Below are 69371 nucleotides of genomic sequence, written 5' to 3'. Positions count from 1 at the left end.
ACACCAAACACTATATCAGATCTCACTCTCATTAATGTGTTTCAATCTTCACAAGGTACATTAAAATTTAAATTCAGGGATGGTGACAAGTTGATGTGAATATGATGCTAGAAACTTTTCTTGTAAAGCTTGGTGTACACTTAACCTGTGGTAGAGGATGGGAGTTGGGCCTCCTAAAAGGAAGTTAAGGATGATTTTGTTGTGGGGTATAGCTCACCCTTGAAAACTACGATGCCAATGACTCCGCTAAATTGGGATATCCCAAAGAAGACGGTCCTTATAGGATAGAGCCACAACCAAGATCCATAACTCTTATCGAGCGAAATAATCTCTAGGAAGTCCTCCCAATGATGAGAAAACTAGTAGGTCTCGGATTGACGAGTGCATGTGATGTTAGAGGGTAGCCCTCTCTCTCAAAAAAAAACCAAAAAGTTGAAGGATACCGGAAATTAAGCATTTGATCTCGATGAACATATATTGATATTTGTTTCCACTTAGTGCATAGGTTTGCAATTAGCATCAGCGAACTATATTTCAGTAAAGCATATGCGATGTTTATGGTTGGCAAAGAGAACCTTATGAGATATATGTGCATACGCCTAATCTCTTGTGTTCCTTCCGTTCCAAAAGAAAGCTTCTCGACTTTTTCTAGATACAGATGTATCTATAGCTAAAACATGTCAATATATCTCCGTATCTAGATAAAATGGAGAAGCTTTTTCAGAAACGGAGTGAGTACTTAGAAATGATCAATTTGGACTAGCAAAGGAAAGAACCACATCTAATGGCATCATCATGCAGCTACAGGATGTTAAACTATGAACACTATATTTTTTGTGGGCTTTGTTCTGCTTCATAACCACTAAATACTTTTCATGTTTCTTACCGAAGATGCTGGCATGCTTTGATGGGTTAGTGTGTGACGACAAGCTATATAACTGTGGCTAAGATCTTGGACGCTAGTTGAAACATTATCACTACAAGTTAAAGGAGGTGTGGTAATGTTCTTCATCTCTATACTTCGAGCTGAACAGATCGTGGTATACTAGGTATATTATCTTAATTATATCTTGTATAAAAACAAAGAATTAGTTAGTTGTGTGATATTTCTGGTGGTGGTATTGTGCTGACGTTGTATTTACCGGTTGTGCGGTAGAACCAGAAGCCTAGCATACAACTTATCTCGTAAACTTGCCTTTGGATGAGGTTTTTATAGTTCACTTGTTTCAAACTTGATGTTGTTTTGTTCTTTTTACACAGTCCATGAGAGTGTATGAAATACCTCAACAACATAGGATATGCTTATTTTCGTAGAACCATAAATGATTTTGTACTTTTATGTGGATAATGATGTACTTAGTATATCTAATCTTTAATAGGCCATTTATACATTCAAAAGTATTCAACCAAAACAATTGCGGGAGGAACATGAGAAAGAATATACTTCGCGATGGGCAGGGTATGGCACTCCCACCCTCCAAACCCCCACCGAGCTAAAATGCATGTTTATTTTCACGAGACAATCTTCTATTCGTCGAGATCTTTAAAACTCGATCGTGGTGTTAGATAGGTCTGAGGGACTTCTTATGATATAGTGTTAGATAGGTCTGAGGGACTTCTTATGATATACTACTTCACAATTCAGATGAAGGGTTCTAGATATATTTTGTTTTTAATATTTGTTTCTCTAAGAAAACGTATCCACTCTTCTCTCTTCTCTCATCCTAATTCATTTTTTGTTTGAGTGAGTTCATTACTTTTTTTTTTTGAGGTATAGAGTGGCTTCTTTATTCATTAATCAACAACGTAATACAAAAACTCCAGGTGGCTGAAGTAGCCAAACCTGTCTACCAGTTGTGCTAGAAACAAAACTACGGGCCACTCTATGAGCTTCTGAATTTGAAGCCCTGTTTTCATGTCTAAAACGAACATCAGAGAAGCTATAAGCTTTCTCCTTGATCTCTCTTGTCACCATACTATAGCTGCCTCCGAAGTCACCATGAATGTTGTTAATGACTTGGAGACAATCTGACGCCACAAACATTTTCTGGATGTTGAGGTCCTCCGCCAGGGCCAGCGCTTCCCGACTGGCCAAAGCCTCTAGGATGGCCGGATCAGAGATGCCAGCCACCACCAGGGCTGAGGCACCCATGAACACTACTCCTGCACTTCTGCATACTACACCTAGTGCTCCACCTCCGGTGTTCTTCGCCACCGCAGCGTCGACATTGAACTTTGCAAAGCCCTCCGGCGGTGCAATCCAGCGAGGATGAGATGATCTGACCCCTGGCGTACCCTTGGCTGCTGAGGGGTAGACGATCGACAGATCTTGCATGTAGTTCTCCACAAACCCATGGGTCGTTAGCGGGCCCTGAAACTCACCATCGAAAATGATCTTCCTCCGAGCGAACCAGATGGCCCACAGCGTGACCGCCATAATCGCGAACTCCTCCTTTGACAGTGTTTCCAACATAAGAAACATCCACTGCCTAGCACTCGGCTCAGCCGATCTCACCATATGCTCAAGCATTTCTTCCTTTGCCAGTGCCGAGACACACCTGGCCACATTGCACTCGATGAGAGAATGCCGCCAAGAGTCTTGTGCCCCACATAAAGAACAAGCACTCGTCTCCGCCATGCAACGCTTATTGCGAACGTCACCTGTTGGGAGGGACTGTTGTGCCAGCCTCCATAAGAAGATCCTTACTTTAGAAGGGACCTGCACCTTCCACAACCGCTGCCAAGATTTCTCCTCCCTCACTCCATTCGACCCAGCTGGTCGCTCATTGAGCCAATCTTCTCTCCTTTTTTTTCATTTGAACTAGCAGCCTATATACTGATCTTACTGAGAGAACTCCCGTTTTCTCATAATTCCATGCCCACACATCTTCCATCCTTCGTGTGCTCAAAGGAATGGACAGTATGACCTCAATATCCATTGGAAGGAAATGATGTTCCAACAGATCACTCTTCCATGTCGCCGACGCATTGTCAATAAAAGAAGATACCAGAGGGAGTTGATCTCTCTTCAAACAGGCCGTTGGTCGTAGCATGAAATCACGAGGCAACCAGTTATCATTCCATGCGTTGGTAGATTCACCAGTACCTATTCTTTTGATCAAACCTTGCTTCATCGTGTCCCGACCCTCCACTAACGCGCGCCACACCTGGGACGGCGTCGAGCCAACGGTGCTTGCAGAAAGTCTGAGGACGGAAAGTATACAGCCTTCAGAACCCGTGCGCTTAAGGACATTGGATTCTGTAGTATGCGCCATGCTTGACGCGCCAGCATCGCCGGGTTGAATAACTCCATATCTCGGAAGCCTAGCCCGCCAGAGAATTTTGGGGAGCACATCGTCTCCCAAGACACCCAAGCTGTTTTGCGCCAACCATCCTTGCTTCCCCACCAAAAGCTTCGCAACATAGCATTGATGGATTGGCAGAGACCTCGTGGTAATTTGAAGCAGGACATAGAGAAAATAGGGACTGCCTGTGCCACTGCCTTGATGAGGACTTCCTTGCCCCCTGAAGCAAGAAGTTGATCTAAATATCCTTGGACCTTTTTTCCAAACACGATCCTTGAGGTACTTAAATACCCCAATTTTTGATTTACCAACATCCGAAGGCATACCCAAGTATTTCTCATTCAGCGTCTCATTGGGGACATTCAGAGAAGCCTTGATGAGTTGCCTCGGGACAGCCTTTGCTAAAAAAACACCAAGGACTTGTCCAGATTCACACGCTGTCCTGATGCATTGCAATAGGCATCCAACAGGTCAGAAACTTCCTTAGCTCCCTCTACACTGGCTTTGACAAACAACATGCTATCATCCGCAAAGAGGAGGTGGTTTACCGCAGGAGCTGTGGCTGCCACCTCGATTCCTTCTAGATGCGAAGAACGACGACTTTGTTTAAGGATGCCTGAAAGGCCCTCTGGTGCAATCAAAAAGAGATAGGAGGATATCGGATCGCCTTGGCGGAGACCTCTCGACGGCTTGAAAGACTCCAGAGGTGCACCATTAAAAAGAACCGAGAATGAGACTGAGGACACCAGGGCTCATAAACGAATCACTTTTGTCAACTCAAAAAGAGATAGGGGGATAGGGGGATTACTTTTTTAATCAACCTTTTCCATTTGCCTGCACACGCTGCATGAACGAATCACTTTTGTCAACTCAGCCCATACATGGGTAGGCTCGGAACGCCGGCCCAATTCCGAACAAGCTTCAGTATTCGCCATTCTCTTCTATTGAGAGTGAGCTTATTCCGAACAAGCCCAAAGGCCCAAAGTCAAATAGCCCTTCCACGCAACGCGCAAGGGCGCACGCAACCCTCAGAAAAGCCGGGCCGCGTCAGATCAGTGAAGAGCCATCCCCACATCGCACCCACACCCACAACTCCGGCGGCGGCGACCAGGCGAGAACACCAGCACCAACGCGATGGCGACTGCGCTCAACCGCGGCCTCCGCTCCGGGATCCGCCTCCTCGCCAACGGCGCCGAGGCCTCCAAGCCAGGCAAGAGCCCCACCCCCGCCCCTCTCTATGACCCGATTGGGGTTTCGGTGATGCGATTCGCATCTCGGTTGTGTATTTTTGGTTGTTTGTTTTGATGTGGATGCCTGCAGCGGTAGATCTGTTTTTTCACCTGGAAATTACTCGGATAACCGGACGGCTTTAGCGTTGAAATAATTTTGGGGAATGGTTGGTCATCCGGTCCTCTCTTGGATGCGGGCTATTTGCTGTAGTTCCGATTGAATAGGCATTCTACCATTAATCTTAAAATTGTTCTTCTTCGATGGATCCGCAGACGAGCCTTGCCAGAAATGGACATGATCTCGGATTGCCAGACGGATTGATTTAGCATTCGTGTACCAACGTAGTAAACGGATAACCTAGATCGCCAATTCGTATTATAGACAGTTGTATACCAATCAAGTTACTTTGCTTGTCACCATGTAACAACATTTGATTGTAATGTCTATTTCTTGGCAAGCCGCACAAGTTGCGTCTTGTTGTAAATATGGACAGAGAGTGATGTTGATGGAATTTAGGTGGGTATTATGTGAGTCGTAGATGCTCATAAAGGACCATCACACAATACACATGCATCTTTTTTTGGCACGGGTATGATCTTGGATCGTTAGATGGACTGGTTTAACATTTGTGTATTGACATAGTAAACGGGCAACCTAGATCCCCAATTCGTATTATAGATAGTAGTATCCTAATCAAGTTGCTTTTTTATCAGTGTAACAACATCTGATTGTAATGTTTATTTCTTGGCAAGCCGCACGAGTTGCGTTTTGTTGTAAACATAGACAGAGAGTAATGCTGATGGAATTTAGGTGGGTATTATGTGAGTCGTAGATGCTCATAAAGGACCATCACACATGCATTTTTTTGGTGGCAAGGACCAGGCAAAATATGTTTCTGAAATACCAGTTTATCACTTTCTAACGAGCAATCTATGTCAGTAGTTTGTTCATTTTATGCATAAGCAAGCCTGACATACAAATGTAAAACATACTACTATTTTAGTAATCAGTACAGTTTTCTTTGTGCTATGGAAAATAGTAGGCATGGTATGTCATTTTAACCCTATTTCCTCACCAGTTACGATGCCATAATTCTGTGGATGCTGCTTTAGTTGCAATCGTCGTTTGTTCATAAATCACAAATATCTGTAATTTTCTTATGGCAGTGTATACCATCTGATAATAAAATTTTAATGTCTAATTCTTGGCAAGCCACATGAGTTTTGTCTTGCTGTAGACATGGAGAAAGACTGGAATTTATGGGAGTATAGGTGAGAATTATGTGTGTGGTAGGTGCTCAGGAAGGACCATCACACATACACTTGGTTGACTAGTAGTACGGCATGGCACAGTGACCCTTTCCGCTCATCTATGTCCTAATTCTTGGTAGGCCGCATGAGTTGCGTCTTGCTGTAAATATGGACAAAGAATAAGTTTGATGGTATTTAGGTGAGCATCGTGTGTCATAGATGCTCACAAAGAACCATCACACATAACCATTTTTCGCTCATCTATGTCCTAATTCTTGGTAGGCTGCATGAGTTGTGTCGTGCTGTAAATATGGACAAAGAATAAGTTTGATGGTATTTAGGTGAGCATCGTGTGTCATAGATGCTCACAAAGAACCATCACACATATATTTTGGAGACTAGTAGTAGGATTCTATCATATCATCACGATCCATCAGGGATTGGTGAGAAGGAGAAGTATTTGTTGTTTTGTGCTTTGAGAAAGCCTCTTATATATTTGTCTCCTCATGTGTGTTTTGGAAGTAATTATCAATGTGATTTGGATTGTTCTTCTCTCAGTAACTAACTTGCTGGATATGATTTTTAGCATAACTCACCAATTATGGTTGAAAATATTAATATTATACTATGGTATGTGCTTAGATCTGTTTTGTTTAGTTATGCATTACTATAGTCAAAGAAGGCCTTTGATATACAGAATTTATATTATAAAATGTAACCTTTCGCCCAGCTTTAATAGAAAGGGAAGTACATGATGTCTTTCAGAATAATCATATACCTTCTCCAGTACCTGGATTGGTGATGAAACACTTCTTTATCATAGTGTTGAACTGCTAGATTAATGAGCTTATTTTTTTGCAAACTGTTTCGAACTAATGACAGTTCGCTCCCTTAGCAAATTGGCAATGTTTATCCAATTTATGGCCCTGTTATGTTATCATTAATGGATAGCAGTACATGTCAAATGTATGGAGAAGTGCTTCAGAATTCTTGTCATATGACTGTGCACCTCCAAGAGGTGGCCACAGTAAAGTAGCTTGAAAATGTAGAGAACTGAAGTTTGGTTCGGTGGGTTGGGAGAGCTGGGGATATTGATTGTGGGGATTGAAGTAGTTGTGAATTCTTTTTTTCATCTCTACATTTGCTCATGTTGCTGATTACCTGTTCTTTATTTGTGCATCAGCTTCACGTGGATTCCATGCTACCGGGGTGAAGAGGATGGGAGGGCATGCGGCCCATGATGGGGAATACTACCTCCATGCCAAGCACATGTACAACTTGCACAGGATGAAGCATCAGAAGCTGACAGCATGGTTTTCCGTGCTGGGAGCAGTAAGCATTGGCGTCGGTGTCCCCGTATACGCGGTCATCTTCCAGCAGAAGAAGGCCTCTGGATGAGCTTACGTACACCTATTTTTTAATAGCATTTTCTGAAGTCGAAACTCACTTCACTTCAATTCTCTGATTGTTGTTTCGTGTTACTCCATTTGCTCTTAGCAGATGCTCCGAATCTATAACCTCGTTTCTTGAGTCTGCTTATGTTAATAATACTACAGAGGCTTGAACTATCCAGGCTGTGGAGAAACCCTCCAGGGTTGTTTTGAGTGTTTCATGGTACCTTTCAACGTCTCATTTGCAGTTTGCATCTGTTTATGTTCTATAGCATATTTGCCGTCACGTACTGATTGTGTACTGTATTGTCCGCTGAAATTGCTCAAATTTGATTAGGTTGATTGTTTCCTGAAATTATTCAAGTGTAAATTTCTATGATCATGAAAGCGGCAGATGCAAATTGTATGCTCTGTTCAATGTCATAATGTGTGTTGAACGATTTTGTTTTTGGTCGATTTAGTTTGGAAAAATGTTTTACCTCAATTAGCTTATTGTTTTCCGAAATTTGTGTGTGACCATCAATATTTTTGGCCATTTTCTACTTGGACAAGTGACAGGCAGCAATCAGCTTTGAAAAGTTCAAGCCAGATAAAACAAATTAAATAAATGGGGTCAGAAATAAACATATGTGCATTATCAAGTCTCGATGTCATAGGCTATTCCGATAAAGGATTCATGCTAGCACAAGTGGTAATCAGCAAGACCAATGCCACCTGATGAATTTGTGCGTCGGCTAGGTATCTTCGTGCCATCTTGTGGGTCTCCAGATGATAAAATCTTAATTATCTCTGGGTCTCCGATGATAAAATCTTTATCTTCATGCCATCTCGTGGGTCTCCAGATGATAAAATATTAATTTTGTTTGGAAGTATACATATTTATAATCCAAATATTAATGAAGTATTGAAAGAAACCTTGGTACTACGAAGATTAATCACCACAAGTAGTTGTTTTTTGCGAACCTTCATCCTAAATCTTAAGGCTTACATTTTTTTTAAAGTCAAACCAAGTAAAATTTGATCGAACTTTTAGAACAATGTATTAACAAATATAATATTTTGTATATACCATACGAAAATATATTTTATTATTTATTTAATGATATTAATTTTGTATTTTACATATTATAATGATTTTTGGTAAAAGTTTAGATATAGTTTGACTTTCTATTGACATATTAGTAAATTATGATAAACCCGTCTATGAAATACTCCAATTATTGAGCAAGGAAAATGTCAGACCCATATTAGTACTGGAGTACTATTTTCACGGACATGTTATTATCGCAGTTTATGAACAAATTTTGTAACAACACGTTTCATCAAATGCAAATTTGCACCCATGATATTTCAGAAGTGGATATATGAACTTTTCCTTTCTCCAATAACCCCCTTCCACCAAGACTAGTCAAGTAGGAGTACTCAAGTTCCGTGGGCTCCAGAACCACTCCTTTTCGTGCCGACGCGGCGGAAGATCGAATCGGCCGAACGGCGATGGCGACGACTCCGCCGCCGCCGCCGCTTCCTCTCCTCCTCCTCCTCCCTCTGCTGCTGCTCGCCGCCTTCGCTGCCACCGCCGCCGTCGCGGGCGAGGAGTTCCCGCGCGACGGGAAGGTGATAGACCTGGACGACAGCAACTTCGAGGCGGCGCTGAGCTCCATCGACTTCCTCTTCGTCGACTTCTACGCGCCGTGGTGCGGCCACTGCAAGCGCCTCGCCCCCGAGGTACGGTACTGCTGCTTGTCAACCTAGCTCCCACAAATTGGTATATTCCTGAGAGATGTGGTGCGAATTGAGTTGCGCTAGGACTGCCAATAATGCGAATTTTGAGAAGCCGTAGGATGCCGCTGTTCTAGATCTCGTCAATTGCGTGGTTTTGTGGTACTGGGACGATTGGGAGTTTCGGATCGCGAGATCACTTGAACTCTAGCAGATTAGGGCGAGCACAGGGGAGAGAGTGTTGGGAAGAACAAAATGTTCTAGGATTCTTATATGTGGACCTGACTGTCTGGAGGAAATTGAAATGGCACACACCTTCACCGCAATAAAGCTAGATTCCTACGCGGAAGAACATAAACTGCTGTAGCTGAGTGCACGCAGGTCTTGGTCTCTGGTACTACATCAAGATGTTCAAGATGTCTGAAGTACCATAGAGCTAGTAGTCTTATGGATGCATCAAGATGTTCCTTTCTTGACCATAACTAGATTCTCAATTGTTACACTTCACTTATTTAAACTATCATAAAAGCAGGGAACGTCCTGTGGAGTATCTGTCTTGTACTTAAGACTGAGAAAATAAACTGTTGCAGTTAGATGAAGCTGCACCGGTGTTGGCGGGGCTGAGTGAGCCCATCATGGTTGCCAAAGTTAATGCCGACAAGTACAGGAAACTTGGATCGAAATATGGAGTGGAGTAAGTCTCACTCCCATGAGTAGTTTGGTTTTACTGCCACTCAAGAGATTTATGCATGCTGTCATGATGACGATGTTCCTTACTTATCTTCTGAATGCAGTGGCTTCCCTACTCTAATGCTCTTTATCCACGGGGTCCCTATTGAGTACACTGGTTCAAGGAAAGCTGATTTGCTCGTCCGCAATCTTAAGAAGTTTGTTGCACCTGATGTTTCTATTCTAGAGTCAGATACTGCAATCAAGAGCTTTGTTGAGAATGCTGGCACGAGCTTTCCGATGTTCATAGGTTTTGGGGTCAATGAGTCAGTGATTTCTGAATATGGAGGCAAATACAAGAAAAGAGCATGGTTTGCCGCCGCAAAAGATTTTTCTGAGGACTTAATGGTTACATATGATTTTAATAAGGCTCCGGCACTGGTTGCGGTTCATCCAAAGTATAACGAAAAAAATGTATTCTATGGCCCATTTGAAGGTAAATCCTTCTCTATGTTTATGATTCAACAGTTCCTAGTTTCTTGTGATGCTAACCTAAGTAGTAACTGGAAGTGTTATATTTCATGTTATGTTAGTTAAGTTGTCTGTGATGCTAGTAAATGTCGATCTTGTTGTGTACACAGGACATTTCTTAGAAGATTTTATAAAGCAGTCACTGCTGCCTTTGACTGTCCCCATCAACACCGAGACACTGAAATTGTTGGATGATGATGACAGAAAGGTTGTTCTCGCAATTCTGGAGGATGACTCAGATCAAAATTCTACCCAGCTGGTAAAAGCTTTGAGGTCTGCTGCTAATGCGAACCGTGACTTGGTGTTTGGATATGTTGGAGTAAAACAATGGGAGGAGTTTGTGGAGACTTTTGATGTTTCCAAGAGCTCACAATTGCCAAAGCTAATAGTGTGGGACAGAAATGAAGAGTATGAACAAGTAAGTATTGACACTTACCTTAGCAATCCATTCATGTCCTAGCTACCAGGGGCCCAATAAAAAAGCCTTCAATCTCACTTCTGAAAAATAAATACTGAAGTATGGTTAAAATTTAATAAAAGATGCGGAGGCATGATTTCTTTTTCAGATATTTCTGTATAGCTGGTCAGCATTCATTTAGAATTCATCATGTAATTGACTAAAATGCTTCGTGCTGAAGGTGGAAGGTTCAGAAAGGTTAGAAGATGGTGACCAAGCATCCCAAATAAGCATGTTCCTTGAGGGGTACAGAGCAGGAAGAACAACAAAGAAGCAAGTCACCGGCCCATCCTTCATGGGTTTCATGCACTCTCTTGTCAGCATGAACTCGTTGTACATTCTTATGTTTGTTGTTGCTCTTCTCGGTGTCATGCTGTACTTTGCCGGCCAAGATGATACTCCTCAGCCAAGACGAGATCATGCCGAGTGACGGAAGCTGGGTTAGCTTCTTGCAACAAAAGAAGGTTAGCAACTAGGAGGTATATTGCACACTTTCAACAGTTGTTAAGCCCTGAAGAGGCGGGGTTTCAGCGGATATTCATCGTATCTCTGTCGGCGATGCAGTCATCAGTTCCTGCATTTTCCACCCAGGTTTTGTTTGTTGGTTAGGTCTTAGAAACTGGCTGTTTCACGTGTGAGCTAGAAACTCTGCCTAATTTTGACACTTGTATGGAGATGTTTTTTATTTGTTTGTTTATTATTGTGAGGGTTGTATGGTGTATGGAAATGATCTGCCATGGTAGTCGGGCGAACTTCTGTACAATTGATATGGCATTAATAATGTGTGAATTATGATATTATATATAGTGATTTGTTCGTTGATCCTATCACTGAAGCAGCGCCTTTGTTCCAGTAGAGGATTTTTGTTTGTGATATACTCCCTGCGATCCTTTTTAATTGACGCGTACAGAATGGAATTCTGAAGGGTGCTAGCCATTGCATCGTGTTGATTAAATCGGATGAGAGGGAGTACCAGTTATGGTTCGGCAGTCTGGTTTCTGCCTGGATAGTAGTAGTGCAACATTGATTCGATAGTTCTGTAGCAGACTAGCAGTAATCAGGCGTTGCAAAACAAACATCACTCTACTTGTCTTCTGATGATGCGAGTAACGAGTACCCATGGGGACACGCAATTGCCTGCACTTCCCTTGCTGTCAGAGAGCAAGTACGAACCAAGGTACGCACCTCTTTATCCCGTGAGCAAGTACTTTTATAAAGCTATATATGCTGCCAGCCAGCCCGCGATCACAAGCTGTTCCTGGTCTTGTACTAATGATTTAGATAGTAGGACTGAACACTCACTATGTTAAATAGAGGTTGAGCAAGTCGAAAGGGGGAGTACATAAAAAACATGGTTTATCCAACTATCTGTCAAAAGAGGTGCAATCATGTCCACTCTGAACAAAAATCAACATTGAGGAAACTACTCGTCTCAGCAAACAAAAAATGGAGCTAGAAATGTATGAAACTCAATATATATTGTTCATTTGGCAAACGTTTTTCACATTTTGGGGGGCGCATTTTTTTTTTTGAAGGTGTGCCCCCCCCCTCCAATTCTTTCCTGCGTCCGTCACTGCCCACGCTGCGTGATGGCGTGAGGAGGTTCCTACCTGATGCGTTGAGTCATCCGCGTCACCGCGTGCCAACCTGCTTCTTGTGGCTTGGTCGTCCTCTGAACTCTGAGGCCTTGTTCGGTTAATCCCTTTGTAAAGTGGATTGGCGTGGATTGAGGGGTATTAGGGGGTATTTTGACTTAGATAGGATTTAATCCCTTCCAGTACATGTCAATCCCGGTGAATTTCTAAGAAACTGAACGAGGCCTGAAAGGGAGTTAGGATGACACTTGACAATAATCGGATGATGCTTGACAACAATAATATATACAGCCTTGGTTGGAAAATTAGTGACTCAACTTGTATAGATATAGATGTACATGCTGAAATAGATCTAGATATATCTTATCTAAACGTTTTTCTCCTTTTCAAAAAAAGAGTTATGTGCGACCGGGGTATTAGGAAAATATGCTATAATTCAAAGAAAAGTAAGACAATGTTAAGATTAAACTATCCCAATATATTAGAACCAAACATATTTTTAGAGGCTTGGAGAAATAATACTTAGTACTTAAATACATCCAAATTTACATAAATCTACGATTCTTTTCTCGACGAAATGAGTACCAAACTAAGCCTAATAGCTAGTGTGCATATATATCAGCTGAGTAAAACTAAGCGTCGTTAGAGCATCTCCAGTCGCGTCCCCCAAACCGTCCCCCAAAGGGATTTGGGGCGCGCCGGACAAAAAAACGTTTCCAGCCGCGCGCCTCAAAGCCCTTTTTTGTCCGGCGCGCCCCGATACGGTGTCCGGCGTCCCGAGCCCGTCCCCGTCCCACAGGGGACGCACCGGGCACGCCGGACACAACGAAATGAGAGGCGAGGAGGCGCGGGGCCGACCCGTCAGCGGCTCGGACGCTCAACCGCCACATACGTAGCGACGGTGTAGTTGACAGGAAGCGGAACCGTCGCATTGGCAAGCGCGTCGACGACGCGCCAACCCCGCCGGAATGGAGCGCCGACTCCTCGGAAGAGCAACCGCTGCTCTCTTCGACTTCTGCGCCGCCGTTCATCCGCGCTCAATAAGACCCGTACGTACGCCGTCATTCATCCAAGCTTCCATCCGACACCTCCAGCCGACGATGAGCTACATCTCCCGGCCTCCCGTCCGACACCTCCAGCGAGGGAAAGCCTGCCGGCTGGCGCCATTGGTGGGACAAAGCCGGGACGCCGAGCAGCGGCGACGATTCCCCGCCGCCAGTTGACAGCGAGGAGGAATGGCTGGGCTGGGAGGAGGAGGAAGAAGAGAGCGAGGCCGCGGCGGCGGCGGTGGCCCGTGCGAAGGCGAAGGCGGCCAAGGCGAAGGCTTCCAAGGCGAAGGCCGCCAAGGCGAAGGCCGCCAAGGCCAAGGCCGCCAAGGCCAAGGCCAAGGCCAAGGCCAAGGCGCAGCCGACGAGCACCGGCGACGACGACGCGTCGAGCGCCGACACCGCCTCTTCGGAAGAGGTGACGAGCAGGAAGCGCCACCGCGATGACGCACGACGAGGCGGGGCCATCAGCGAAGAAGAAGAAGTAGATAGTTTATATGTATTTAATTATATTTTTTCGAAGTTTTATATATAATTTGTTTATGTTCAACCGATTTGAATATTATTAAATAGTTTCTTTCTAGCCAAAAAAATACTTTTAATGTTTGGGGGCGGCGTTTGGGGGACGCGGCTGGGGAGCGACGTCCCCCAAACGCGGCACGAACGAAACACATCCCCCAAACGCTCGATCCGGCGCGGTTTGGGGGATGGTTTGGGGGACGCGACTGGAGATGCTCTTATCTATCAAAGGCACAACGCGACCTGTCCGAGAAGGCACCCTGCATAGGACGCCGTGCCACGGTGTTTGGTGTATGCTTCGTACTATGTAATGTACGACTCGAATACTCTCTTGGTTCACAATTAACTCTTACTTTTGTTTTTGTTTAGTTAAAGTTAAACTTTATAATTTAGAATAGCATCTGTACAATCTAAAATGTATTGTAATAGAATTGTCATAAAATGTGTATGCATTTGTATTCTTAGTACAAATTTTGGCTTTGATAACGCGAGGTAATTGCGAATGGAGATTTGGAGTGTGTTAGAGCATCTCCAGTCGCGTCCCCCAAACCGTCCCCCAAACCGCGCCGGATCGAGCGTTTGGGGGACGTGTTTCGTTCGTGCCGCGTTTGGGGGACGTCGCTCCCCAGCCGCGTCCCCCAAACGCCGCCCCCAAATGAATATTTGTGCAGGAAAATAAAGGTTTTCATTCAATTTTGATTATATATTACAAAGTTTGAATGAAAACGGCTAGATTTCATCTAAACCTAGGCTACCGACCGCCCGGCGGCGCGTTCGACGGCCCCGCCCCGTCGTCGCCTCCCCTACGCCGCAGCTCCTCCTGCGCGCGCCTCCTCTCCTTGCGTTCGGCGGTGGCCGGACGGTGCCGCTCCCGCCGATAGTCCTCCTCCGCCCTCCCCGCCGTGCCGCCCGGAGGGAGAGCTCGACGGCGCGACGAACCCGCGCCTCTTCGCGGGCACGGGTGTCGTCCCGGAGCTTCTTCTCCGACTCGAAGGACTCGACGAGGGCGCGTTGCTGATCGGCCGTCTCGTCCGGGTGCGGGCGTCGTCGTCGGACCAGCCGAACTCGTCGTCGTCGTCGTCGTCGCCGTCGTCCTCCACCTCGGTCTCCTCCGCCTCGGCCTCCTCCTCCATTGGCGCCTCCTCCTCCACATCCGTTGGCGCCTCCATCATCGCCGCCGCAAACGCGTCGGCCGCCGCTAACTCGCTCCGCCCGCCTCCCCCATAGCGCCGTAGCGCCGACTCCCGCTGCCGACGCTCCTCCGCCGCCGCCCGCTGCCGCAGATCGATCGACTCACGCCGCCGGCGCTCGATCGAGTCACGCCGTTCACGGAACAGCGCCCGCCGCTCATCGCGCCGGGCGCCGGCGCTCGTCGGCCCATCGCCGCTCCATGTCCTCCCGGAACCGGCGCCGTCGCGCCTCTTGTCCCGTCGAGGCGTCGAACGCCGCAACGGTGTCGCATCGTCGCTCCTACCACGCTGCTGCCGCCGCGGCCTCCTCGCCCGCGGAGGCGGGGCGGAGAACGCCGCAAGATCCGCCGCCCGCCGCGCCTCACGCCGGCCGGCGGGCCTCCTCCTCGAGTGCCTCCTCGAGTGCCGCACGCTGCCGCCGGCTCGTCAATGGAGGAGACGGCGGTGGAGGGAAGTGGCCATCGCCGGGCGGTTCGCCATTGCCACCGGTGATGGAGGAGACGGCTGTGGAGCGACGAGGGCTGTGTTTGTTGCCGGCGGGGTGTGGTGGCTACCATTGATGAGCCGGGAGACCTTTTATAGACGCCGGCGTCGGGAAGAAAGCGCGGGAACGGACGAGAAGAGGCGGGAAGATCGCGCGGGAACGGGCGGTGGCGTGCGAACGCCGGCGACGCGTGGAGGCCGCGCAGCGACCGACGAGACGTCTCGCCCGCCCTCCGTCGCCATTAAGGCAAAGATGCCGCCGTGTGTCACTGCGCGCGAATAACTTCGTCGCGAGGTAGGCGACGGTTAGGTTAAAATTAACCGTGCCGGCCGACGCGTCGGCCCCGCCACTCCCCGCCTCGCTTCGTTGTGTCCGGCGGCCCCCGGAGCGTCCCCGTGGGACGGGGACGGGCTCGGGGCGCCGGACACCGTATCGGGCCGCGCCGGACAAAAATGGGCTTTGGGGGACGCGGCTGGAACATTTTTTTTGTCCGGCGCGCCCCAAATCGCTTTGGGGGACGGTTTGGGGGACGCGACTGGAGATGCTCTTAGACTTGGACAACCACAGAACCACTTTGCTACTAGTAGCCTCGTGTAGGCTAGTACTATGAAGTACTACTAGTACTAGCAACTAGCAAGAGGTACCCTGCGCTGCATGCCTGACGCTCACTGAGAGGAGCAGCAGCTAGCAACTGGCGAGCGCCACTGCCGGCACATCGCGTTCTCTATGCACTGTACTTGCTTGCGTAGTTGGCAGTTCTCCTCGAAACGAAATCAAGAAGCGGTGGTAGTACCCTGAAACGCCGTACGTCGAATCTAATGGCGGCCGAGGCGGTGGAGGCCGGCTGGCGGCCGGTCGCTGTCCCGCACACGGCACACAGCCCGGACGCGGCGGACGGTTTATGAACGCAACGCAAGCAACCACGCACGGACCGACCTGACCTCTCGGCTCTCGTCGCTAGCGATAAGCAGCCGGCCGGTTCCGTTCCACGAGGAAGCGCAAGCGTACGGCTCTCGTCGCCGCGCGGGAGCCCATCGGCGAGTTAATCCGTTCTGGTTAGCTGTTACGCTTGTTCAACAATCTACCCGGCGCAATGATAGCTCCGGAGCGATACATGCGCAGCGCATTCATCCGCAGGTTAATCATGCAATGAAAATGGACAGATGGACGGAGCCACGTTTTCCTGAAGAGGAATTCCACGTTGAACAGGTAAGCTAGCCGCGCGCGGGTGGATCGCCGTCGTGCTCATCGGCCGGAGGGAGACGGGCACGGGACGGGTGATGGGGTTCCCGGAGGAAGAGGCAACGAAAAGGCGACGGTCAGAAGCTCGCCAGCTGTGGGCTTGGGGTCGGCATCTCGCCGCGCGCGGGGGCGCTGGGCAGGCGGCGCGGCGGACGGTGGACACGCCCGTCTCGTGGTCGATCGATCGTGGGTATATGATGGGGCTACGGCGAAACGGTTGGCCGGATCCGGCCGGTGCCTGCCCGCGCTTTGGGAAACCATCCTGATTCCAGTTCTTCCTCCTCCCACGAGAAAATTACAAGAAATCATCGCATTTGCAGGCTTGCAGCTAGAGTTTGAAAAAACTACCACTTCAGCGTTAATAGTTAACAAAAAGAAAAAATTCGTCTCTCATGCACGTTTAATCACAAAAACTGACAGGTGGATCTCGCTGTTAAGCTGACGTGGCACGTCCAAACCGGCTAAAAGAGACGCGCAACAGACTAGCTCTAGTTTCGGGTTTTTTTTTTTGTAAATTTCGGTGGAACTCACTTAGATCTCTTCTTTCCCTTCTTCTTTATTTTACAAAAAAAAAAAATAGGGAGGGGCACAAGCGTCGCCGCCGCTCTTGTTCTGCGTACACCGGAACGACCGAAATAGGGACGAACACACATGCCATTGCCACAACCGAGCTTGCCTCACCGCCATCGTGTCACGCACTGCCGCAACAAAGAGAGTGAAATCTATGGTGTGGTACTGCGACAGCAGATGTATTGCGATGGGACACTGCCCCTTGTTATATTGTGATCCAAGCGGAGTCTGAAGTTAGCCCACAACGTGCCCAACAGGAACACCTAGGGGGGCGATGCCCCCCCCCCCCCCCCCGAGTACGGATTGTCATCAGCACATATTTACATCTCTTGTAAGCCACCGGATAGAGTTGGTCGCTTCATGAGAACCCACAGAGTTTGTAAACACTTCCCGATAAAGTGAAATTTTGTGGCTAGTGCCCGTGGATTTTACCTCTCTTTATTCGAGAGGGTTCTCCACGTTAAAATCTTGTGCCCCCTATATATTTTCTTGCTACTTATTCGTTATTTGCTTGCGTGTTTATAACACGTACTTTATGTTACGTGTTAACGTTGAAGTGGTGATTTTTTAAAACCCTGACATAAAGTGGTGGTTTTTAAAATCCTAGCCGCAATTGTGGTCGTCTTTTGAAATTTTCTTTCCTCACCGTAGACTCGTTTGCTCCTTAACCCTAGTGTTGTATCGTTATCTATCCCCATTCCCCAACCTCGACGAGTCGCTGCATGTTTTTGTATGGGAGAAGATATATACTATTCGATGAATAAGACGCACACGACGAAGTTTGACCGAGAAAATTAAGCAACAAAACAAAATCATGGTTATATTGTACGTAATTAGTAATAATAAGAATTTTTAATAATTCTAATTGTATACCAATAATTTTATATTTAGAGTATTTCTTGAAAAAACACGAAAAACGAGGATATCTTATTATTAGAATGGAAGGAGTTGTTCAGCCAACGTACATCCATCGATTGTTGTAATGGAGCCTCCCACGCGCTCTGCGCCCCCCTCCGCGGCTCCGCCGCCGATCCCATCCCACACCAGCCCCTCGCCGGCGCCGTCCAGCGCGTCGGCGACCACCATACTGGCGCCTCCCGCTCCGGGCTCGCCAGCCACCCCTCCCACCCCGTCCGCTCCCCTCCAGCGCTGGGCCGCACCGGGCTCGGTCGGCTCTGCCGCTGCCTGGCTGCGCGGCATTTACTCCGCCGAGCTGCGGCCTGCTGCCTCGGCTGCCGCTCCGGCCGGATCCCACGGAGCGCTGGCTATCCGGAGCAGCCTTGAAGAGGGCCAGCGGTGCGGATCCAGCGGATCCAGCGCGGCTTCCCCATTTCGGCATCCACCTTCAAGGCCTGCTGCCTATCCCGCTAGCCCGAGGCTCTGCCCTCTTGCCGGAGATTCAATGCCCTGCCCCAGCCGCAGATCCGGGCCGTGCCGTGCTTCTGCCCCGCGCCCGGTCTCCCGCTCCCCGGTGCCAGCTTCTGGTCAAACTTGCCTGGAATGGCAACTGGTCTCTTCGAGGCGTCGACGGCGTGCGCCGCCCGTACCACCTTCGGCCCGGAGAAGTTATGGCGGCCGCGGCCAGGAGCCTCGCCCCGCCCATCCACCCGCCTATTTGAAGCGCTTCCAGGGTCGCTGCTATCGCTGCCTTGCCTCCGACCACCGTGCATCCAGCTGTCGAGACCCCGTCCGCTGCGCCGCCTGCCTCCGCTTCGGGCACCGGGCCCGCCACTGCCGCAAGCTCCACCCTCAAGCGGCGTGCCCTACGCCCCTGCCGCCTCCGCCCCCGCCCCCTCCTTCAGCGATGGCGCTGGAGCACCGGCCTGGCGATGCGGCGTGGCGTCCTGGCCGGGGCACCACCTTCTCCTTCTGCTCTCAGGCAGCAGAGGATACAGTGCGGCTGCTCCGCTTCTCCACGGTCCTCGTCACCATGTCCGAGACGCGCAACGACATCAACCCGCAGATGGTGGCCAGGGCGCTTGAGCGCGACCTGCACATCCCCTTCGACCAGATGCACGTCACCAAGCATTTCCCCGAGCCGTTCCTCGTGCGCTTCATCAACGCCTCGCACCGCGACATCGCTCTGGCCGCCGGTGTCGCCTCCTGCCGGGGCGTAGTCCTGCTGCTTGCGGCCTGGACGCCGGCGGTAGGTGGCCACCAGCGTGTCTGGCGCTACTACTGCCGCTTGGCCGTCGAGCGAGTCCCGCTCTAGTGCTGGAACAAGGAGGACGTGCAGGACGCCGTCGGCCGCTCCTGCGTCATCGATCGCCTTGAGCGGCAGACGCTCAGCTTCACCAACACCTCATGCGTCTATGCATGGGCATGGGCGTGGAATCCTGACTGCATCCCCACCTCCAACGACTACTCCGTCCTCAACCTCTCGCCGGAGCGACACGGTCGCGCCACGCTGCCGGAGGGCACGCCGCACAGTGAAGGGCAGCAGGGGCCGCTCTTCCCTGTCCTCATCCACCTGGACACCACCAAGGACTTTGCGCCGCTGCCGGAGGGAAGCTCCGCACCATGGCCGCATGTTGAGCGCTTCCGTTACGAGCTTGGTGTTGAGGACAGCGCACCTGCTGGGCGTGGAGCTCGCAGCCGCTCAGGGGTGCATGACCGTCTCCGCCACCCTCGCCGCGATGACGATGATGAGGACGCGCCGCGTGGTCGTCGTCGCCGTGACCGCTCCCGCGGCAACCGCCGCAGTGGCCTGCTGGGCTGCCGGTCCGACGGCTCTGTGGGTACTGCGGGCCAGCAGCGCCGTCGCCGTGATGATGACACTGGCCGCGGCGGCCGCCGCCGTGCGGCTGACCCCTCTGTGGCGCCGGAGGGCGTGGACCGCGGGCGCTCGCACTCCCGTCGCCACAGCCGCGGCCGTTCCCGTTCCCGCACCCGCTCCATGGACGGGAACCGCTCCTGGTCCAGTGCGTCGGGGTCGCCGGTTGGAGCGCTCCCTCGCCAGCTGACAAGGGATTAACTTGTCAATGCCTATGGATTATAGGCTAGGGTTTAGTTAGAAGTAGAGGGCAAGTAGATCTCGAAGGTTTCAGCCGAAAAGTACTCGACGAATATGAAAACTAGGGTTTGCGGACAATGATTCGATGATCTTCTCGTCCCTCGACCCCCCTTTATATAGGTGGAGCCGAGGGATTCGTGCTATACAAGGATTACATAGTCCGGGACGGTTTCTAACTCATCCCGCCGGATTACAAATAACACTTCCTATTACAACTCTATCTTTTCCTTAAGTACATCTTGGGCTCTCGAGTCTTCTTATTCTTCGGGTAGTGGGCCTTCAATAAACCCCGGGTACTATATTAGGCAGGCCCATTTGGGATGCCTATGTCAGTAGCCCCCAGATATTTTGCTTGAATCGTAGAGTCGTGGAAAATCTCTACTCGTTTATTTTTACTCGAAAGCTCTAACTTTCATACTTTTTCTCACAAAATTCTATATTGTACAGGGATATTGGTAGTTGGGGCTAGTTCATCCGACGGATCAGGTACTAGTTAACTCGCTCTAGTGGCAATCCGCAAAACCTACTTCAAAATCACGTCCCCGGACATGATTTCGGGATACCGGTGTAAACTTCGACAGGCGCCGCTTAAGGTCTTACCATTCCGTCAAGTCCCGCTTAAATTTATCGAGTACCTAACGCGTCCGTCAGATTTTTCTTCGTATCTGTTGATACGGATAAAAGTAGCAGAGCGCAGTCTTCGGCGATGCCACGCCCAGCAGAATAGGTCTGGGGTCTTACCTTCGCAATTTTGCGGCATTCAGAAATTGATCGCAACTTCGGCGTTCTGAGAATATATTGTCGAGTGCTTTTCCGGCTGCTGGAATGGCACATTTTATTGAGTCAAATATGACTTATATTGCTTTCCCGATGGGAGTATATGGAGAGTTAATGATAACTCGAAATATATTCTCTTGCTTGTTCTATTTTTCCTTTGTCAATTTCATCGGGCACGCGAACAGCGTTCCCGATGGGAGTAGCCCCCGAGGCTACAGCCAAGAACTTGTGCTTGGTTGTAGGCTCAACATTTTAGTCCACCTTGTCACTATATTGCCATTATCTCTTGATATTCTTTCCTCCTTCTTCTCTCTTTCTTTTTTGTTTTTCCCTTTTTTTTAGCAATAGATTCGTGAAGGCGTGGCCAATGCCAGTGGGGCTTTGTCGGCGTTGTTCTCCTACTTCTTCCCGAAGAAAGAGGAACCTTCGACTTTCCTTGACCTCGCCAAGATGTTCAATACATCGGAAGATCTTGGGTTGAAGCCGCGCCATGAGAACATGAAGGTAGCCGTTGAAAATACTCGTTGCTCGGGTTGCCGATCGCCGCCAGACTCTCGACCGGACGAAGGTTGGCGACACCGATCCGATAGAACAGCCGAGGTGGAAGTCACCGATGAAGGCGGCCAAGCCCAATACGAAGAAAATCTTGGCGTATCTCGGGATCCAGCCAGCGTCGACTCCTAGTTCGTCAAGGCCGGAGGTCTAGTTGCATGCCTCTTGTTTTTCTTTTGCTTCTTTTGCTCTTGTCGCCAAAGTAGTCATTTGGCGACACGTACTTTCTTAATTCCACTGTAGTGCCCTTGTAATTATTCCCAAGAGATTAATGAAGAATTCTATCTTTGCCTGTTTTTTTGATGTTGTTCTGTTTAAATTTCAGTTGATATTTGATAACTATACTCCAATTCCTACTCCTTCCAATGCTTTGCCTTCTTCCCGCGCGGAGAGAACTAGCTATCGATACCGCACCCGTTGATGATACCTTGTCACAAGAATTGAATGATCTTCGACAACAACTTCAAGTATGCGAAAAGCAAACACTTGTGATGATGGAGCAGCCTCGTAAATCATCCGAAGCCGAGAAAGTTGCCCTTCAGCAAGTCCACGAGGCTATGGCTGCTAAGAAGGTTGCTGTTTCTGAAGCTGAAAAAGCGGTTACTCGAGAAAATTTCATGCTCGAGTTAATGAATGAAGCCAGTGCGGATATGTCGGGTATGTTTGTCTCGTCTTGTGATATCTCGTCATCTTCATGCTATTGTCTCCTAAAGGTTGTCCCTTCGTTGTGTTGATAGGTGCCTTTATTGATGCCGCTGCCGAGGAAGAGAGGGTAAACGCTAGGACAAACCTCCTTGTCAATCTTTCCTTGGACCATGGTTCTTTGTTTTGGGCCACTCCGGAGAGGACCCGCCAAATCGTCGATTTCAGGATCGTACCTCTCAAACCCGTGATTTCCTTCACTTCGTACCAAAACCTTATCTATGGTTTACAACTCCATGTTTCCTCGGAATGTCCTACCAAAAACTCTTCCTGAATTGATGGAAAGATTCAAAGATGCTCGCAAGATCCACGATTTTGTCAAAGCACAACCGGTAGCCGGCGCCGCATTTGCTCTTATCATGCTCCAGATCCGTCACTCGAAGCTTGACCTTGCCCAAGTTGTCGAGAGGGTTCATCAAAAGGTGAAACGCCGGAGAGTTGGTGTTGATAGGATTAACACGAAGGTTACACCTATAGCCGAAGAAATGATTGAGGACCTTCTTCGGATGGATGCCGACTTTTTTGCCGATGGCCATTATGCCGACTTTCTTGGTGCTGCTCCTGAGGAGAACAGAGTTACTCTTGACGATATACTGAATCAAGACTAGTTATTTGCTTCTTGTAGAAATTTCTTCTTCGTAGTCCATGACCATATTGTAAAGCAACCATTGTATTTCTATGTTTGCCTAGCCCCCGAGTGTTTCGGTGACTTTTTCTATATTTGTATATTTGCGAGGTTGTGGACCAAGGCATTTATATTTTGAAGGCAGTATATGAGCCCCCGAGCTTTTACCGAGTACTATTTTGTATTTTTATTGACTCACGAGGTATTTGAATACCAAGGCAAGATTTTTTTCTTCTTTTATCGATGAACTATATTGAAATTCGTCTGGGCGATGACTTTGGTCGCGTTGACAAAGAAAAAGGTGATATAGCCACTATCTTTATTATATTGCAGCACCGCGAGCCCGCCTCATTAAAAACCTTCTCCGGCCCCACTCGGTGCCCCGAAAAAGGAAAAGAGTGCGTCTGAAAACTCGCGGGCGTTTCAAGTACATTGAAGTTTTACAAGGACTATATTTCGACTCTAGGCGTAAAAACGCCCGAGTTGCGCCACGTTCCGTGGGTTTGGCTCCTCCACCCCCGTCTTCTTGTCCTTTATCCCGTATGCTCCTCCTCCGATTACTTCCGTGACGATATAAGGGCCGAGCCAAGGTGACTCGAGTTTTTCATGACTTTTTTGCGTGAGCCGAAGAACTAGGTCACCCACCCGAAAAGATCTTGGCCGCAAACGTCGACCGTGGTAATTCTTCAAGTCCTCGTTGATATTTGGTTACTCGAGACAATACTTCATCTCGAGCTTCATCAAGTGCGTCCACATCATCTTCTAATGCTTTTCTCGATGTTTCTTCGTCATACTCCGCGACACGTGGAGAGTTGTGCTCTATCTCGATTGGTAGTACTCGCTTCGCTCCATGTACCGTAAAAAACGGAGTTTCTTGTGTCGTCTGTATTTGGAGTTGTTCGGATGCTCCACAACACACTTGGTAGTTCCTCAGTGCCAGGTATGTCGAGCTTTTTCTAGTGGTCCTAACAAGCGCTTCTTGATGCCATTGCGGATGATGCCATTGGCTTTCTCGACTTGCCCATTGGTTTGAGGATGTGCAACCGATGCAAAGTTCAGCTTGATACCCACCTCTTCGCAATAGTCTTTGAATTCATTGGACGTGAAGTTGCTCGCCGTTGTCCGTGACGATGCCGTGGGGCACTCCAAACCCGAAGACGAGGTCTTTTATGAATTTTACCGCAGATGCTCCGTCTCGGTGAATTTATCGGCTTCGCTTCTATCCACTTTGTGAATTTGTCGACAGACTACTAGCATGTATTCCTTTCCTCCCGGCGACGATTTGTGTAACTTACCAACCATGTCGAGTCCCCATTGTGCAAAGGGCCATGACAAAGGTATTGGTGCTAGCTCTGTCGCCGGAGAGTGAGGTTTTGCGGCAAACCTTTGACACGCGTCGCAAGTTCGCACTATGTCCTTAGCGTCCTCTATTGCTGTCAACCAAGAGAATCCTGCCCGAAAAACCTTGGCTGCGATAGCTCGACTACTTGCGTGGTGGCCACATATTCCTTCATGTACGTCCTTTAGAATTATTCTTCCTTCTTCGGGTGTAACGCACCTTTGCAAGACGCCTGAAATACTTCGCTTATATAATTCTCCCTTAACCACCGTGAAAGCTTTGGAGCGTCGGATTACTCGCCTTGCCTCAACCGGATCATCTCGGTATTTCTTTCCCGAGGATATATGATATGTATGGCTGCATCCATGGTATCCGTATTACTAGGACCAGGTCTTGCTCCTCTTCTTCTTCCTCTTGCTTCTCCTTGATAGCCCCCGAGGGTTTCTTCTCCTTCTTTTTTGATTTTGTCGTCTCGATGGATCTCTCTCGTTATCTCCTCCCAAAATACACCTGGTGGGACCGTAAGGCACCGCGACCCGATGTTTGCAAGAACGTCGGCTTCGTCGTTGCTCAATCTGCTAATATGATTTACTTCGCATCCATCGAACAATTTCTCGAGCTCATTGTACACCTCCTTGTATGCCATCATGCTATCATTGACTCGCGTCACATTGGTTCATAACTTGCTGAGCTACCAACCGTGAGTCGCCAAAGATTTTTAGTCGAGTTGCTCCGCAGTGCTTTCGCCATCTTCATCCCGTGTATGAGAGCCTCATATTCTCGCTTCATTGTTAGATGCGTTAGGGAACGTCATCCGAAGGATGTACTTCAACTTGTCGCCTTCAGTGATATGAGTACTACTCCCGCGCCAGCCCCTTCAAGCCTCTTGGACCCATCGAAGTTCATAGTCCAGGTTCTCGATAAATCCGGGGGTCCTCGTATTTTGCAACTCCATCCACTCGCGATGAAGTCCGGTAGTATTTGCGACTTTATTGCTTTTCTTTTTCATACGTGATGTCCCGAGGGGAAAGTTCTATTCCCCAAAGGGAGACACGACCCGTAGCTTCCGGGTTATTCAAGATATTTGACAAAGGAGCTTCATTGACCACTATGATCGGGTGTGCCGAAAAATAGTGGCGCAATTTTCGTGCTCGTCGTGAACACTCCATATGCTAGCTTTTGGTACCGAGGGTACCTTTGTTTTGAGGGGGACAAGACTTCGCCGACGAAGTATACCGGTCGCCGTACTCCATGGATTTTCCCTTCTTCTTCTCTTTCGACAACTAACACCGTGCTAACTACTTGGGGAGTAGCCGCAATATATAGCAGGAGAGGTTCCTTTTCCTTTGGAGCTACCAGGATTGGTGGTGTCGAGATTTTTCGCTTCAGATCCTCGAAAGCTCTATCGGCTTCTTCGTTCCACTGGAATTTATCTCCTTGTTTTATCAGCGCATAAAATGGTAACGCTTTTTCTCCTAACTCCGGCGACGAACCTGCTCGCAGCCGCGACTCGCCCAGCTAGTCGTCGTATTTCTTTCAACTTCGTTGGCTTCCTCATTGTTACTATTGCTTGTATTTTGTCGGGATTTGCTTCAATCCCTCTTGCTGAAACTAGAAACCCCGTAAGTTCTCCCGCTGGGACGCCAAAAGAACACTTCGTTGGGTTCAGCTTGAGGCAGTAATTTGTCGAGGTTGTCAAAAGTTTCTTTGAGATCCTCGATCGTTGTTGCCCCCTTTTTGATGTTATGACGACATCATCAATGTAAACTTGCACGTTTTTCCCGATTTGTGTTGCTAAACACTTCTGCATCATCCTCTGATATGTTGCTCCCGCATTTTTTAAACCGAAGGGCATTGTCTTGTAGCAAAACACGCCGTAAGGTGTAATAAACGCTGTTTTGGCTTCATCATCTTCTTTTAATCTGATCTCGGTTATAACCAGAGTATGCATCCAAAAAGGAAAGACGTTCACAGACTCGCCGTGGAGTCGATAATTTGATCGATCCTTGGGAGGGGAAAGTGATCCTTGGGGCAATGTTTGTTGAGACACGTAAAGTCGACGCACATGCGAAGGACTCGTCGTGTTTTTCTTCGGCACCATCACCGGGTTAGCTACCCATGTGGCTTCGTAGATATCTCTCCGATAAAACCAGCTTCCTCTAGTCGATTTATTTCTGATAGCATGGATTTGCGGTTTGGTTCCGAAAAACGCCGCAAAGGTTGTCTGATTGGTTTCGCTGTTGGATCCAAATTTAGGTGGTGCTCGGCAAGTTCCCCGGGTACTCCCGGCATGTCAGCCTGGACACCATGCGAAGATTTTCCAGCTTCTCACGGAGGAACTCGACGAGCGCGCTTTCCTATGCGATATCCATGTTGTTTGCAATGGATGTCGTCTTTTTTGGATCCGTCGGGTGAATCCGCACCTCCTTAGAATTTTTCTCTCGTGTTGAAAGTTGATTCCTTGTTTGGCCTTCCGACGTCCGGCGCACGTCGTAATCAGTCATGCTCTTCGACGCCAAGTATTCCGCTTGCATCCCGAAGGTTTCGACAATCGATGGAAATCCTTGTCGCACTTATCGCCTAAAGCAAAGCTCCCTTTGACCGTGATTGGTCCCTTGGGTCCGTGCAATCTCCATAACAGATATGTATAGTGTGGTACTCGCCATAAATCTAGCGTATGCTGGTCGTCCCAACAAAGCGTGGTACCGCGATGGGAAATCCACGACTTCAAACTCTAGCTTCTCGATTCTATAATTTTCTCGGGTTCCAAACCGAACGTCGAGGTTTATCTTCCCCAATGGGTAACTTGGTTTCTCCGGTGTGATGCCGTGGAACCTTGTGTCCGTTGGCTTCAGGTTTGCTAAGGATATGTTCATCTTCCTCAATGTATCCGCATACATGAGGTTTAGGCTGCTCCCGCCATCTATGAATACTCGAGAAACGTCAAATCCTCGCGATAACCGCCGGCGAATGAGTGCCGACCGCCCGGTCGAGGAACTTGCCGCGGGTGGTCCGCTATGGTGAAGCCGATGTCTTGTCCTCGACCAATTGAGGTACTCAACTCGTTGGTGGAGGCATTTTCTCTCGCCATGAACACCCGTCGCGAGATTACTTTTTGAGCTCTATTAGATGGCCTTCCCTTCCGAATCATCGACACCGCTCCGTTGGAGTTAGGATCAACATAGGGTGGTGGTGGCTGGTGCCGCCGCTATTCCGAGCCGGTGTTGATTGCCTTCCGTAATCGCGGGAGGTGGCGGTAGATGAACTTCGCTCCTAGGCTCCCGAGGGTTTCTCTCGTGCTGCTCGTGCGTGAGCGTTTTCCGCACATCCGAACATTGCTTGGAAATTTCGACAATCTTTCGTAGATGCCCTGACTGTCTTTTCCCATTGCTGTCGAGGAAAAAGTGCATCTGGCACGGTCCATTCAACATTTCTTCGGGAGACAAAAAAGGTCGTGGAAACCTTGGCCCACTGTTTTGCCTGTTACGGGAGTCGTCCCTATTGTCGCCTTGCTGCTCACTGCTTCTCTGATAATCTTCTCTGTTGCCTCCTCCCGTATTTGATCGAAATCCCGCCGAAATTTGCCCCGGGGCGTCGTAGTTCGAATACCGCCGAGGAAATCGTCGCCTCGTTCGATAATTTCGACCACGGTCCTCCTCCGGCGACCCGTGTCGTTTATTGTGGACAGCGTCTTCTCCGTCCGCCCATTTATTTGCTATCTCCATCAACGCGGATACCGTTTTTGGATTGGTCCTTCCCAAGTCCTCGACAAAATCTCCGCGCCCGATTCCTCGCGACAAACGCATCTATTGCTCTCTCGTCGATATATTTTCCGCCGAGTTTTTTATGATGTTCCACCTTTGGATGTACTTTCTCATAGACTCATCCGGCTTTTGTCGACACGCCCTTAACTCTTCCAACGATGCAGGCTTCTTGCATGTGGATCCGAAGTTCTTGACGAAAACGTCCTCGAAACTTTCCCGACTGTCGATGGATCCTCGGCGGAAGTTTTTTGATCCAAGATCGTGCGGCTCCACTTAAGTGCACCTGAATACTTTGCATCGCCGTTGCTCTAGTTCCTCCAGTTAGCTTCACCGTCTCGAGGTAATCTATCAACCAGTCCTCCGGTCTTGCAAGCCGTCGAACTTTTTGAAGTGATCGGGTAACTTGAATCCCGAGGGGACTCGAGTTTTTCGGACTCTTCTCGTGAAGCACGGTAGACCGCACATATCCTCGTCATTAAGCTCCGGGACTGCCGATGATCTCTTCTGCTTTGCCTTGCTCTGTCGACCCTTGCTTGCACTCCTGTGTCTCTTGCTCCACTTGGTCCTTCCGCGCCGCCGCCGTTACTACCGCAGGTCGTGGACTATTTTGCCTTGCCGCTCCTTCGGGAGGCGTTGCTACGAACGCCGTCCCCATAGCTCCAACCCCTGCTAACGCCATGTTGTATAATGTTTCCCTTGGATCTCCCGGGGGTGGTCCGGATGCAAGGATGTAAGCTTGTGTCGCCATATACCCAGCTTCGGTGTCTTAGGGATAATATTTCCTCTTGTATCTATCGTCATAAAAGACATGTCGAGGTTTTGAATCAAGTGCTCTCTTTCTCGCTTCGGTATGTGTTGTAACCTTGATCTTCCTCTCGTTCCGAGCCTCTCCGTGGCTATCACCCGAAACTCTAGATTGTCCGCTTAGATCCGCCCTTCTCCCGCTCGGATGCGTAGCTGCCTCCTTTCTCCCTGTTCAACTCAGCCGTCTCGTTTTTCTATTTCTCGGGCAGTTCGTGCGAGCATATATTGATAAGCTTGTAGTTCTTGAGCCGTAGCTGTCGTCGTCATTGGTTCCGAACCATCTATGGCTTTTGCCGCTCTATCCCGAGCTGCCTCGTGGAAGTTGAACTCGACGCGTGGTGTGGGCCCGTCGTATTTAGTGCCCATACCTCTCCTTAGATCCGAGGGATCGACAAAAGGATTTCCCAATTGGTCGAAAGCCTCCGATGTTTCCTCTTGATCTTCGATAGCATAAATCTGATGATATTTTGTACTCAGATCTATGTTGGGTTCGGTGACATCATTGTTGAGATTGATGAAGACCTTGCCCACCGTGAGAGATTTGTCGACGAAGTCGTAACTGTCGACATTGCTTGAACCATCGCTTATATATGAGTCCGCAGATGACCCAATCGATGTGTTGCTGGAGATCTTGGCGAGTTTCTCTCTTGCTCTGGTGCTGACGTAGCGTGTTGCCGAAGTTTCTTTTTCTGACTCAGTTGATGATGCATAGCTCGAAAATTCGAATCGACCGCCGACGATCCCGACGAAATCGGAATTTCGACACGATACGATCCTTCCTTCTCGACACGAAAGTGGAACCTTCCGAACGTCATCTCCAAGGGCTCCGCCGTATACGCATATGCATCCAAACGGGAGGGTGGGTGAGGAACAAAATCAACAGGACCCGTGAGCGATCCGTTTACCTCGATCCATAATGTTGCTTCCAGCTTGACGATGTCGAAGATCTTGAACGTGCCATCGAGATCAGATCCTTACGCCTCTAATCCCCACAGACGGCGCCAATTGACAAGGGATTAACTTGTCAATGCCTATGGATTATAGGCTAGGGTTTAGTTAGAAGTAGAGGGCAAGTAGATCTCGAAGGTTTCAGCCGAAAAGTACTCGACGAATATGAAAACTAGGGTTTGCATACAATGATTCGATGATCTTCTCGTCCCTCGACCCCCCCTTTATATAGGTGGAGCCGAGGGATTCGTGCTATACAAGGATTACATAGTCCGGGACGGTTTCTAACTCATCCCGCCAGATTACAAATAACACTTCCTATTACAACTCTATCTTTTCCTTAAGTACATCTTGGGCTCTCGAGTCTTCTTATTCTTCGGGTAGTGGGCCTTCAATAAACCCCGGGTACTATATTAGGCAGGCCCATTTGGGATGCCTATGTCACCAGCTGCTCCCATCTGGCGTGCCGCTGCCCCCTTCTGAGCTGCTGCCCAGAGCGCCGCCCATCCCTGAGCCTGACATGATGCCCCACCGCTCCGACTTCGACTCCTTCTGGCAGGAGCTCCTGCGCTGTGATCCGCTGCTCCTCGATGGCGCACTCGCGCTCACGCCTGTCGCGCCTGCCCCGACCTGGTCACCGCTGCCTCTTGACGGCGAGGCCGTGCTCTGGCCGGTGCACGACGACTCCCTCGGCTCGTGGGCTGGCCTCTCCGCGGCGGAGCTGGGCCTGGAGTCCCACGCTGTACCCCTTGGTGCGCTGGCGACGGAGCCCCTTGGTGCTCAGGCGACGGAGCTCCTTGGAGAGAAGCTACCTGCCCCACCCGCTCGGTCCGTCGGCTCGCCGTCGGCTGGCTCACCGACTGGCCCACTTGCGCCCTGGCCTTCCCTGGGCTATCTGTCCCCGGCGGCCTATGGTGCGCAGGTGCCTCCTTCCGTGCAGCCTCCGGCGGCTCCGCAGTCTCCGGCGCTGGAGGTTGACGCCCTCGCCGCCAGCTTTGGGTCGCTCGAGGTGGACGGTAACACCGCCTTCCTGTCCAAGGTCTTCGGCATGCTTCCCCCATCCATCATGGGTGCCCCGCCGGCTTTCGCTCCCTTTGCGGCAGAGGAGATGCTCATGGTGCCGACGCCGGCTCTCGTGGTGCCTGCGGCCCCTGCGCCCCCTGCACCCCCTGCCCCCGCGGCCACCTCGCCGGTGGCACGTCGCAGCAGCGCCAGGATCGCCAAGACGGCTCGTGGACTCACCCAGGCGCAGCGGGCCCAAGCCAGGCTCGCGCAGCAGCTCGACTTCATCGACGCGCCAAGCAAGTTCACCGCCAAGACGAGGGACAAGTACGTCGACCGCTTCAAGGCCCCCTTAGGCGCGCTCACCACCAAGCTCGCCCGTGCCACGGGTGTGAGCTCGTCCGCGCGCATCCTGCTCCCAGATGACGAGCTTGCCTCTCTGGCTGGCGAGGCGCCTGGCGCTGCGGCCTGAGCCTGCTTTGCTCCTGCAGGGTTCCTCTAGTTTACCATGTTAGAACACCTCCCAGCTCTGTTACTGTCAGTGTGTGCGTCTGCGTCTGTGTTAGTCTGCCTGTTCGCGCCGCCGTGTGGCCGCGCTTGTTTGCCTGCTTGTGGCTCCTCCACCGAGCGGCCTCTGTGGTGTGTTAGTCTCTGGTGCTTAGGCCGAGCGCCTGTGCTCTGTTCCGGCCACGTTGTAATCGTTCTCCAAAGTACGTTGGCTCGCCGTTTGAGCCAACGAGTTGTGCTGTTCTGTTACACCACCGTGCCTGCCGAGTTTCCCTGATGGATCGCTCCTTTTCCATACTAAACTGGAACCCCCGCGGCCTCAATGCGAGGGCTCGTCGTTTGGCGGTTCAGTCACTTGTTGATCAGGTCCGCTGCTCAGTCCTTTGCCTGCAGGAGACCAAGCTGGCCAGTTTCTCTCCGGAGGCGCTGCGCGAGACGCTTGGTCCCAGGCTCGATGGTTCAGCCTTTCTGCCAGCGGCTGGCACTCGAGGTGGTGTTTTGCTGGCTTGGAGCACTTCTATGTTTTTTGTTGACTGCATAGAGATCTCTGATTTCGCGGTGACGGCGCGCCTCTCGCCCTGCTCGGGCGGGGCTCCTTGGTTCATTACAACGGTTTACGGGCCGGCTGATGCTGCGCGCAAGCCGGTGTTCCTCCAAGAACTCATCGCTCTCTGTAACCGTGTGCCAGGCCCTTGGCTTATCCTAGGGGATTTCAACCTCATCTACGAGGCTCGGGACAAGAGCAACGACAACCTTGATCACCAGATGATGGCACGCTTTCGTGCGGCTCTCAATGCCAGCGAGCTGAAGGAGATCAAGTTGGCAGGCCGCCGCTTCACTTGGTCAAATGAGCAGAGCGTCCCCACCTTCTGCCGCCTCGACCGTGCCTTCTGTGATGCGGACTGGGACTGCGCTTTCTCCAACGCACGTCTGCAGCCCCACGCGTCCGCGATGTCTGACCACTGCCCGCTCATCCTCACTTGCGACTCCCCGATTCCGCGGCCGCCACGCTTTCGCTTCGAGGCCTACTGGGTTCACCTTGACGGGTTCCAGGAGGTTGTCTCCCAATCTTGGCAAGCCCCCTGTGCTGCGACTGATGCGGTGGGTCGTCTTGAGGAGAAGCTTACTCGGGTGGCTAAAGCCCTCCGTCTCTGGCACAAGCACTTCATCGGTGACACCAAGCTCCAGCTTCTTATGGCGCAGGACACGGTGATGCTCCTGGATGCTGCACAAGAGTCTAGGCAGCTACAACCTGATGAGCTTGAGCTACGGAAGGCGCTCAAGTCGCGCATCCTTGGCCTCGTGGTCATTGAGCGGATTCGGCTGCGGCAGCGGGCTAGAGTGAATTGGCTAAAGGTCGGCGACGCCAACTCGCGGTTCTTCCACCTCAAAGCCAACGCCAGGCGCCGGAAGAACTTCATACCCTCGCTCTCCGGCAGCCATGGGGTGGCAACGGAGCATGCCCACAAGGCAGAGGTCATCAAGGACTTTTTTGGAGCTCTCCTAGGGACGCCAGCTGCCTCGGAGTCCGTCTTTGATTGGGATGCGCTTGGGCTGCCCTCGGTTGACCTATCTGAGCTCGACGCCCCCTTCTCAGCTGATGAGATCCTTGCTGCCATCGCCGACTTGCCTGCTGATCGGGCACCTGGGCCAGACGGTTTTAGTGGCGCCTTCTTCAAGGCTATGGCGCCCATCATCATCCAGGATCTTGTCCTTGCCTTCCGGCAAATCTTTCTGCTGAACCGGACAAGTCTTCACAGACTCAACGAGGCGCACATTGTGCTGATTCCCAAATGCGATGGTGCTGCTACCCTTGGCGACTTTCGGCCTATTAGCCTCCTGCATAGCTTCGCCAAGCTGTTCATGAAGGTCCTAGCCACGAGGCTTGCCCGACGCATCGACACTCTCATCTCGCCGGTGCAGAGTGCTTTCATCCGCGGGCGCTCCATTCAGGACAACTTTCTGCTTGTCCAAGGGCTTGTGCGTCGATTTCATCGGACTAAGTGTCCGGCCCTGATGGTCAAGCTCGACATCGCCAAGGCTTTTGACAGTGTCTCCTGGACTTACCTGCTGGACATGCTGCGGGCTAGGGGCTTCAGTCAGCGCTGGTGCGATTGGATCGCCCTGCTACTCTCCACCGCCTCCTCCCGTGTCATCCTCAATGGAAATGTGGGTGATCGCATCCGCCACCGCCGCGGTCTGCGACAGGGCGACCCGCTGTCCCCCTTCCTCTTCATCCTAGCAATGGAGCCACTGCACCGTATCCTCTCTCTTGCGGCGGATGAGGGAGTCCTGTCTAGGCTGCGGGGTCGTGCCAACGACCTCAGGACCTCCATCTATGCGGACGACGCTGTCTTCTTCATCAACCCGGTTAAGGTGGAGCTCCAGGCGGTCCGTGACATCCTTGCGCGATTTGGTGAGGTCACCGGCCTGCATGTCAACTTCGCCAAGACTGCAGTGATTCCCATTCGCTGCGAAGGTCTCGATGTTGCCGACATTGTCGCGCCGCTTGGGGCTAGGATTGCCGCCCTCCCCTGCAAGTTCCTGGGGTTACCCCTCAGCCTCCGCAAGCTCCGCAAGGTTGACTTTCAACCGCTGCTTGACCGCATTGCTAGCCGCCTAGCCTGTTGGAAAGCCAAGTTGCTCTCGGCGGCTGGACGTCTAGTGCTCCTCAACGCCGTCCTCTCCGCGCTCTCCACCTACTGGATCTCTATCCATTCGCTCCCGGTTTGGGTGCGCAAGGAGATCGACCGCCTTCGCCGGGCTTGGCTGTGGAGGGGTGACGACACTTTCCACGGTGGTCACTGCAAGGTGGCTTGGAGCCGTATTTGTCGGCCTCGCGATCTTTGCGGCCTCGGAGTTCTCGACCTCGACCGCTTTGGATCCGCCCTTCGCCTCAAGTGGCTTTGGCGCGAGCGGGTGGCTCCGGACACACCCTGGGTTGGCTTACCGGTGCCATGCTCACCGGCAGAGAGAGAGAGCTCTTCGCCGCGGCCACGACTGTCACTCTCGGTGACGGCCTAGTGGCTCGTTTCTGGTTTGACAGCTGGATGGATGGTCAGGCCCCCTTCGCCCTCATGCCTCAGTTGTTCGCAGCTTCGCGCCGCAAGCAACGCACCGTGCATGAGGCCCTCTTGGACCGTAGATGGGTGCAGGATCTTCGTGGCAGGGTCTCCGCGGATCTGCTGCCGGACTTCGTCCGTCTGTGGCTTGCGGCCGAGCGTGTCCACCTCACCCCCGGTGTACCTGACGCCTTCACTTGGCTGCTGACGGGGTCTGGTTCATACTCCGCGGCCTCGGCTTACAGGCTTCAGTTCCTTGGCTCCACGGACTCCCCACTTGTCACCTCCATCTGGGAGGCCTGGGCGCCGGCAAAGCACAGGCTGCTTGCCTGGCTGATCGTGCAAAACCGCGTCCTCACGGCGGACCGGCTCATGGCGAGGCGTTGGCCCAACTCGTACTTCTGCCCCTTGTGTTGGAGAAACCTGGAGACGGCCGAGCACCTCCTCATTGAGTGCCCATGGTCGCGCAGCCTATGGAGTGAAGTGGCTTCACGTTTCGGCCTTTCCTCCCTCCGGCCTGAGAGATGGCGATCGCTGGGATCCCTGCCGGTGTGGCTCGCCTCCCTCGCGGCGGCCGTGCCAGCGGACGTGAAGACTTGCAAGTCCATCGCGCTCATGGTCATTTGGGCTATTTGGCGGGAGCGTAACGACCGTATCTTCCGTGCTAGTGAGCGTACACCGGTGGTAGTCCTTCGCGACATTATAGACGAAAGCTCCTGTTGGGCGATGGCTGGCTGTCGGCACCTTAGAGCGCGAGAGTAGTCGCCTTCGCCTTGCTGCCTCGGCAGCTTTTCTTTGTACTCTTGCTTTTTTTTGGTTTTCGAGTTCCTTGTAACTCTTTCCTCTATCAATGAAATCGCAGCTCTCCTACGCTTCCTCAAAAAAAAAAAAAAAAAAAAAAAGAATGGAAGGAGTCGTTAATCAAGATGATCCTATTTAGCCTCGTGGGGTAAAAAAAAAACGGGTGGCTTCAGCCGCTACGTGCATCATTGTTTTCTTTTTGGGGGAAACCATCATTGTTTTCTATCAGCTGCGTCAAGGCGTGAACAGCAACGAGGTTCCCAGCCGAAGTGACAAAGAGTTAACGATTGGACCCCTCCGCGAGTCTCATCCTCAAGAGCGCGGCAAGCGTCGCTTTTCCTTCCATAAATAGCCCAAAACATCTTCACAGGCAGTGGCCACCGTTTGCGAGTGATTAACCAAAAGTTCCGGCACGCCATCTGCGTCACATTGCTCCTTCGTATCCAGTGTGTTACAATCGGAACAGCCGGACATGAACGACTTTCTCCTAGTCTCTGATTCCACATGCTTTAAGAGATGTAAATTTGGCCAATCATACTTTGTTCTATACACTGCTAGCTTGGTCATATTCTAACAAGTTAGGAAAAACTTAAAATGTATGCTTTAGCACAAAAATTACCCTGAGCGCTATGTTGGAAAAACAGTACCAGGCATGAAGCTCTTATCACATACTCACGTTATATATTGATCTAATTCTTCCTCGGTTAAATAAAGATTTTGGAACGTAAGACCGTTATCGTTATGCGCATAAAAACACTAGCAGCTCCAAGTGCTATATATGGTATGCAAGTCTTTTTGACTCAGCTGCATATCTGCAATTCTCTGAATCTGTACCTCCATCTATGTCGTCCTACATTTAATTGGAATGCACGACTGATAACAAGATCATTCTGCGCGCCTCTTCTTCCAAATGATTTGTGTTTCTTTTTCAACAATGATTCAGGGGTGGCATGGTCCTTCTTTTCTTCTGTGCGCCTCGTTCACTCTGAACCCACACGACCGTGACTCGTGGACAATTATTTAGTTCGATTATGAACGAGAGCTAAGAGAGCAATAATGTGATGTGGTGCCGCAGCCTGATCATGTATTTTGATATCAATTCATATCTAACAGCGTAGCAAAAGAACTTCATATCTAACAACTTTCTGAGTGCAACTGTTCTAGTACTATCCTGAAGCTGAAATTTTGTTCTTGGCGGGCTAAATAGTAGAGAGATAAACAACTGCAAGATGCTTAAGCGGGGATCCGGTGTTCTTCAAGGTGAAGGAACTAGATCTGTTCTACCAGTAGTAGAACCGCAGCCGTTGTTGAATGCCATGGCAACCAGGCTAGTACCTATGGCGTGCCATGATAAATGCTTTCAACCTGCAAAACAATACTCCCTCAGTCCCGTTCATATGGAGTATCTCTAGGTTGCAAAACAATACTCCCTCCGTCCCGGTCCATGATATATTTTTTATGTTACACAATTGATATAATGTTGGCCAAATTAACAACTTATAAATATGTGCAAGCACTATGAACTGAAGCAGAGGTACCTATTATTGTTTTGCAGGTGAGAAGCTGCCCGGGACAGAGACCCTAAACCCTAACATGGATTGATTTTTCCAATGGCGTGAAAATTAAGGTAGAGGAGTCACACGAATTGATCTCCATAATCCATGCAAGTCTTGTTGAGTGTAAGAAAGAAAATGCAAGAGTTGTTCCCTTACCGTGAAAATGTAAATACCTTGAGATATTGTCGGTTTGTTCTTCGATAATGTACAATTACAAGGAACGAACAATGGTTGATAAGATAGTCTTTCCAAACTCATTGGGCACCATCCGTACCACTTTTCACGCCTATGATTTTCTTTGCTACGTTGGATACCCTAGAGACCAGGCTGCCTAGGGTCGGCTTTATTTTTTTTTCCTTTTTCTGACCACTTTTCATGGTCTCATGTAAATAACTGTTTCGACCTAATCGAATGGTAGTGTGATTGTCTGCACCCTAAAATAAGATAGTCTTTCTCGCATGCATTTCACGTCATCTAGAGAAATCTAGATAAATAAATACAATAGTTTGCTCAATAAACCAGAGGGAGCAGTGTAATATCTTGCCATTAATGACGTTATACATATAACAATATGTTGTTTTCTAATTTTTCAAGATAATGATGATCACAAGATGGCATGCCAAACAATACACTCTTAGATAACTGTCTTATCTTTAATTTGAATAGATCATCTTGTAGCTAAGATAATGCAAATTACGTTTCTCTCTCTCTCTCTCTTTTATACACCATCAATCATCTGATATATGTTTTTTTTTCGATAAAGTCATCTGATATATGTGGCATCACTAGTATAGCACAAATGCTATACCAGTGCGCAAACTGTAGATTCTCCTACAAATGGTGCTCGTATCTATAAGATCACATGCACCTACATTTAATTTAGTCTACAATAATTCAAATACGAGTTTTTGTCATAAATTTCTAAACCAATAATAGTTACACAAGTCTAGTCACATTCATAACAAAAATGCATCCCAAGACGAATCTAATAGTATATATATTTTTTTGTTGGAAAACTACGGCGGGCCACAAGTCCGACCGGAACCATTACGATAAAATAAACTTAGAAAACTATTTGTAGAACCAAAGGGCGCACGTAAAACCAAAATCAACATCGAACAAAAAGCCAGTCATGAAGTGGGAAGAAAGAAAAACTATACATCTGAGGCTAATTGGGCAAAGATGAATTAGATGATAAGCCAATCTTGCATAACTGGTTTGTGAGACTAATTAGAATATATATACGCTATCTAGGATCGATCATTGATGAACATCAGAAAATTCATGTAACGAAATTGTGCGCATGTTGCAACGGGGCGGAGCAATAGACAACACTGAAATAACCGAACAAGGTAAGATCAATAGAATAATACAAAAGTAACTCGAAATTTCAAATATTAGGATCTGTGTCAAAATGAAGGGAGTACTACTCATTTTCTTTTCAAATACAAGGCACGCCCGGAAAATTCGGTCCAACGGTCATGCTAAAAGAGGGTGAAATTTGGTTCAGAAACTCAAAACCCTCCAAACTGAAAATCGTTGAGAGAAGGAGTCAGCACTTGGTCATCGCTCATCACTCGTAGGCCCTGACAACCGAGCACTTCCCCAATTCCCCAGGCACGCACCCGGCGAACCACAGTCTCGCATGGTCATCATGCCAAGTCAGCACACGCCCCCACAAAATCCGAACGTCTATACCCACCAGGTCCATGCCACGTGGGCCACCGCGCTTCCCGTCCCCACACGTCATTCCCAGGAATCCTATATGTAAACCACTCCGGAGCTCGAGCCGAAGAGCAGCAGCAGAGTAGCACCGCCCAGGAACCCAGCTCCGGCGAGAGAGCTCCTATATCAGTCACCTACATCATTCCAGCGTCCCTTTTGGTCGCCTCCCACCTGTACTCGCCGCCGTATTGGCTTCTCGTTCGCTGCGCGCGCGGCCGCTTCTCTTCTCTATCATCGCCGGGCAGATATTCTCGACGCGCGCGCGTGCAGCAGCCACGGCGACGGCGGCGGTGTGCGAGATGGAGGCGCCGGGGGGCGGAGCGGGGCCGATGCCGACCACGCCGTCGCACGCGTCCATAGCGGACTCGGACGACTTCGACCTGTCGCGGCTGCTGAACCACCGCCCGCGGATCAACGTGGAGCGGCAGCGCTCCTTCGACGACCGCTCGCTCGGCGACCTCTACCTCTCCGCCATGGACAGCCGCGGCGGGTACATGGACAGCTACGAGAGCATGTACTCGCCCGGCGGCGGGCTCCGCTCGCTCACCGGCACGCCGGCCTCCTCCACGCGGCTCTCCTTCGAGCCCCAGCTCCTGGTCGCCGAGGCCTGGGAGGCTCTCCGCCGCTCGCTCGTCTGCTTCCGTGGGGAGCCCCTCGGCACCATCGCCGCCGTCGACAGCTCCTCCGACGAAGTCCTCAACTACGACCAGGTAACGACATAGTAGCAACATGCAGTACGCATGTAGTACCTGATGATTCTTTGACCGGTTCTCTCTCACGACAACTGTTTGGCATGTCTCCTGCTGCAAAAGTTGCTTCTTGGATTGTACTAGTAGTAGTATTGCTATTAATATTTTTCTGGATTTTTTGTGTGTGCAGGTGTTCGTGCGGGATTTTGTGCCGAGCGCGCTGGCGTTCCTGATGAACGGGGAGCCGGACATCGTGAAGAACTTCCTGCTCAAGACGCTGCTGCTGCAGGGGTGGGAGAAGCGGATCGACCGGTTCAAGCTCGGGGAGGGCGCCATGCCGGCGAGCTTCAAGGTGCTCAAGGACCCGAAGCGCGGGGTGGACACCCTGGCGGCGGACTTCGGCGAGAGCGCCATCGGGCGCGTGGCGCCGGCCGACTCCGGGTTCTGGTGGATCATCCTGCTCCGCGCCTACACCAAGTCCACCGGCGACCTCACCCTCGCCGAGACGCCCGAGTGCCAGAAGGGCATCCGGCTCATCATGAACCAGTGCCTCGCCGAGGGGTTCGACACCTTCCCCACCCTCCTCTGCGCCGACGGCTGCTGCATGATCGACCGCAGGATGGTAAATCATCTGTTGGTGTCATTGTCGACGCAGCTAGCTGAATTAAATGGGCACGATAATGGCTGACTGCTACCGTCTGATGGATGGGGAAATCGTGCTGTGCAGGGCGTGTACGGGTACCCGATCGAGATCCAAGCCCTCTTCTTCATGTCACTGCGGTGCGCGCTGCTGCTGCTGAAGCCGGCGGCGGAAGGGAACGGCAAGCAGGACGACGACATCATGGAGCGGATCGTGACGCGGCTGCACGCGCTGAGCTACCACATGCGGACCTACTTCTGGCTCGACTTCCAGCAGCTCAACGTCATCTACCGCTTCAAGACGGAGGAGTACTCCCACACCGCCGTCAACAAGTTCAACGTCATCCCGGAGTCCATCCCGGACTGGCTCTTCGACTTCATGCCCTCCCGCGGCGGCTACTTCGTCGGCAACGTCAGCCCCGCCAGGATGGACTTCCGGTGGTTCGCGCTGGGCAACTGCGTCGCCATCCTCGCGTCGCTCGCCACGCCAGAGCAGGCCGGCGCCATCATGGACCTCATCGAGGAGCGATGGGAGGACCTCATCGGCGAGATGCCGCTCAAGATCTGCTACCCGACCATCGAGGGACACGAGTGGCAGAACGTCACCGGATGCGACCCCAAGAACACCAGGTGGAGCTACCACAACGGAGGATCATGGCCAGGTAAGCTAGGCAGTATTCTCGAAGCTCGATAGGTTTCAGTACCGCGCGATTAACTTCTTCACTGTTTAATTTGTGCAGTGCTGATCTGGCTCCTGACGGCGGCGTGCATCAAGACCGGGCGGCTCAAGATCGCGAGGCGGGCGATCGACCTGGCAGAGGCGAGGCTGGGGAAGGACGGCTGGCCGGAGTACTACGACGGCAAGCTCGGGCGGTACGTGGGGAAGCAGGCGAGGAAGCACCAGACGTGGTCCATCGCGGGGTACCTGGTGGCCAAGATGATGCTGGAGGATCCGTCCCACCTGGGCATGATCTCACTCGAGGAGGACAAGGCCATGAATCCCGTGCTCAAGAGGTCTGCCTCCTGGACTGTGTAAAATGATGATCGATGACTGTCGATCGGTGGCCCTTGATGTGATGCTGGTCGGAAATGTAACCAGGGGAAGGAAAAAAGAGCATGTTAATTTTTGGGTTTAGCAATCCTGTATGTACTCCCTAATCGAAGAAAAACATGTTTTGGCTGTCTCCCACTTTTGGAACTCTGTTGTACAATGTGTGTATGCCAATGTCGGAGAAATAAACGGGCGTCGAAAAAATGACATTTCGGTTTTGGGTTATCCATCCTATGTTCTACATTAATATTTGGCGGATCCATGTGTTATCCATCCTATGTTCTAATCTAACTTTGTTGTACTATTAGTGGAATGTACGTTCCAACTTCTTCCTCCGAGGATAAGTCGATGTAGGAGAAAAAGTTTGTCAAAATCTATCAACATTGAATAAAGATTCTGACTTGGGAACACAACAGTGAGAAGGGTTCATGATTCAGATGAACAAGTCTAAATATATTTGTTTCAAATTTTCATTTCTATAAAATGGCAAAAGTTGTAGTCCTCCTAAGCTCCAGTGTGTGGCCCGTGAAGAAGGAGAAGTTGACAAGTGTTGCAATGACATGGCGGTAACGGAGTTCAATCAAGTTAGATCATCTCTACCGGCGTGCCCCATAGCGGCCCCAATAGCGATTTGGGGTTCATCGTTGTTTTTGGGCCACACCGACGTGACCCAAAAGTAGCCGGTCAGTTTTGGAGCCCAATAGAATCGCGGGCAACCCGGTGCCGGCCTCTACGCATGTGGTACTGAACGAGCACGCCGACACTCCCACCCACGTAGGATTTGGCACCGTGGGACCCTCTTGGCAGCAAAACCCGACCGTTCTCCACCCGCTCTGCCCCCTCCCGATCCACCTCCCACCTCTCCGAATCGCCATCGCCGCCGTCGCGCCCCGTGCCTGGCCTTTGCCCCCACCCAAAAACCACCACCGTAGCCAATGCCGACACCTCCGTCATCTCACACTGTCGCGTTGCCAAACCTACCGTCTTCCCCGGCACCCACCGTCCACAAGGTGTTTGTCGGATTTCCGCGATGGACATCGATGACAAGATGATGGTGGAGTTCTTGATGCACGAGCAAGCCAATGCCACCACCGAGCGGCAACGACAGCTGCTGATTTTGGTGAACCTTCTCCGCCTTTGCCAACACCTCATCACCGTCAACGCACCTCGGCGTGGCGGTTTGAGAGCTAGGAAGGCACCCAACAAGGACAGGCATCGGCAAGCTGGCGCACTGTAGCTTCACTCCCAACTACTGCGTCGATAACGCAACAGATACACCAAAGGATTTCGGCGCAAATTTTGGATGAACAAGGACTTGTTTATGAAGATTGTGTTGGGCATGAGGGAGTATGACACATACTTCATATGCAAAAAAAGACTGTGCCAGCTTATGGGGGTTCTCATCAATTTAGAAGTTCTCTGCTGCTATCCGCTCTCTTGCATACGGAGCTCCCGCAGATGTAGCCAATAACTATCGGTGCATGGCTAAGTCAACATGCTTCGAGACTGTCACCAGGTTTTGCAAGGCAGTGGTTGCAGTACTTGGGCCAGACTATCTAAGGGCACCAAATGAAGAAGATACAACTTTGATCCTAGCACAAAATGCACCAAGATGTTTTCCTGGGATGCTCGGGAGTATCGACTGCATGCACTGGGGTTAGAAGAATTACCCATTTCCTTGGCAAGGGTTGTACAAGGGACACACTGGAGAGTGCAGTGTCAATGTGTCATACTTGAGGCCGTGGCTGATTATAACCTTTGTATTTGGCACACTTTCTTCGGCATGCCAGGAACTAATAACGACATTAATGTGCTATAACGCTCTCCGTTGTTCTCAAGGCTAGCCGAGGGACATGTTTCGCTGGTCAACTTCGAGGTCAACGGCCACACATACAAGACGGGGTACCATCTACCCGGCGGTATCTATCTAGAGTATGCTACATTTGCGAAGACAATGTCACATCCTGTTTCGAGGAAGGAAGCTTATTTTGCGATAATTTCACATCATGCAGGTGGTTATACTCAACTACAAAATGATATATTTGAGCATTTGTGAGTGTAGAGAGTGGATTGCAAATTATTTAATTCTTGTGTATGCATTTGTACACGCACGAACGGGTACACGAGCTATCTAAGCCAGTCATTGCCTGGTGATTCGGAAAGGTAGTAAACTTGGATTGAATTTTCGCACTTCACCGAATCTTTTTGGTACTGTAGTTGATAGGACGTGTATGGTACCCCTGCCATGTCTCGCCTGTAGCAGGTAGACACTCTCGCTTGTCTCTCTCTCCGCTCCCTACCTTCCTCCAATATGTATGCTCTGCTTTGCTCTGAAGCGCCCTGCTCCCGAGCGAACGCCGACGACCACTCTGTTCCCGGCGACTCCGGCACCGACGTCTTCCCCACTCCTTTGTCCCTTCCCAACCTTCCCCCATCCTCATGGCATCTCGCCCACAAGAAATTGTGCAGAACGGATCCGGATCGGGAGCCCGGCCTCCGTTACGTGGGTGTTCTGTCGGAGGGACGAACGCTCGATTGTCTCCGGGCTGGGGCTCTCATCCTCGTCCCGCTGTGGCACATCGGAGATCAAGACGGGTTCGGTGCGCCGATGGTCTGGTGGCGCAGAAGGTGAGAGCTAGGGCCGCGCCGACGCCGACGCCGACGATGGCGTGCGCGGCAACGACGGCCGCGACAGACGGCCAACACAGTGAGCAGGCCGAAGTCGCAACCGGAGGCGCGCGCGGAAGTACACGGTCTGCCGCACCGTGCACGACTCCTTGTCGACGCAGGCCGCCTCGAACGCCGCCAGCGTCGCCTTGGACTCGCGCCCGCCCTCGTACGCGCTGCACTTGCCCTCGAGATTGTCCGGTCGTGGCTACACGCCAGCGCCACCTCGTCGCCGACCTCAACGGGTCGCCGGCGGCCTCGTCGAACAACACCCAGGTTGTTGCCGTTGATCCAAGCCACGCCCTTGCCAAGCCTGAGCAGGTCCACCACCACGGGCTCCGACCCGGCGGGGGCCTCGAAGGTAGCCTTGTACGACGTGAAGGGTGGGGGGGGGGTTCAACGGCATGGTACCATTGAGGCCACTGGCCGGCCTTGTCGCGGTGGGCCTTGTCGAGCATGGGGGTGGACGGGAGGTAGGGCTGCAGGGGCGGAGAGTGCTGGTACAACACTGCAAGGACGAGGCAGGTGTTGCCGGCGGACATAGGCATGGTGCTCACGGACGGAGGCTCCACTTACCAGGCCGTACGCGTCCTGGAGGCCACTGCGGGCTGTGCCGAAGGGCGCGCTGCGGCGTCCAAGGGCGAGGTGACGAGACTGTTGCTGATCACGCACCCCGTCTCCACCGCGACAGGCAGGAGGAGCAGCCGCCGCCCACATCTCAGCATGCCGGAGCTGGCGACGACCGCGCGCTTGAGGAACTGTCGCTGGCAGGCTGACGACGGGCGTGGTGCCAGAGCTGCGTCTCGCTCGACCTCCACCTTGCTAGCGCGCGCCTTGGCCACCGCATGTTTCTCCTGGGCTAGTCACGTGCTGTCGCAGTGGAAGAAAGTAAGAAACGCGAGAGATGCTGCCGCGAGGGAGAAGAAATCTTCCGTGAAAGGCATCTCGCAGCTCCGGCAGAAGACATGTCCGCTCGTTTACAGTCAGAGATTTCATATGATGCGTCATGGTCTATGAATTTGGTACTGTGGTTAGGCGCTGGCGGAAAGTACAGTACTGTATGATGGATTGATTGGACCTACTTTTCTAGTGCACAAATATGTGAAACCTGTAAAATATTGGCACGAATCTCGAACTGTAACAAGCGGACATGATAGCTCGTGTACCCATACGTGGGTGTACAAAATCCATTCTCACCAATTTAATTTATAGTTTAAACTATTTGTTGGAATAATTGATAGGTTTAAACGCTGTTATTTGAACTATATAAAGTGCTATAATTTAGTGAAAAGGGAAAATCATTTTTTGGGGGCAACCGTATAGGACGAGCCGGTGTGGGATTGACGTCCCTAAACTAAGGAGCTCCTACCGACGCGTCCTATACAGGTGCCGGCGCACTTGCCCGACGCCCATTTAGGTCACCCCGATGGAGATGCTCTTAGCGTTTCTCTAAGGATGTCAAAATTTATTTGAAGATAATTTTGGACAGTGAGTTTTGTCAAGCAAAAGGAGCATTGGGCTTATTTGCTCGAAGGGTTCCTTCCTAGCCACGAGAAAGCAACTCCTAGCCAGTTTCAAAAGAAAATAAAATTTTTTTCCTAGCGTAGCCTTCCCAGTTCCCCTAAAAAAAAGCCGCTCCTCGCCGATATTCCCCCACAAGCCTCCGTCAGGTGTCCCGCTATTCAGGAACTCCATCGCCCAGCACGCCGTCGCCGTCGCCGTCGCCGGAGACGATACAACGCCCGAACCCAGCGAGGCCAAATGGCGCCTAAGAAGAAGCAGCCAGCCTCGAAGCAGAAGCACAAGCCCAAACCCTCCGCGTCCTCCTCCTCCTCCGCCGCCTCATCCGCCGCGCCGCGCCTCGAGATCTCGTCGGAGAACGAGCGCCGCCTCCGCCGCCTCCTCCTCGACTCTTCCACATCCACCGCCCCGTCCCCGGCGCCCGCAGATGGCCCCGCGGCGCGCTCGGAGTCGAGGGAGCAGAAGGGGCGGCGGCTGCGCGGCGTCTACGACAAGCTGGCCCTCGAGGGCTTCACCTCCGCGCAAATCGAGCAGGCCCTCTCCGCCATACCAGTTCGTACTCCCCCACAAACACGCCGAACGCCGTCGTGCGCTATTGAATTGGCTGCTTGTGCTGATGGATTTTTGTTTATTGGGTAGGATACGGCGACGTTCGAGTCGGCGTTGGACTGGCTGTGCTTCAATCTGCCCGGCGACGAGCTCCCCCTCAAGTTCGCCAGCGCTGCCACCTCCACTTCTCGTGCAGGTACTGGATTGGAGGGTTTAGGGTTTAGTGCACACACCCTTTTGCCTGCATTGCTATGCAGCCTATGCTTACTGAATACCAGATGGGTTGGAGCATGTGTGTTTGCACTTATCTGCATTTTGTGTTCTGTATGCCTGCGTACACCAACAAACTCTGCAAGCTAGGGGTGCTGCTTTACTTACGTTTGTGCTTCCATGGAGACATAGTTGGACCGAGTGGTGTTAGTTTGCCATGCCTAACTAAACCATGTGTTAATTGCTTTTGTGTGCCTTTGTAGGGACAGAGGGTTCAGTTAAGGTGGTATCAGCAGCGAAGGACAATTGGGTGCCACAGAGCCGTGAGCCCGTGGAGGCAAAGGGCAGCACCGAGGGGTTGGAAGTTAAAATTGCGAGAAGGCAAGAAGAGGATGTCAAGTTGGATGGTGGGCGGTCATCGCAAGCTGCATGGATACTGCAGTACATGGAACAGCAAGAGGAGGTATAGACGCGCAGACACGTGACTTACTGCATCAATTCTTTATACTCTTTCTTTTAATAAACGGTGGAGCTCATTAATCATACGTTGTTTCCATTTATCTGTTAAGTTCCTCAGACTACTCTGGTTTTTCTCTGAAATGATATCTTGTTCTTTTGTATTTTCTTGAGTTACACTGAACGCTCTTTCAGATTTAGTGCCTCTACAGTCTACATTACCTGTTAAACACGCAATCTAGATTTTAGAAAAATCCTTTCATTTCGTTGACATCTTTTGCTAATTCGAGCCATTTTCTGAAAATCATTTTTCGTTGTTTGAACAGAAAATTAATTTTACAAGATAGCAACTAATCCTCTAGGACCCTCTTTGCACCAATTTAAGCTTGTCTGTAGCCCATGCTGACATATGTTTCACAGTCTGTTAACTACTCTCTCCGTTACTGAGTGCAAGATGTTATTTTAAGCCCGATATAGTTATCTTTGACTTTTAATTTTCACATTATATGCTAGTAAACATAATAAAAAATATTTATATTTCAAAATCTACTAGTGTTATTTCTGCATATTATAGTCCTTAAAGATTGTAAAGTTTTACACCTTCCTTTTTAGAGAATATACTAATCTAGACAACAATGCTGATTCATAAATGTACCTCCTCTGTTCACTAATGTAAGACTTTTTAGATATTTAAAAGTGGACTAGATACAGACCAAAATGGGTGAACCTACACACAAAAACATGTCTAGATACATGCATATACGGAAAGAGCTAAAAGGTCTTACATTAGTGAATGGAGGGAATACATAACTTCTAATGCTGTAAATCTGTAATGCTTATTGATGCACTATGTGTTGAATCATTTTTTGCCTGTTGATCCATCTTCCAGCCTAAGTTTTTTAACATTATGTATTTATTGCTCTCTCATATTCTTTCTTTCTTCCCTTGTTTAATATCCTATTTCACTGTATATTTGTTCCATTCTCTGCCGTTGATGTTAGGAGGAGGAAGCAAATTCTCTTGATTCATCCACATGGGAAGATCACTATGCAGCAAGTTTTGAAGTTGCTGAAACAAAGCCAAGTAGGCGAAAGAAAAAGGGTATGTTCAACAGTTGTAATAATATTGATATGAGGCTGTATCGATTTTTTTTTCTATTCTCAAGTAGTTATTAAATTTCTCTTTAAAGTTTCCAAAGTTTTTATTGTTTATGGAGTTCTATCTTATGAATGTTTGTTTCCAGGTAAAAAAGAGAAGTCCAAAAATGGAAACACAGAGGAACATATAAGCCAAAATGTGGTTCCTGATTCAGAAACTGTGAACGTCGAGGGTTGTCAGGTTGGCTTGGGTGCAAGTGGGAACGTATCTGACAGTCTTGTCCATATTGAGGAAGGATCCAATTTACAAACTGAAATTCCTAAAGATGTTGGCGAAACTTGCACTAAGGAGGCAGAAGAAGAAGAAGTTGAGCTTGATAACTTGTTTTTTGAAGACTCGTCTACTTGGGAGGAGGTGGCTCCAGAAATCTTGAAACAGCAAAAAATAGAGAAATTATCACATGACGGTTATGGCCATCTTCTTGGAAACATAGATGATATATGGAAAAAGGTCATGCGCTCATACACTATCTTTATGCGAAGGAATCATCTGCTGTTGCTTCTTAGTGTGATTATTATATTGCTTCTTTTCATATTTATAGTATTGAGCTGTTCTGCCTGGCTTGGCTACTGACTTCTAGGCTGGAGCTGGATATGTCCTGCCAAATACAGTTGGTTTCACCTCTTTGCTTCTCTAAGGTTGCTTGGGCCTTCCAATTTTGAGTAGGAAAGTCAGTGAACCCTTTCCTGCTCCATGGGCCCATGCTCTGGGTGTTAAATGCTGTAGTACACAGTACACTGCAACAGCTTTACCATTCAAGATTAAAGTTAGATTTTTGTAGTTACAGTGATAACTGACAAGAGCACATATCCCTCATACCTCGCCATATAAATGCTTCCTTACTCCTTAATATCGTCTGCTGGATATTAATCTAAGGTTCATGTGGTGGTGGCGGCGAGAGGCTGCTATAGTACTATCTCCCATGCAACTTTACACAAGATCCCCTGCTTACCTCCATTCCTCCTCTCATGTCTTACTGTAGATTACAGGAGAGGTGAAAGTGGCTAGGTTGTTTGGGCAGCCGCCACTGGCTGTGTATTCTATCTCTTAGAGTTTCTCAGGAGAGAACCCTTCTATATATACACATAGCTACATGGGCCACATGGGCCAAAGAGATACACACTAGACTAGCCCAGAACCGGTTCAACACTCCCCCTCAAGATGGGTGATAGATATCTATCATTCCCATCTTGCCACAAGCCAAATTGCACTCCTTAGTTCCCAGACCCTTGGTTAGACAGTCAGCCACTTGATGTCCTGAACTCACATAAGATATTTTGATAATTCCTGCATCCAATTTTTCCTTGATGAAGAATCGGTCTATCTCCACATGCTTGGTTCGATCATGCTGCACAGGATTATTGGCAATGCTGATGGCTGACTGATTGTCACACCACACATTTAGATGGCCCTGTCTCAGCACCTTCAGTTCACTAAGGAGATTTCTCACCCACAACATTTCACTTAGTCCTTGAGACATTGCTTTGTACTCAGCTTCAGCAGTTGATTTGGACACTACGGGTTGCTTCTTACTCCTCCATGACACCAAGTTCCCTCCAACAAAGACACAATAGCCTGAAGTTGATCTTCTATCATCCAGACAACTTGCCCAATCAGCATCGCTGTACCCATCAACTCCTAAGTGTCCGTTGCTCCTAAACCATAGCCCTTTACCTGGACTACCCTTTAAATACCTCAAGATTCTGTAAACAATATCCATATGTCCACTCCTTGGCTTATGCATATATCTACTTACAATACTCACTGCATAAGCAATGTCAGGCCTTGTATGACACAAATATAAAAGTCGCCCAACCAGCTTTTGATATCTCTCCTTATCAACCGGTTCACCAGACATAGCAGTCACTTTATGGTTTTGATCGATGGGGGTTGGAGCTGCCCGGCATCCAAGCATGCCCGTATCACTGAGAAGATCCAAGGTATATTTTCTTTGGGACAGAGCAATTCCTTTTGGAGACCTAGCAACTTCTATGCCTAAGAAATATTTGAGTTTTCCAAGATCTTTGACTTCAAATGCTTTACTCAAGCATCCTTTCAGCTTTACTATTTCTGCTTCATCATCGCCAGTAATTATGATGTCATCAACATACACTGCAAGTATTGTGATTTTCTGGTTTTGATGTCTATAAAAGACAGTGTGATCTCCATTACATTGCATGTAGCCCATATCACAAACTGCACGCCTGAATCTGTCAAACCATGCCCTTGGAGATTGTTTTAAGCCATAAAGAGACTTTTTCAATCTGCATACCTTGCCAGCAGTTTCTGATGTAGCAAAGCCTGGTGGGAGTTCCATGTACACTTCTTCTTTTAGATCACCATGCAAGAAGGCATTTTTAACATCTAGTTGGTGTAAAGGCCACCCAAAATTAGCAGCACAAGAAATCAAAATCCTCACAGTATTCATTTTCGCCACCGGAGCAAATGTTTCATCATAATCTATGCCATAGGTTTGACTATATCCCCTCGCCACTAGTCTTGCTTTATATCGGTCGATCTTGCCTTCTGAATTTTGTTTAATTGTATAAATCCACTTGCAAGACACTGCCTTCTTTCCTTCTGGAAGGTGTGCAAGTTCCCATGTTTTGTTCTTCCTCAAAGCATCCAGCTCCTCCATCATAGCATGCCTCCACTTTGGATCTTGTCTAGCTGCTTTCCAATCAGTTGGAATTGAGATAGATTGCAGAGAACCAACAAATGCTCTGTACGAGGGAGACAAGCACTTATAAGACACATAGTTGCCAATGTCATGGTTAACTCCACGTTTACCCTTCCTCAAAGCAATTGGCAAATTCATTGACTCATCTATGGTTGCAGACCCATTTTCGGAATGACAGCTGCCACTAGACCTACTATCATCAACATCATCCTCCTGTTGCTCCCCTTGCATTTGTTGTTCCCCCTGCACCTGTTGCTCCCCCTGCACCGGTTGCTCCTGTTGTACTCCCTGTCGAGGTCGTCGCGAATACACCAGTATGTTGTCCCTCCACCTTTGTACGTTTTCAGGTTGTACAATAGGTGGTTCAACATGGACATTAGATGGTCCAGCATCTACAGAAATAGGGACTGAAACCACAATTGGTTGTGGAGCATGTTGTTCTGGACTTGTAACAATACTCTTCTCCCCCTCTTGGCCAACCTCATTATTTTTCTGTTGGTCAAGTTCCTCAAACAACATACTTATATCAGTCTTTTCACCATAGAAGGGCTCAGATTCTCGAAAAGTGACATCCATACTTACAAAGGTACGTCGTTCTGATGGACTCCAACACTTGTAGCCACGTTTCCCAGAGGCATATCCAATAAAAATGCATTTTACTGCTTTTGGGTCAAGTTTACCAACAGATGGTCTGTGATCTCTAACAAAACAAGTACAACCAAATAATTTTGGTGGGACTAGAAATGTATTCTCACCCATTAACATCTCACATGGTGACTTCATGCCCATAACTCTTGAAGGCATTCTATTTATCAAGTAGGTGGCAGTCATCACCGCTTCACTCCAGAGGAACTTAGGCACATTCATAGTAAACATGAGAGATCTTGCAACTTCTAAAATATGTCGATTCTTCCTTTCTGCTACTCCATTCTGTGGAGGTGTGTCTGGACAGGAGGTCTGATGTAGGATGCCATGCTCTGACAAGAATGTGCTGAATCCTTTATTGACATACTCTGTTCCGTTATCAGTCCTGATCATCTGTACCTGCACATTGAACTGGGTTTTCACATAAGAATAGAAGTTCTGGAAACATTTGAATACTTCATCCTTGTGTTGCATCAAATAAACCCAGGTCATACGAGTATGACAATCAATAAAGGTCACAAAATACTTCATTCCACTCACAGATACAACAGGACATGTCCACACATCTGAATGAATAAGCATAAATGGGAATATACTTCGGATTCCCTTACTCACATAACTGGTTCGTGTGTGCTTGGCATACTCACAAGCATCACATTTTAATTTGTTTTTATCAACTCCATGCATTACATCAGGGAAGACTCTGATCATCTTATCAAACGACATATGACCCATTCTACAATGATGAATCATGGCAATATTCTCCCTTTCATCAGCAACAACAGCAAACACCGAACCTCCACGATCCATGTACCATAGTCCTCTATGCCTGGTTCCAGTCCCAATCCTCCTGCCCGTCAGCCTCTCCTGGATCACACACATTTTCTTATCAAGATATATTATGCAGTCCAGTTGATCAATTAAAGCACTTAGAGATATCAAATTGACTGGGAAAGCTGGAACATGTAACACTGAAGATAGTTTTATGAAGGGAGTGCACTGAACAGTCCCTACACCTTTGATGGGTTGTGATGTGCCATCAGCAGTTTGTATGGTTTCAATCTGAGAGATAGGATATTTATCATATGATTCAAATTCTTTAGTGTTGCTCGTCACATGTTTAGATGCCCCCGAGTCAAGGATCCACTCTGGATCAATTTTATGGGTAGCTATAGATGCTTTTTCAATATTACCTCCATTTGCGTATGCGAAATGTGCAAAGCTTCCAAAGGTGGCATCCTCCTGTCCACCCTTCTTGATCTCTTCATGGGTGGCTGCACTTACTTGACCGTCTTTAGAAACAACAACATGCGCTCTCGGTGGCCCTGAGTTGTGGCCGCCTCGACCTCTACCTCCACGGTAGAACCCCCTGTTGTAACCTCTTCCTCTACCCCGCCTTGGAGCTGTGCAATCATAGCTCAGGTGGCCTGGTTTTCCACAATTGTAGCAGTCCCTTGTCTCCTGCCTCTCTGTCACAAAGAAGGCAGGATTAGAGGCATGTTCACCTCCTTTTCCAAGTTTTAGCCTCATCTCCTCTTGTGACATAGCTGCAATAACCTCTCCAATAGACGGCAGTTTAGTTTGGTGAAAGAGATTTGCCCTCCTTCCTTCAAAACAGGGGTTCAGTCCCTTCAGGAGCTGGATTACACGCCTGCGCTCTATCCACTGTTTTGCAGCAACAATGCACTCAGGATGTGCAAGCTCAAGTGGATCACAGTCATCCAGATCAGACCACAAGCGCTGCAGTTCAGCCACATACTCCATGAATGATTTTTCACCTTGCTTTAAATCATGCACCTTATCCTCAATTTGGGCCATCAGCATGACATTTCCCTTCCCTGAGTACAAATTTGACAGTGTACTCCATACCTCTTCTGCAGTAGAGAGAGCTTCCACTGATGCAGCAATCAAAGGAACTAACGAGTTAAACAGCCAAGCCATCACCACAGAATTGGTAGTACTCCATTTCTTCCACTCTGAACTTTCCTTGTCCACTGGCTCACTGCCCTGACCAAATACATACCCCTCCAAATTCTTGGTCTTCAGGATTAGAAGAGCCCTTCTTGACCAGCTCAAGTAGTTTCCCACACCTTCTAGTTTGATCTCATTTGGCATGAGATCGATCTTCTGAACTAGCTCTACCTGTTGAGGAACTGCACCGGAGTAGCTAGCACCATCCTCCTTCTTGGCGATGAGGAACTCCGTCAGTTTCTCCAAGGCCTGGGCCAGCTGTTGGTTGTTGCCGTTCTCCCCCATCTCCTCCTTCCAGCACTACCACCAGCTCCTCCAAATCCACTCCCCTGCAGATCTGAACTTTCCCTTCCCTTCTTCACTCCACCAGAGAAACGCAGCTCCCAGCAGCAGCAATCTTGGCCACCATCACCATTGAGCCTTGCTCTGATACCATGTAGATTACAGGAGAGGTGAAAGTGGCTAGGTTGTTTGGGCAGCCGCCACTGGCTGTGTATTCTATCTCTTAGAGTTTCTCAGGAGAGAACCCTTCTATATATACACATAGCTACATGGGCCACATGGGCCAAAGAGATACACACTAGACTAGCCCAGAACCGGTTCAACACTTACATTCTGCTTGCACAAATTCATGCACCAAATGCATAATGCAGCTGTAGAATGAAAACAAATACCTGGTCCAGCATAGCTTGCCAGTAAGCTACATTTTTATGATTATATTGCTATTGGAGGTTCGCCATATAGATAAACAAGGCCCATGTGACTCAGTAGTGTTGCAGGAAATGATATGATCCCCATGTTCCAAACAAGGCCTTAGTATTTTTGCGATGTATCTTAGGGGAGGGCTGTGACAGGAGGATTGCCAAAAGCATTCAAAGGATATATGGGAGGAAAACACATCGAGTAGGGCAGCTAAGTGCATAAGTTAAATTTGCTGATACAAATTGTAAGGGATCTCTTATCAGTTTTTTTTCCTGTGAATTAAGACTGAAGTTGGGCGTATTATCTGTCAACGGTCTCTTGCAATTTTCCATTGAGGCCCAACAGTTCATTATTACCACATGATATTTCTTATTTGAGCAACGGACACATCTTTCAAATCTGAAACATTTTAAGGGCCTCTTTGTTTGAAGGATTTCTTTGGGGACTGTAATCCTTATGAATTTTCCTAGGTCGTTTGTTTGATTCTCAGGGTTGCAATACATAGGATATTTCCTTTGAGAGGAAAATTTTCATTTCCTCAAACCTATCGGAATGATTCCTATGTCTTTCCTATGCAGAGTGTGATCAAACATCCTTTCAACCCTGTAGGATACAGGATGTCAGACATTAAAACCCTAGGTTTTCTGAATCCTGCAAATCAAAGAAACCCAGATAGTTTATCAACTGCCAGAGCTATTTTATTGTTGTTTTGTCCTGTTATGCATTTGTGTCTAACTGTTTCATTATTTTTGGTGTTCTATAGGGAGATTCTGGTAAAATGCCAAAAGCTATTCTACAGAAGTTCTGTCAGAAACTTGGTTGGGAAGCACCGAAGTATAGTAAAACATCAGAAAAAGATGGTAAATTTATATATGCTGTTAATGTATTACGTGGCTCTACTGGTCGTGGTAAAAGTCGGAAGGCGGGAGGCTTGACAAAAATCGAGTTACCGGAGCAAGACGAGGAATATGTATCTGTACAGGTTAGTGTATAGTAATCGTAAAATATTCATAATGTTTCTTGAAAAGTAATTCATTTCAAATTCAATAGATTATTCTGATATATTTCTTCCAATATGTTCATGCTATTTCCATGATAATTGTTGATGTCACACTCATGAGCTACAGGAGATGCTATTCGATAGCACCTGAAAATAAATAGCCTTGTTATTCCTTGTCGGGAATGGTAATAGTAAACATCTGCTGATTTTGTCACCAGGAAGCACAAAGTAGAGTGGCGACTTTTGCTCTATATCAATTGTTTGCTGATCTTCCACTACGTCAATTGCTTATTGAACCATATTCTTCACTTGTTTTAAGATGGCAAGAAGGTTAGAGCAATTTGATCATGCATTTTTATTTGATGAACTATAGTTCGTTTGGGCCTTTCTGCTATATATTACATGTTTTGAAAATAGGTGAACTAGAATTGTCATCAACATCACGGGTGCTGGATACCGAGGATAGTCGAAGAGCTGGGTTTGTGGATATGTTATTAGATATGGAGACACATAATACTCTTCCACACCAAAGAAGAGACGCTCCTGATGGCAGTGTATTAATTGATTCTCGGCACGAGGAAAACAATTCTATATATGAGAAGAAAGAGACAAATCATGGAGGTATTTCTTTTAATAAGGTCATCGTCATTCCAGTATTTATTTTGAACTATTTTTCTGAATGACATCACAAGCATTGATGACTGTGGATGGTTATCGTTTTCCTCCTTTTAAGACCTCCTATTGTGTCATTGGTGGACGGTGGTAGATTTTTCCGTTACCAATATGATAGCTTCTATATCGAATCTGTTCCTGTGGTACTTTTCGAGGGAACCATATTATATCCAGGATTGCCTATCTTGCTTCCAGTATGCAGGCCTTCTATTTATTTAACATTATTTTTGTACTGTGAATCTGTGATATTGCTACTGTATATTTGCAATTGGAATGGATCAACGATGAATACAATCTATCTTGTATTCTTGTAATTTCCCTTCGTGTATGTGTGTAGCTATTAGTTTAACTATAAACCTTTATCACGTAATTTTCCTTCTTGTATGTGTGTAGCTATTAGTTCTCTCAGGATATCTAATGTGGCCTTCCTGTAATTAGGATCGAGACCGTCAGAGCACGCAGAGAGCATAGCTTTGAGAAAACAGTTGGAACAGAAAAGGAAGCTCCCCAACTATCTGGTATCAGTGCATGCTACATTGTACTACAAGTATTCTCCAAACTTTCATTATGGTCTCTGTTCTAACAATTCTTCTGTTCACCTTGAATTCAGAAAATGCTGGAAGCAAGAGCTTCTCTACCAATCGCTAGACTGAAAAAACATTTCCTACAGTTATTGAAAGAGAATGATGTAATCGTTGTTAGTGGAGAAACTGGATGTGGGAAAACAACTCAGGTACCTGTGCTACCTTTTCATCCAAGTTCATATATTTTCTGAGATTATTTCTGTTTTATTGTTTTCTTTCTTTGGTGCCAATGGTATTGCAAGATAGCCATTCCATGTGATAGGGTAAATCATACCACACAGCCATACTTTCTCCTTTCAGGGGAATTCACATAGATGATTCATTACAGTTATTTATTTAGTTCTTAGAAAAAGAATATCTTAGTTACGGGTGAAGCAAGGGAAACATCCAAATTTCTACCACACAAGCATTCTTGCCATCACACATTGTGGTGGTATTTGTGGTTTGCAATACCTTGGTTATAAAACTATGTGAATCTGAAATTCTCACTTGCTCGCCAAATTTGTTAAATGCTGTATGTTTGGTAAATTCTCACTTGCTCGCCAAATTTGTTAAATGCTGTATGTTTGGTTTTCCCCTTCAAAAGTTGATAGTTTCGACCTGATTTTGTTCGAATGGACTTGACTACTCTGGTGGAACAAGCCATATGGGGTTCATGCTTGGCAGATTCGGCACAAAGTGCTATCCTCATAATACAGACATAGACACATAGTTAAGATCTTAGTCCTTTAGTGATTCATTTTCACCATTGAACATGTCAACGAAGTAACCTTGTGATATATACATCTATCCCTTTCAGTACAACTTTCATAATTTACATGTACGAAGACATTGAAATATATTTAATAATGAATACGAGACACACCAATTACCAGCTTGGACTGTTAATTTGGATATTTCCAGAAGCATGCTCACATGATTATTTGTCATCTACTTGCAGGTGCCACAGTTTATTCTGGATGATATGATTGAGTCTGAGCTTGGTGGTAATTGCAATATCGTTTGCACACAACCCCGGAGGATAGCGGTATAATTACAGTTCAGAACTTACATTTCCCCTTTCTTTCAGTGCAGCATAATAAGGGTATGCTATAGTTATGGTATACGAAAAAATGCGTGTGTTATTCATGAAAAACCACACCAACCATGTTTTTACCATACGGCATAATAATGCTGCATTATTATGAGATCATTTGGTTGGGTAATTGCCCTTTCTATTTGTTTGTAAAGTACCAATCCTGGTGTTACCAGAGATGATCATCCATATCTTCTCTTTGATCGAACAGACCTAGATTGTTGCATATAACTTGGATATGCCTACTTACTTATAGGCCATTTCAGTAGCAGAAAGAGTTTCTGATGAAAGGTGTGAATCTTCACCTGGCTCCAGAGATTCCCTGGTTGGATATCAAGTTCGTCTCGACAGTGCTCGGTGCTTCTTCTTTCTTTCTCATATATGCATATGTTATACTTACAAAGTTATTATAAGTCTCCATGATGTTTTGTAGATTTCTTTGTAATAATTTGATTCTTTCGACTGTTTTAGGAACGAGAGGACAAAGCTTCTGTTCTGTACAACTGGTATCCTTCTTAGAAAGTTATCTGTAAGTAATGCCCTCATATGCATTATTTAGGCTTCATGTAATGATTTGATCACATGCCAAAGTAACATGATAACATCCTGTTACTTATGTTGTTCTGTTTTTTCATTTGGTCTGTCAATTTTGTTAGATGTTGACCCTATTTTTGAGGCTAATAAAAATAATACCGCATTTTTCTGTATTTTTTTTGTCTCTCACTTCCTAATAGTTGCTAAGAATGCTTTCTCACACATCACATATTTCAGGGAAACAAAGACTTAAGTGATGTTACACATGTTGTAGTAGATGAAGTACACGAGCGTACTATTTTGGTATGTACTTGTCTTTATTTTGTGTGTGCTACAGTATCTCTTGTTTGTTCCTATTTTAGATAAAGTGCATGATAAATCCTGATTTGTCCCTTTCAGAGTGACTTCTTGCTTATTGTTCTTAAGAGTCTTGTTGAAAAACGCTCCAATCAACCAGGAAGAAAGCTGAAAGTTATTCTCATGTAATGTTCATTCCCTTATTTCTTTCATCATGTCTTTTCACACTTGCAGTTTGTTGCATCGATTATTTTGAGATGCATGTGTATGTTTCTGCGTTCTTTAACTGCAGGTCTGCAACTGTTGATTCAAGCCTGTTTGCACGATACTTTGGAGATTGCCCTGTGATTACTGTTGAAGGAAGAACACACCCAGTGTCAACTCACTTCCTTGAAGATGTTTATGAGAAAATGGAGTACTGTCTTGCTTTGGATTCTCCTGCATCAGGAGCATACTTCGCACATCATGGAGAAAAGGTTTGCATTTGCTCATTTCATATCTATCAACCATTGGAGCCATTTGACTATTGCTGCTCTGTCTCAATTACTATATCTTGTAAATGTGCCCTTTTTCCGTCATATACTATATCATGTATGTATCCCCATTATATCATTATATGAGATTATTAGCTCAGAACATGTCTTAAGTTTTTTTTCCGTGTTGGATATGTTTTTCTAGATCTTCTGTGTTTGATTACTGTTGTTTTAAAGACTCATGGATGCCATGAAACTTATTTTCCATGTATTATGAACTCAACATCCATGGATATGATAGGCTCCCACCTGTGCTAGCATTCCCTGTTTGAAACTTGAAAATTTGAATTGTGTTGTATATATGCTTAATTCTTATGGTATGCAGTTAGTCATATGCCTAGTATCCGCACCTTCAAATCCTCAAAGCCAACCAGTGCACAAGTTTATATGCCTGATACTTGTGTTTCATTGTCTGTTATCAATGTGTGCTAAACTAATGCCTGATTATTTTTCATCTTGCTCCAGTGGAAGCATGCTAGTAGCTCAGTGAATAACCGGAGAGGAATGAAGAACCTTGTCTTATCCTCATGGGGGGATGAGTCCACGCTTTCTGAAAATTATGTTAATCCTCATTATACCTTCGACTGCTATCAGTCATACAATGAAAGGACCAACCAAAATCTAGTGAGTTTGTGCTCTGGACAATAAAATTGCACCTTTTTAAAAATATGTTTCAGTTCTAACTGAAAATTTTCTATTGCAAACTCAGAAACGCTTAAACGAAGATGCCATTGATTTTGATCTGCTGGAAGATTTAATATGCTATATTGATGAGAGCTGCCCAACAGGCGCTGTTCTAGTTTTTCTTCCTGTAAGTTTAAGGCATAATGTCAGCTTAATGCTTTGCTTTCAAATACATAGATTTCTCGTTTCCTCATATGGAACATCCATTTGTCATTGGTGGTACTACAGGGAGTTGCAGAGATTGAAATGCTGATTGATAGATTATCTGCTTCAGTTAGATTTAAAGGGGCATCATCTGATTGGATCCTTCCTTTGCATTCAATGCTTTCACCCACTGATCAAAGGAAGGTGTTCCAGTCTCCACCAGAGAACATTCGCAAGGTCAGGACTCTGTCTCTTTAAATCCAGCAAGCACTTGGTTACTTAATACTTACGACATAGTATTGCAGGTTATTCTTGCCACAGACATAGCAGAGACCAGCATTACAATTGATGATGTTGTATATGTAGTTGATACTGGAAAGCACAAAGAGAATCGTTATAATCCACAGAAGGTTACATTTCTCTCGAGAGTTGCTTTAAATTGAACAAAGTACATATATTACATTTGCATCATCCTTCCACAAGATTTTTTTATTTAATCTTATTAACTGTATAGTGCACTTTAGATGTGCTGAGAAGGCACCTGGGAAAAGTTATGCTTTCTGAACTTGTGTTTGTGGTTGGCATAGTTTTACTTATTCTTTGTAGGATCTACGATCTTATGGGTTATAATCCTTTTGGTCTTTGTCCTTTAGTAAACCTTGGAAAAAACACTTGTGGGGTTCTCTTACATAGTATTGCCATAAAGATTCTCCTCAGGTCCCTTCATCACTCACTCACCGAGGCTTATTACCTGCTGGGTATAAAGCTGTTGCATATTTATTATTAGTCTACGGTTATCTTTACAACAATCTAGTTATGCTGATGCTTTTTGGACTAGCAGATGGTGATTTAGTTGTTTATCTGAATTAGTGGCCATTAGTTTCTGAGTGAAGTACCTTTTAACAGTAGTTAGAATAATTCCATCGTAGAAAAATAAACAAATGAAGTAAGGAACACATATGTGCATCATTTAAGGTCACATTGTGTTAAGCCCGTGATTTGAACTTGTAGTCCATGATTCCCACAGTAGCCAGTATTGTGCATGTGATCTAAAGAACACTCACGTAACGGTGTCATAAGAGACATAATATTTCAAGCAAATGACACTTCTAACTGTTCTGTCGTATAATTTTGCAGAAAATGTCGAGCATAGTAGAAGATTGGATTTCTCGTGCTAATGCAAAACAGAGACGCGGACGGGCTGGTCGTGTGAGGCCTGGGTTGTGTTTCTGCTTGTATACTCACCACCGTTTTGAAAAATTGATGCGGCCATTTCAGGTAATTGCATGGCACTTCCTTTATATTTTAAAAATAACCTTTACTTCTATACATCAGTCAGATTCATCTCTAGGGTTTAATGATCTTTTCTGCTATTCCTTGTTTGGTGATCATGTCTCATAAAAACCTTCCACTTTTCCCCACTTGCTATCTTGGTCCCGACAATCCACCTGCAGTTAAAAGAAGCACTTAGAAATCCAAATTCTGCTCAAGAGAGTCTGTATTCAATATCTGCAAAACATGTACTCCATCCATCTAAAAAAAAGCTGCACAACTTTTTCTAGATACGGATGTATCTATAACTAAAATATGTCTATGTACGTCCGTATCTAGACAAAGTTGAGCAGCTTTTTTAGTAACGGAGGGAGTATTATCTTGACACAAGTGGGCTATATATGCATTAGTACCATTGCCAACGACAATCTCAATTATCCTAGATTACTTATGTAATCATTCTGCATTGATATTTCTTTCTACTTTGCTTGTAACTGTAAGGTGCCCGAGATGCTGCGGATGCCATTGACTGAGCTGTGTTTGCAAATAAAATCACTCCATCTGGGTGACATAAAATCATTCCTGCTAAAGGTAAATTTAGCCCCCCTCTCTTTTACCATCTTTTGTGTGTTCGGTGAGTGACTAGGGAGGGGGGTGAGTCACATCCATGCTACCTTGCAAGTTTTCTGTAACAGCATGAGAGACTGGATCTTCTGGATCTCTTTCCATACTGTTATATCTGTTATGCAGTTTTGTCAGGTACGTATAGAAAGCTATATACGTTTGGCTTTGCTGCAGAGTGCTCACATTTCATCTCATAATTTTGCAGGCTGTAGAGCCCCCAAAAGAAGAAGCCATCTCCTCTGCAATTGACTTGTTATATAAGGTTCTATTCTGCTTTCTACCATGTAAACCTATTGCACGCGTATGCAGTGTGCTTAGCATAATAAGTAGACCGATATTCACATTTCGTTTGTAGTCATCATCAAACTTTATTATCTCCTTTTGTTGTCTTCACTAGGTTGGAGCCTTTGAAGGGCACGAGGACTTATCACCTCTTGGCTATCATTTAGCAAAATTGCCTGTTGATGTTTTGATTGGCAAGGTGAGGCTAGAATATATTTTACTCGTGCATGTATTATATGTAGTACTCCTGGCTTTCCAAAATAGACGAGTTTCTAGAAAGCGTGCAGTCGAACTTTAACCTCATTAGCAAATGAAAATTTTGATGAAAAATATCTTATAATCTTGTAATTTATAATTTTGTTCTAGGATAGTCATGTAAGGAATAGCGGTCGGAGTTGCATTGTGGGTACTACCCATATCTAAGGCATCATGTATTTTGGAATGAAGGGAGTAATTATTTGATGCATACAGTTTCAGCTAAGTAACTTGGTAGACTGTTGTATACCTTAGCTAATTAGCATCTCATCTGTGCTGGCTACCATAAGACAATCTCACCATTTGTCGTAATGTTGATTGTTCTTGTTAGTACTGCACGTGAGGAAAGATGTGACCATCTTATTTGTAATCTTATCCTTTTGTACATGCAAAGGTCTCTATGTTAAATTTGAAACCCTTTGACTTCTCCTTCCTCAGTAACAGCCATTAGTCTTTACTACACTGCCTACTCAGTACTCACAGAATCCTTCTGGTTCCACCCTGGAGGCGTATTTTACTTTCAAGGGAAGATGGAAAAGAAATTCAGTGGACTGGCCCTATTACGCTCTTCATGCAGCTTGGAATTATTGCCATGTTGCGTCCCCTTTGCCCTTCCTTTTCTGTACTAGTGGCTACTGTGGATGAATTTAGATTGATTTGTCTTCATATGTATTGTGCCATTTCATACCTTGCGGATGTACGAGTTTTGCCACATTGTTCTTGTATCTAATGGCCCTTTGAGCACCTCCAAGGTTTCATAAGATTAATGTCTGTTCAAAATACTTTTTGTTATTTTTATCGTTGCTATTGACCATTTTCTTACATGTTTTAATGTTCTGATTAATTATGCCGGTTATACTGCAGATGATGCTCTATGGGGCTATCTTTGGTTGCTTATCACCAGTTCTTTCTGTTGCTGCTTTTCTGAGTTATAAATCTCCTTTCATCTCTCCAAAGGATGAGGTATTATGTACATGTCATGACCAATTGTTTTTGTGATCTGGATATGCCCTGACATTTTGTCACTTTGTAACACAGAAGCAAAACGTAGAGAAAGCAAAAGCTGCATTGTTGAATGAAAACCTTGACGGGTCTACTTCTGTAGTAGATAACAAACAATCAGATCATTTGTTAATGGTTATTGCATACAACAAGTGGTCCCGGATACTGCAAGAGGTAGCTGTTTCCTTCTGTGACGGAATACAATTTTCATCATTTGAGACTTGTATGCATGCTTAGAAGTTACCACCATCTGAATTTGCAATTGGCATGGTTGGTGATGTACGTACTGAACACTAAAAGGAGTTACAGCTATAAGGAATTCTAATAAGATGATTTTGAATCGCAGCATGGAGCTCGATCTGCTCATCAGTTTTGCCGTTCATTCTACTTGAACAGTACAGTGATGCATATGATCAGGTTGGATTCCTTACAGTTTTTAATCCTCAGATGCTAGATTGAGATTCTGGTTATTAATTAAAAGAACCACCCACTACCACCTTTTTTGGGGGATAAAATACAAAAACATAATTGCCCAAATAAGTCAATTTTCTCATTTTATCGCCATCACATATGCAATCCCACAATCATCTTAATACGACATGTGTTCCGTTGCGATGCCAGTTTTGGATTTAGGTGAACCTAGCAAAACTCAAGTTTTTCTTCGAAGCGTTTGCCAAGGCTTGTTGGAATATTTGGAAGCATAGGAACGCTCTCGTTGTTGATAATGTAGCACCTTCAATTAGAAATTGGTCTTTTTCTTTTAAAAGGGACATCTTCATTCTTTCTTACAGAATGAAGGACGATCTGAAATCTCCCCTTATAGCTTGGCTAGACACTCTGTAGCTGCTTTGGGCTACGCCCTGGGCGAAAGCTCTTTTGTACATTCCTTCTTCCATCTTGTACATGTTTTTCTCTACTAATAAAATTTACTGTGGGGGCCTCCACTACAGTTGAGCTCAAAAAAAAGAAGCAAAACTGAAGTATAGGTGGGGGTAACTTGCAGCTATCCTTTATAAAAGCAACTGTTAACCTGTTTTTATTCTCGCCTTCTTCCAAATTGTTTATATTGTAATATAGTGTGAATTGAGCAATTACTGCTGACAAACTTCACTGTGCAACTTTCTTCATTTTTACAGTAAAATTATGAAACAGCCATCAATTGAAAACCATCTAATGTCATTTTTTACCAGGGACATGCGTCTACAGTATGGGTCATTGTTAGCAGACATCGGACTTGTGGATCTTCCTAAGGATAGTCTGGTATGTCTTCCAGAATTGCATCAGTGGTCCATCAATTAAAAGTAACCTGATAATTCTTTACTTAAATTTCCTAGTGTGTTGCATCATTTTATCCTTGTATCTGGTTACAAATTGTGTACTGAAATCACAAAGCTGTTCCCGCGGGCAAGATTTGTTCGTCGGTGGAAGAAACTAGACAATGGTGATGGAATCAAGCGGGGAGCCCCCAACACTAGTTGATTTGGGCAGTTAGTGGCTGAGAGTGACTTGAGCTCGAAATTTGACCCACTAATCGTGAATCTACTAATTAATTGGGTTGTCAGATAGATTAATCGTGAATCTACCAATCACATTGAATTCGACTTGCTCATTGAGCACCTTTTTTATGGGCCAGTTAATCGTTGATTCAGCGATTTTTTCAACACTAATCTGGATGAGTGTGAACTAGATAGACAAGACTCACAACAAGATAACTATAGCAAGTCGAGACAGAAAGAGGTTCGCCATCAGTAGCCCGGAGGTGGACATTGAGCTCCATTGGAGTCCCAACAGTTCGCTCATCAGCAAGAGGAACATGAGCAAGAAGATCCTGGATGTAGAGTACTTCTCTTTGGATATAAAGAAGCCATTAGAGGTAGAGATATAGTCACCAGCAAAATTGACGACAAAGACACGAATAGGGGTGGAGAACTTGGTATGAATCATGGTGGCAAACTGTTTACAGATAGGGGAAATCGATCAACGGAAGATTGATCGGAAGAAAATCGAGGAAAGCTGAGAAAAAATCGATTTGTGCCATAGGCTGATATATATACATGTACATGCGTTCTCAGTTGTCACCCCCCTCCTTTTTCTTTTTTATTGGATGTTCATAATACGTTCAATCAAACTTTCTAGAATTTGACCATCATTTCGGTCTATCTGAATGTCTTGATTAGCGATATGAAGTGTAAAAATCATGTCATAGATTCTTTTTTGCTGTTGAGAAAACACAAAAGCTTTGCCTCTCAATACATTGATAGATAGAAAATCTTATTACCAGGCAACAAGTAGCCCAATACAACCACAGTACGCGCCACACTACTAAACACTAAGCTCCACTGGTGATGAAACTTGGAGGCCAGTCGCTCCCACGTCTCACAGCCTTGTCTCTGTCTGAATGGTGTTGAGCAGCGATGTGGTGTTAGGCCTTCTTCCCATTAAGACAGCAGCATTTCACTGCTTCTAGATCCACCAGGCTGAGCAATATAAATGAGGATAAGTCCCTCCTGAGCGACCATGGTGTGGAATCCATGGCGAAGTGCCACTAAATAATCTTCATTGGATGGATGACTCACTACCGATCAGATCCATTGAAAATATGTCTTCACACTAATTTAGTTTTCTTAATTTATCTTATCACTACAAAATTGTGAAAGTAACGGTTAAAATTCATGCCTCGAGACTGTGAAAATTATTAACATCAAAAAGAAAAGAGGGTAAGTTCCATGCACCTTATTTTCAGTCATTGCTTCAGGGAATCCCCTGTTTCTGCTTTGAATGGACAAAAAAATCAATCATCTGATGTCAATTAATGTTACCTTTTTCCAGAGGCCAATGAATGGGAATAGGAAAAACAATCTTGAGGGTTGGTTTTCCAATATGTCTCTTCCGTTCAACTTATACGCTTGCTATCCCTCAGTTATTAAGGTAATAGCATGCTTTTTTTGTTTCACTTTTTGGCAGTTTATTGATGTGCACCAAACTCTAAAATAGATATGGCATGCTTATAAAATTATCTTGTACTGTTGCTTGTTCAAAATTATAATATTGTCCCATCATGCTTATTTTTTAAAAGTTCAATATGATGCTAACATGTTGCTTTTACAAAATGCTTATGTGGCATTCGTAGTCGGTCATAAGTGCAGGTCTATACCCTAATGTTGCAGCAACTCTGGAGGGTGTCGATCCGGGAGCACTAGGTGGCAGAAAGCCATCTGATGTTCTTTTTGGCAAGGACCGTCCTCGATGGTACGATGGAAGGCGAGAAGTTCATATACACCCATCATCTGTGAACCACAGCTTGAAGTCAGCGCAGTATCCATTTTTGGTGTTCCTTGAAAAGGTTTGTTTTCCACTTGTACATGACTGGAAGAGTATCACTTTCATCTGTTTGCATGATTTTTTTCATAAGGTGGATGTTCTTCTATTTGGTTAGTTTTTGTATGAGATTTTGGTGTTAGATAGTGTACATGTTACCAGTACCTTTCCTTCCAAAATATACAGATCCAGAGAAATTTGCATTTACTAATTTATTTACTTAGATTCCTACTTTTTAAAGTAGTGCTCAGTGTTGGTGACCCATGTCATATAATAAAGTACTGAGCACACCATCTCTGAAGAAAAATGCGAGCTCTGAATCTCTCATGTAGTCATATTCTTATAATATTTACTCCTTATTTTTCAGGTCGAGACTAGTAAGGTGTTTCTACGTGATACTAGTGTCATTTCCCCCTACTCACTCCTTCTGTTTGGTGGATCAATGGTAATCCAACACCAGGTATGCCCCCCCACCCCATGGTAGACTAGTGGGCAAAAACATTTGAACCCCACCTTTTTCAAGTCCAGTATATGAACTTTGGTTTGGCCCATGGGCTCCTTAACTCGCCTGTAGATTTTTATTACTCCACTACTGGAATAAGATTCACTATTGTGATTAATTTTAATTGGGATGCACTTAAGCTAACATGATACTAATTTTGTAATTCTTCAACTAAGATTCAGTTCTTCTGTATTTCCTGGTGTTGGCATGTTGGCACTTGTAGATAAAAGGAGAAACTATTTTATAGAAACTTTATTATCTTTTGTGTGAACAATACATGTAAATGGGGGATTTCATTAAGGAGAAGATGCTCTGTTCGATCCACCCTTGCACCCCTGCAGATCAGAAGAGCCATTAATCACCAGCACCTTCTGTGATAAATTTCATGAAATGCTATGGTGAACCTATTGATGCTCAGAAACAGAAACTGGCATTGGCTTTGTTTACAGGCAGGGGTGGTTGTTATAGATGGATGGTTAAGGTTAACTGCTGCTGCACAGACTGCTGTTTTATTCAAGCAACTTCGCATAACACTTGATGCTGTTCTGAAAGAATTGACAAGAAAGCCTGAGGTATGGTCTCTCCTTTTTCTTTTATATAAGGTAGAAAATCCCACTGATAAAATGGATATGTGAGGCAGCTGTAGCGTCTATAGCACATCCCTTGCATGCTTTGGACAAATGGCTACTTGCTAGAGTACATGCAGGATAGTATTCACACCATATACTGTAACTTGCATTTTCTAATTAGTTGATCTGAATGTTTGATTTCAGATGGCAACTTTTGTTAACAATGAAGTGGTCAGATCCATTATTCATTTACTGTTAGAAGAAGACAAGGCCCAACAAGCATGAAATATGGTAATCTCTTCATACTAAGTTTTTTTTATAACATGATCTTACTTGGAGAATGAGCAAACAGTGTCAAGTATGATTTCGGCAGATGCAACAAACCAACACTCATAACCTGTTAATTAGCGGAGCATTAGAGTTTCCATGGAAATTATTGTCCTCAAATTTTAAATTTTAGATTGTGAACTTATTAAGAACTAGTTTTGGGATGCCATGGACTCAACTACAGGTAATAGTTTTGTGGTTAACGTTTTGATTATTGACCAGAAAAATACTATCACATGTAGCACTTCTTCCAAAGATTTAAGTAATTATGGCTGAGGTGGTTCCTGCTGTGCCACAACTAATCTCTGTAACTTTCGTTAGGTGAGACAAATCACTGTACAGATAATGGTGGAACCATGGCAGAATCAACTTCAGAGCTTATCTTCTGAGCAGGTGCCCGAATTTAAACTGCACATGACTTAGACATTCCAATATGTTTGTGTTGATAACTAAGTAATCTTTCCCTGACACTTATATGATCGAATCATGCTACTGCATTTCACAATAGTAAAAAAGTTGGATTTAGCGGTTTTGGGCACTTTAGTTTGTTAATTTCATTTGTGTCCAAAATATGCCTTGTAACTAGTCAATAAGTACCAATTTTTGTATACCTTTCTATGACACTCCATATCACCGTTTGATCTTATGATTTCATCTCACACAAAATCATGTACGTCCCATCTTGTCCATTACATTTGTCATATTGGTTATCAGAAGTGCTATTACTACCCATCTGCTTTTCATCAACAGGATGGGAACTCTTCAGCAATTCTAAAAGGAGCATTGGATTTGAAACTATCATGCTTGAACATGTTGAGCTAAAATTTATTTTTATATGCAGAGTGCATCAATGCATATTAATATATTAATGTCTTCTGCAGGGTTTGGATTTTTTGGAGCTATGAGCTTTCTCGAGATACTTGACCTTCATGCTACATATTGGTATTTTAATGGGTTCCTTGCACACTCCATTCTGATACACTTACAAAGCTGTCTTACTGTTTTGGTGACTGGCGGTGGAGAAGCTTCATAGTGGCCATATTTCGTAACTCAACCTCTTTACAGAATGTAAGTGTATGAATTTAGAATGACCATATTACAATGCTTATATGCTACAGTCGGGGACTCGGGGTAATTCAAAGTTCCTTTCATCCTGAATTTGGGAGATATATAGCAATTCACTGGAGCCGCCAAAACTTGAAAGTCTTATGCTTGTGGAATTCTACCATAGTGAAATGGTGATTATAATTGCACTGAAAATGGAATAGTCCAGCTTCAGCAAAGTATTGACTCTGTCCAAAGTACTATTGATTCTGCCCAGCTAAAATGTATGGTCTGGAAAACTTCATATTTTTAGCTGACATGTCGTGTAGAATTCTATCTGCCTTGTCTACCAAAAGGGGAAATTGGTCAATGACTGTAACACTGATACTTGCGTTGGAAGCTGTTCCTGTAATGGCATCTATAAGCTTTCTTCCAAACTTGGGCAGTCGTGACTGTCAGCAAAAACATGTTATTATATGTAGTGTCATCTAGTGATGCCAAATAAAAATATGTTATAGTATAATTTATTATCCAGTTATATCTTGTATGTTGGGGGAGTGAAAATGAGAATTTGGGGACTGTTGGGATATAAAACATATGTTTGGTTTGAGAAAATGAAAACTTAGGAGGGAAATTTTGTAGAGAACAACTTAACCCCGTATCCTATGGGTAATCTCTAGGGCTCTCACCTATGAACCCTCATTTCCCTGTTGCCAAACATGCTCTGAGTAGTTGGGCAACGAGCACATAGTATGAATATAGTCTTTGGCAACATTCAACTTGTCCAAATATGGGAATGTGTTCATAGAGAAAGAGAAAGTGGAACGGGATGATCCAACTGTTATGTTCCTGTAGGGCTATTGTTTCTAGAATGGAGGGTAGGGCGACAAGAGGCGGCTTCAGGGGTACTAGTAGGGCCACGGTTTCATCAGCAGCAGCAATGGTCGTTGATGCCCCTTTTCCCCGGGCCTTGTTTTTCCTGCCCGAATCTTCTCCGGTGTCTCCTCCTTTGCGAATGGAAGGGTCCACTCCTCCTTCATTCCCTTGGTCGCATCTTCACACACCATAGCAACTTTTACCTTTTCACCCAACCACCCCCTCTACTTTCCACATTTTTTACATATCCTCGATGGAATGGTGATTCATCAGCTTTTACCGGTTCCATCTTCCATGTCCAGAGCACGCAGCGGAGTCAAGTCTACACAGCACAACGTATGCCCCAAACTAACCGTCTTGACGTATACGATGATGCTCTGTTTGGTCCAGTCAAATGTTGGCCCCGCATGCACCTTCCTCCATAGAATCTCAAGCAAGTTTGAATGCTTAGACTATAGCTCAAC

At 46.9% G+C, this 69371-nt stretch overlaps 4 protein-coding genes and 4 non-coding genes across 12 annotated transcripts; all 8 read left to right on the top strand.

Moving 5' to 3' along the window:
* The first annotated feature begins 4369 nt into the window (after positions 1-4369).
* LOC124676796 lies at positions 4370-7397 on the top strand. Its single transcript, XM_047212824.1, has 2 exons — positions 4370-4515; positions 6969-7397. The coding sequence occupies exons 1-2, from the start codon at positions 4440-4442 to the stop codon at positions 7181-7183; spliced, it is 291 nt and encodes a 96-aa protein (XP_047068780.1). The 5' UTR covers positions 4370-4439; the 3' UTR covers positions 7184-7397.
* On the top strand, positions 4994-5100 carry LOC124679978. The gene has a single exon (XR_006995386.1). It is a non-coding gene; the product is annotated as a small nucleolar RNA snoR103 (small nucleolar RNA).
* Positions 5288-5394, top strand: LOC124679991. Its single transcript, XR_006995398.1, has one exon. It is a non-coding gene; the product is annotated as a small nucleolar RNA snoR103 (small nucleolar RNA).
* LOC124679987 lies at positions 5927-6031 on the top strand. Its single transcript, XR_006995395.1, has one exon. It is a non-coding gene; the product is annotated as a small nucleolar RNA snoR103 (small nucleolar RNA).
* On the top strand, positions 6069-6173 carry LOC124679984. The gene has a single exon (XR_006995392.1). It is a non-coding gene; the product is annotated as a small nucleolar RNA snoR103 (small nucleolar RNA).
* Positions 7398-8597: 1200 nt separating the features above from the next.
* LOC124677419 (protein disulfide isomerase-like 5-2) lies at positions 8598-11382 on the top strand. Its single transcript, XM_047213406.1, has 5 exons — positions 8598-8901; positions 9486-9589; positions 9690-10060; positions 10206-10513; positions 10734-11382. The coding sequence occupies exons 1-5, from the start codon at positions 8671-8673 to the stop codon at positions 10980-10982; spliced, it is 1263 nt and encodes a 420-aa protein (XP_047069362.1). The 5' UTR covers positions 8598-8670; the 3' UTR covers positions 10983-11382.
* Positions 11383-38659: 27277 nt separating this feature from the next.
* On the top strand, positions 38660-40901 carry LOC124674134 (cytosolic invertase 1-like). Its single transcript, XM_047210172.1, has 4 exons — positions 38660-39085; positions 39255-39686; positions 39792-40365; positions 40444-40901. Exons 1-4 carry the CDS (start codon positions 38675-38677, stop codon positions 40737-40739), a joined length of 1713 nt encoding a protein of 570 aa, XP_047066128.1. The 5' UTR covers positions 38660-38674; the 3' UTR covers positions 40740-40901.
* A 4212-nt stretch (positions 40902-45113) lies between these two features.
* Positions 45114-68359, top strand: LOC124670743 (DExH-box ATP-dependent RNA helicase DExH7, chloroplastic). 5 transcript variants are annotated; one of them, XM_047207218.1, is made up of 36 exons: positions 45116-45494; positions 45582-45687; positions 45965-46164; positions 47159-47258; positions 47401-47765; positions 54077-54295; positions 54532-54643; positions 54731-54934; positions 55424-55503; positions 55596-55718; positions 56510-56596; positions 56901-57001; positions 57116-57173; positions 57416-57481; positions 57578-57660; positions 57768-57951; positions 58474-58632; positions 58718-58819; positions 58921-59073; positions 59142-59246; positions 59974-60114; positions 60610-60699; positions 60938-60994; positions 61130-61213; positions 62134-62232; positions 62308-62445; positions 62618-62688; positions 63462-63531; positions 65101-65199; positions 65402-65614; positions 65957-66049; positions 66541-66663; positions 66865-66951; positions 67309-67380; positions 67869-68055; positions 68162-68359. In XM_047207218.1, exons 1-33 carry the CDS (start codon positions 45183-45185, stop codon positions 66943-66945), a joined length of 4278 nt encoding a protein of 1425 aa, XP_047063174.1. In that variant the 5' UTR covers positions 45116-45182; the 3' UTR covers positions 66946-66951; positions 67309-67380; positions 67869-68055; positions 68162-68359. The 5 variants fall into 5 exon arrangements, with proteins under 5 accessions (XP_047063178.1, XP_047063177.1, XP_047063174.1 ...); XM_047207217.1 differs by having other exon boundaries at positions 67869-68359; XM_047207219.1 differs by having other exon boundaries at positions 67738-68359.
* Positions 68360-69371: the final 1012 nt, after the last annotated feature.

Source organism: Lolium rigidum, chromosome 7 (assembly GCF_022539505.1).
Source record: "Lolium rigidum isolate FL_2022 chromosome 7, APGP_CSIRO_Lrig_0.1, whole genome shotgun sequence".
NCBI classification, from domain to species: Eukaryota; Viridiplantae; Streptophyta; class Magnoliopsida; order Poales; family Poaceae; genus Lolium; species Lolium rigidum.
The sequence above is the reverse complement of the archived record's forward strand: the minus strand, read 5'-3'. Positions and strand labels throughout refer to the sequence as shown.

What these genes read in the sequence shown, in the direction of transcription:
- LOC124670743 (XM_047207218.1), top strand. Translation starts at nt 45,183, where the DNA reads ATGGCGCCTAAGAAGAAGCAGCCAGCCTCGAAGCAGAAGCACAAGCCC. An exon ending in AAGTAGGCGAAAGAAAAAGG is followed by an intron (nt 47,259 to 47,400) that starts GTATGTTCAACA and finishes GTTTGTTTCCAG; the next exon opens with GTAAAAAAGAGAAGTCCAAA. An exon ending in ACAGTGATGCATATGATCAG is followed by an intron (nt 62,689 to 63,461) that starts GTTGGATTCCTT and finishes ATTTTTTACCAG; the next exon opens with GGACATGCGTCTACAGTATG.
- LOC124677419 (XM_047213406.1), top strand. Translation starts at nt 8,671, where the DNA reads ATGGCGACGACTCCGCCGCCGCCGCCGCTTCCTCTCCTCCTCCTCCTC. An exon ending in GGATCGAAATATGGAGTGGA is followed by an intron (nt 9,590 to 9,689) that starts GTAAGTCTCACT and finishes TTCTGAATGCAG; the next exon opens with TGGCTTCCCTACTCTAATGC. An exon ending in ATTCTATGGCCCATTTGAAG is followed by an intron (nt 10,061 to 10,205) that starts GTAAATCCTTCT and finishes TTGTGTACACAG; the next exon opens with GACATTTCTTAGAAGATTTT.
- LOC124676796 (XM_047212824.1), top strand. Translation starts at nt 4,440, where the DNA reads ATGGCGACTGCGCTCAACCGCGGCCTCCGCTCCGGGATCCGCCTCCTC. An exon ending in CGCCGAGGCCTCCAAGCCAG is followed by an intron (nt 4,516 to 6,968) that starts GCAAGAGCCCCA and finishes TTTGTGCATCAG; the next exon opens with CTTCACGTGGATTCCATGCT.
- LOC124674134 (XM_047210172.1), top strand. Translation starts at nt 38,675, where the DNA reads ATGGAGGCGCCGGGGGGCGGAGCGGGGCCGATGCCGACCACGCCGTCG. An exon ending in GCATGATCGACCGCAGGATG is followed by an intron (nt 39,687 to 39,791) that starts GTAAATCATCTG and finishes CGTGCTGTGCAG; the next exon opens with GGCGTGTACGGGTACCCGAT. An exon ending in CAACGGAGGATCATGGCCAG is followed by an intron (nt 40,366 to 40,443) that starts GTAAGCTAGGCA and finishes TAATTTGTGCAG; the next exon opens with TGCTGATCTGGCTCCTGACG.